Source organism: Hippoglossus stenolepis, chromosome 16 (genome assembly GCF_022539355.2).
Source record: "Hippoglossus stenolepis isolate QCI-W04-F060 chromosome 16, HSTE1.2, whole genome shotgun sequence".
NCBI classification, from domain to species: Eukaryota; Metazoa; Chordata; class Actinopteri; order Pleuronectiformes; family Pleuronectidae; genus Hippoglossus; species Hippoglossus stenolepis.
In genome coordinates this window covers 13976030-14046049 of record NC_061498.1, presented here as the reverse complement: position 1 = coordinate 14046049, position 70020 = coordinate 13976030, and the positions used below count along the sequence as shown (strand labels likewise).

General features: G+C 42.6%; 7 protein-coding genes across 8 annotated transcripts; 3 read left to right on the top strand and 4 right to left on the bottom strand.

Moving 5' to 3' along the window:
* Positions 1-14878: 14878 nt before the first annotated feature.
* On the top strand, positions 14879-17643 carry hsd17b1 (hydroxysteroid (17-beta) dehydrogenase 1). The gene is made up of 6 exons (XM_035181089.2): positions 14879-15233; positions 15965-16126; positions 16205-16384; positions 16539-16632; positions 16735-16918; positions 17363-17643. Exons 1-6 carry the CDS (start codon positions 15137-15139, stop codon positions 17516-17518), a joined length of 873 nt encoding a protein of 290 aa, XP_035036980.1. The 5' UTR covers positions 14879-15136; the 3' UTR covers positions 17519-17643.
* A 2090-nt stretch (positions 17644-19733) lies between these two features.
* Positions 19734-22606, top strand: si:ch73-141c7.1 (coenzyme Q-binding protein COQ10 homolog, mitochondrial). The gene is made up of 5 exons (XM_035180975.2): positions 19734-19971; positions 20434-20586; positions 20924-21116; positions 21284-21385; positions 22027-22606. Exons 1-5 carry the CDS (start codon positions 19868-19870, stop codon positions 22177-22179), a joined length of 705 nt encoding a protein of 234 aa, XP_035036866.1. The 5' UTR covers positions 19734-19867; the 3' UTR covers positions 22180-22606.
* Positions 22607-23328: 722 nt separating this feature from the next.
* On the bottom strand, positions 23329-37130 carry mylk5 (myosin, light chain kinase 5). Its single transcript, XM_035181667.2, has 17 exons — positions 36699-37130; positions 33707-33856; positions 33212-33364; positions 32898-33080; positions 31113-31148; positions 29766-29893; positions 29494-29647; positions 29097-29408; positions 28914-29016; positions 28281-28484; positions 27299-27516; positions 27077-27200; positions 26049-26201; positions 25829-25958; positions 25655-25745; positions 25394-25534; positions 23329-23881 (listed from the first exon to the last, which is right to left on the bottom strand). The coding sequence occupies exons 1-17, from the start codon at positions 36877-36879 to the stop codon at positions 23676-23678; spliced, it is 2667 nt and encodes an 888-aa protein (XP_035037558.1). The 5' UTR covers positions 36880-37130; the 3' UTR covers positions 23329-23675.
* Positions 37131-47180: 10050 nt separating this feature from the next.
* On the bottom strand, positions 47181-49653 carry fzd2 (frizzled class receptor 2). The gene has a single exon (XM_035181121.2). The coding sequence runs from the start codon at positions 49414-49416 to the stop codon at positions 47785-47787; it is 1632 nt and encodes a 543-aa protein (XP_035037012.2). The 5' UTR covers positions 49417-49653; the 3' UTR covers positions 47181-47784.
* Positions 49654-51877: 2224 nt separating this feature from the next.
* On the bottom strand, positions 51878-53511 carry LOC118123629 (frizzled-7-like). The gene has a single exon (XM_035181122.2). The coding sequence runs from the start codon at positions 53320-53322 to the stop codon at positions 52819-52821; it is 504 nt and encodes a 167-aa protein (XP_035037013.1). The 5' UTR covers positions 53323-53511; the 3' UTR covers positions 51878-52818.
* A 926-nt stretch (positions 53512-54437) lies between these two features.
* Positions 54438-59400, top strand: moto (minamoto). 2 transcript variants are annotated; one of them, XM_035181150.2, is made up of 8 exons: positions 54438-54523; positions 54810-54915; positions 55865-56037; positions 56313-56414; positions 56633-57542; positions 57792-57926; positions 58226-58400; positions 58478-59400. In XM_035181150.2, exons 2-8 carry the CDS (start codon positions 54817-54819, stop codon positions 58669-58671), a joined length of 1788 nt encoding a protein of 595 aa, XP_035037041.1. In that variant the 5' UTR covers positions 54438-54523; positions 54810-54816; the 3' UTR covers positions 58672-59400. The 2 variants fall into 2 exon arrangements, with proteins under 2 accessions (XP_035037041.1, XP_035037040.1); XM_035181149.2 differs by having other exon boundaries at positions 54457-54565.
* ccdc43 (coiled-coil domain containing 43) lies at positions 59393-62511 on the bottom strand. The gene is made up of 5 exons (XM_035181153.2): positions 62307-62511; positions 61715-61802; positions 60615-60750; positions 60374-60429; positions 59393-60171 (listed from the first exon to the last, which is right to left on the bottom strand). Exons 1-5 carry the CDS (start codon positions 62478-62480, stop codon positions 59984-59986), a joined length of 642 nt encoding a protein of 213 aa, XP_035037044.2. The 5' UTR covers positions 62481-62511; the 3' UTR covers positions 59393-59983.
* Between the last annotated feature and the right edge of the window lie 7509 nt (positions 62512-70020).

Sequence of the window (70020 nt, the reverse complement as noted above, 5' to 3'; positions counted from 1 at the left end):
CAACACTTGCATTATTCAGATAATATCAAAGTGGATTAAACACAACTTTGGGGGAATTTAAATACCAGACACCTTCTTGGACCGGATGAAAAATTCTCCCTAACACCCGTCGCCATCCGTCAAACGCTTATCTGTGTGGGTCGGTTGCCAAAACAAACTACTGTTGTGTCAGTTGGGGCTTGATGACACGGTAAAATAAAGTTGTTAAAAAAAGAAAAAAGCTCACTGGAGTCTGGCCATAATGAACAGAACTTCACAGCAACTCAAGATAAAGAAAATGGAGGAGTGAATTTGGCTTTTCTCCCCTCTCTGAGATGCTCAGATAAACTTAAAACCAGTCAGCGAGGGTTGGAAGAATATGAATCGCTCGAATGTGAAGGGAAAGCGAAAGAAGACGTGCCAGCAGGGGTAGAAGAAAGACGAGAGAAGGAAACAGAGGAAATGGGGAAGCGGAGAAATCCAATTGGAATGTCTGACTCAGGAAAGTAATGGAAAAAATTTATTTGGATTGGCAAGCGAACATAGGGAGCGGGGAGAGGTGGGGTGGTGAGTATTAAGAAATAGGGTGGTGTTAATCTTGCAGAAATGCCAGCGGGAGAAAAAAACATGTCTAGAAACAAAGACTAATTGAAAAGGAGACTGAAGACAATGAAATAACTTGTGGTGCTTTGCAGAAAATCCCTTAGTAAAGCCAACACCTCGAAAGTAAGAATGGTAAACATGACGTCTGCGAGGAAAATCTGCAACAATCATTTACTTACATTTCTATATTTCTCATGGCCAAGGGGAGTTTCCTGATTATTTTTTAAACATGGGGTTTGTCGAAGGGGAAGTATTTCCCCCCACATGGTTATTGGACATGACAGATTGACACTTGATACTTTTGGGAAAATATTGACAAATAAAAAAATGAGCTTCTTCTGCCTAAAAGCTACTTACACCCTCCGTCAGTGAGTCTCCAGTCTGAATAAAACAAACCTGACTGGTCACCACACACAGTCGCGGCCCAGTTACTCCAGCAACAGCAGGTAGACGCGACCATATGTCATCTGAGGCACGGCAGGGGTCAAAGGTCGCCTCACCGCTAATGATTACCTGCTGAACCGCGCCGCTTCAGCTATCCCTGTTTGTTTGCGTAGCCGCGGTAACAGTGCAACAAGCTGCTGCATTAGGGACGCGCACACACTCCCCGTCATCACCATGCCAACTTCTACCATCCTCTGACCATGAGCCCAGAAATAGGGAAAAGATATAATCTGCGAAACACTATAAAGGTATAATCAAATAAAACACACAACCGACTCGAGAGTGTCGTGACGTCAAAATCTAAGAGTTTTTTCTGCGAGTGTGCAGGAGGAGTTCAGCCTCGTCCTTATTTCCATCCCACCACAAGGCCAATGGGGGAGGCTCTGTGGTTTTGGTTTATGGGAAGGTCTCGACTTCAAATGAGGTGAGAGACCGAGAAAAATCACAAGCCACCTCATAAAAGACACGGCGGTCAAGATTATGCGAGGTGAAAACCGTACATAGGCAGGTTCCATGAGCTCAGGGGCCGCAGCTTTGAGCGTGATAGCCGAGCGCGCCACTGTGACTTCATTCAAAATGCTCGTTCGGCCAGTTTGCACCAAGAGTTTTGTGCATGTGTGTGTGTGAGTGTGTGTGTGTCTATACATATGCATGATGTGTGTTTTTTTGTCTTTATGTAATCAGTGGGCAGCTAGCTCGGTTGCCTTTTGTGACTTGCATGTGGAGGGAGGTGAGGGTCAAAGGTCAAACAAAATCGATTAGCTCTTTCTTTGCTGCAAACGTCACACCTCCTTTATTCATATCGTGAACAGATGCTCTGTGTAATGCAAGAAAAAAAAATCAATATAATTGGTCATGTGCTTACAGAAATAGTAGCGACTTAGCTTATTTTAACACCAACACTGAAATGTAACTCACAAAAAAGAACAGTGAATGCGAGATAGATTTTGTTCCAGTCCTGATGGGATGTAGCTGTTATATGTGTTTATATATGAGATTAGTTTAGTTATTTCTATTTCTGTAGCTGACAACGATCTGTTAAGAAGTCAACTTATTTCAAAGTGGTTCACCCAAACTTATAAATAGTTTTTTATCACATTCCACAATATTAAAAAGTTTGACTAGACGAACAACATATGCACAATTTTGCTTAAAAAGTCTGGCTGAAGATGTCACATTTATTGGCCTATGGGAGGTTATAGAGGTCAAAAGGATTTATGAGTATAAGGACATCTAGGTCAAGTGTCTCAATGTAAATGGTTCAACCTGATTTATTGTGTGGATTTCATTGCTCTCAGCTCATAAAATTATTGTATTTCTTCTGTTTATGTGGAGAATTTCAGCCTCATGGTAGCAACAGGGGTCCACAGCAAGCTTTGTGGAAATCCAACCAAAAAGATTTTAGGGATCATCCCCTGGGGACCAGGAACCCCAACCAACTTCAATGAAGGAGGAAATCAACATATCTGTATAGATTCTCAGACTCCAAAATCAAAATTCTACATAAAACAAAACCTAAATACATCTACACAGCTCATAAACCTATTTTCTCAATATCCTGCAGAGTTTCAGAGAGGTGAAGTGATGATGAGGAGGCTCAGGGCCTTCTTCTCCCCACTTATCATTCATCTCATTTTATGGTACTGGCTGTGCCCAAGTGAGCTGCCACTGTTTTCTTGTGTTTTGTATCTCACTCATACAAACAAATACTTCTCCAGCCTGAGTCCAGCGGGCAGCCTGAATCCCCCATGAACTTGAGTCTGGCGTCTCCTTCGTTCTCATAATTTTGTTTTCTGTTCCCACTTCCTCTCGTTCTTTGCCCTCTACAAGACCTCCCAGAGAGACACCTAAACTTAAGAGCGAATGCCCGTACATGTGTGTGTGTGTGTTTCCACCAACTTAGCAATCCCAGCTCTGACTTATAGCTCACGCTGACAGCCAGTTATTCATGCTTCCCCCCAGGTCTGTATGTTAAAACTGCTTTCTTTACTACCCCCTCATCTTTTCAGCTGATCGCATCACAAATCAGACAAGTGACCAAAAGCCACCAATCAATCAGACTTTTCCAAACATGCTCATTTTCCCCAGGAAGGAATTTATTCTGGGTTTTTAACAGAAGTGAACATTTTACCTTCCATTCTGTTTTATAATCTTGTGAAGGATTTTAGGTGCACATCACCACCGGCAGCAGAGATTCTAAATGTAAGATAAATTGCCCTTTAAATAATATTTAAAGGGTTGGAAGGTTTCCAGCTTTCGGTGGTCTGCAGCTCCTTCCTCACGCTGAATGGGAACATAAAACATTCTGGCAGGGATTCAGACTCAGAGTTAGACGCCCTCCAGGACGATGTCTGTGGCCTCGCCGAGGGCGTGTCCCCGCTTTGACGGGACACCCGCCCCTGACTGGCCCTCCTCTAATTCCAAACCCTGAAACCCCACAAATAAAGGCACTGGTTAGAGCCATCTGTTGGTTTTAACATAATCTTCCTTGTTAGTTCAAGTGATTTGTCTGGGAATCTGAATGGTGTCGTGTATTTGTGTATGTGGTGTGTTGGTTTTATGATACATCCACATTAATGTCCGAATTATGTGATTTTTCTGAAGTTAAAAGCGGAGTTGGATTTTCGTGCATGGTCACAAATCTTACGCATCTTCATTCATAGCTTTGCATTTATCATAGACAGGGCCTCTTGTGTTAACAGACACTGAATTGCTGCTTTGTCTCTTCGTCGCCTATTGAGTGAAGTGTGTGCCGGAGAGGGGACCATCGTCACTGTGGGATGGATGTTCTTTGGTATTCTGTGCCACCATTCGCCTCCCTGGACATAACTCTGAGCTCAGTGAACATGTTTCTCACACCCCTCACTCTCGCCAGGGGGGACAGGAAACGTCTCTGTCCGTCTGCGTCTCGTGAGCGTTGCGATGGGTATGCGTAGGGTCGGGAAGAATGCAGCACCCAGATGCTGAATCCCATGGAATCTCCCTGCTGACGCAAGCCCAGGCCGGCGGAATCTGCTGCCACATCTGCGTGAAACCAGTGGCAGGACTGGAAGTATTTGGAAACTGTGTATCATGATTATTGGTATACTTAAAAACAACCTCAGGACCTCATTTTACTTTCTTTTTTTTGAAAAGTGAGCAATCTTGCTTGTGAGCAGACACCTTAAAGACATATCACAGGGTATCTTTACAAAAACAAACTTTAAATAGGGAAGGTCTTTGTTCAATGATTTTATATATTGTTAACATTTTAGGATGTACCCTTATAAACATTTCAGAATATAAATCTCATGAAAAATACTATAGCGTATACCTCTGCCATGCAAGGCACAACAAAAAACGTTTTTACTTGGATCTGCACCAAATTCTATACATTATAGATATCAATCTAAATATTCATGCACTAAGATCGAGGAATTGTTCCCTGAGAAATTGGTGAAAAGAAACCTACCCTATCTTGCAGTGTTACAAATAATAATCCTAGATCTGCCCTTTAATGGGTTATTTCTGGGCCCGTCAGAAGCATTTTGTGTAATCCTGCTGACAAACATATACAAACATGAACAGGGGCGAAAACATAACCTCCTTGGCAGAGGTTATTAATAATAAGCATTGTATTTACAGTGCGCTTTTCAAGCAAATCAGTACAGAGTGCTTTCTATGGTCAAAATAAAACATGCTAACTTAAAAGGTCAACACAAAACATGCAACATTAACAGATTAGAGTTGTAAATAATTAAATGTGTGCTTCAAAAATTGCAACTAAACATAGATAGGTTTGCCTATACATACACACAACACACAAAAAGATAAAAACTAGATCCAATAAAAAAATCTGTTGAACTAAATTATAATAATAGATGGACGGATAGATTATTATTAGTATTTTATTAGTATTATTAATATGGCTATTGTTATATTTTACGATACAAGTTTTATGAAAAATAAAAAACTAAACCTACTTTGACGTCTTTCTCCTCTGAAACTTTTCCAGCACCTTTGATGTAACTTCACTTTTGTCTGGCCAGTAACGTTAATGAGGAGAGCAGCGCATGTCCGTTGCAGTATGTGATGTGAAGCACTGATCAAAGACCCCAGAGACAGCTCAGTCGTAAGATCCGGCCCAGTTTACTGAAAGAGTCAGACAGCCATGACGGTCATGAATTAAACCGAGTCAAAGCTCACATGGACGAGGCTCCGAGGAGCGTTTCCTCCATGCTTTTATGCACTAAAACTCCCAGGAAAAGCTTGTTCTCTTTTTAAATGATTTTCTCAGAAGAACACAGCCAGTGTTTAGAAGCGGAACGCGTCATGATGTCATCGGATGAAGCGCACACATGTTCAGGCCTCCGACATAACCTCCTTTGCCTGGCAGACTTATCTGAGAATTAAACAGTTTATTCAGCTGATAAAAAGACATCATGTATGTTGTTACAAACTCAGTACAGAATCAGATCCTTCTCACTTTACTGAAGATGTTTCTGCAACTGCATATTTCGATCCCACATCTTTTCAGCTGGAAATATTTCACTCTGTATAATTTCACACAAACTTAGCTTTTTGGTATTTTTACATAGCAAACATAGTCTTCATAAAACTGTGTTGCAGAATAAACCAGTGCCTCCCAGCCTCTTGGCATGTGACCTGTGGTTGGGGTCAGATGTCTTGGTTTTGGACGTCTGACTTGTTATCAGTTCCCCTCAGAACTTCTCACATGATTTCATTTAAATCGTTTCAAAAGGTTTAAATCAACCAATGTGTCACAATAGAAGAAAAGATGAAAGAAAAGTTCAAAACAGTTTTTTTCTAATTTGTCCATTTCTTTCTTCTTCGTCCAACGATCTCATGTCCTCTCAGATTTATTGTGACCCGTGGGGTTTGACTCCCACCCAAAGTATTTGTCTAATTATTTCTCTATGAAGCATTGCAATGATTTGTGAGCATTATTAAAGCCCTTTGTTACAATTCAAATAATTGTAAAATATACATTATTAGAAATAATATGAACCTTCTGATTCCTACGAGGACAAGGACACTTCATAAGTCAGAATCAAGAGGAAACTGTTTCCGTTTATTGCTTCTGTCAGGGAAATCCTACATTTGTTTTTCTGCAGGATTACACAAAAACTACTGAACCATTTTGCACCAAACCTGGTGGAGGGGTGGAGCATGAGTCAGGGAAGAGGCCATACAAGTTAAGTGCAAATCCAGTCATGTTGATGGATCCAGGAATATAAATATTACAAGATTTTTTTAGTAATTTTTGTCATTTCTCAGGAAATAATGTACGCCCCGTGATATGAAGATATGTCGGATTGTTTTGCATTAGCGGAGGTATGTACTGTAGCTACTCTACCTGTAAGTAAGGGCGTGAATGGCAATGAGCACCACCCAAACATTCAGACACACTAATCCTGTGACCGTCCAAATGAGCAGTAAACAAGGAAGGAATGCGAAGGTGAGTTCACGGCAGCGCAACTGACAGAAACTGAGAGCGGTTGGAATGTGAGGGCGAGTCAAACTGGCCCATCAGCTCGGTTTGATGCCCCTATTAGGCTGTTAATGCCATGGCATTCCCGACATGTGTGTCTTGGAGAGTGCCATGCCCGTCACTCCCAGAATTCAACTTAATTTCTTGGGTTGGCCAAGTCACAGAAAAGTCGTCTTATATAACCAGCAGCTAATAATCATGTGTTTGGGCTCATCTCCTCCTCCTGACTACGTTATCTGCTGCCTCCACAAGACGTCTCCTCTCTAAAACCCAAATTATAGGACGAAAAGTTCTTACGTAATAATTGCCAAGTATGATAAACTGTCAGCAGAAATGTTTGCCCCAGATATGGCTGAATGCTCTGCTTATGTTGGAGGACCTCTGCTGATCCCGGAGGATCGTGCAACGCAGCACGTTTCCCAGAGCTTTCTTTTGCCCTTTGCTCTGTCGTCTCATAACTGCAAGATGGATTCAAAGGCTGTCGACCAGAGGGATGTCTGAGAAACTCTCCAGCGTGTCACAGTGACCCCGTTCTATCTCTGCCGAACTGTACCTTAGCCTCTAACTCGCCCCCTTATCACTTTAACAGACAGCAGCATTAGGGTTCGTTGATACAAGAAAAGGAAGATAGGAGTAGCTCCAGTGACACAACACGGAGGGATGTGTGATAAGCACGTAGCTTATTGGAACCATTTACCATCCATTCCCACACTTGAGGGACTTGGCTCCTGATCGTGGTCATTTAATGTGAAGGAAATGATGCTGAGATGTGATAAATCCCAGATGGTCTTTGCAAAAAAAAATTCAAATGCATCCTATTAGCTCATACAAGACTGCAGAAGAAGTTAAGTTTTAAGTTTTCTTTTTTAACCTAAGAGGAATACTATTCTTCTCTTGATTGCTATTTTTATGAGCCAGTATCCTATTTGACCTTTGCTTTTATCAGCTGTTGCATGTGGCACGACATTATCATAAATAAATGATATCTGACACAGCATGCAAGGGTGATCCAATCACAACAGGCCTGTCAGCAGAGATTTGAGCAGGACACTAAAACTCCTCCAGCTCCTGTTCGTGTAAACGAGAAGAGAAAAAAGAAGAGATCTCATGAGACAATAATTACCTCCGCAAAGGAAGAGATGTTGTTACCACCGTCCGTTTGTTTGTTGTGATGAGGATTGTGCAAAAATTAGGGAGGATTTTTTTTGCGACTTTTGGTGGAAGGAATGCGGATTCCAGCATTTTCACTGATTTCCAAGAGAATAATTTATTGATCTTAAAAAAAAATCTGGCTTATTTAGGGGACTGATCTATAAGTGTGTGCAATTTGGACTGTGGGGCCTTGGTGGAGGTATGAGAGTTTAGCCTGTGATGTGACATTTCTTCTGTTTAGAAATCGACAGCCTTATTTGTTGTTTTAATCACTGACAGGGTATTTATGCATTAAAAACCCAAACATTAAACTATCAAGTGTATCCTGTGGTCACATGAAATATTGAAGACAAATATCTGGGTGTTTTAACAACCTCTAATTTGACTTCTCACGTTTTCTCTGCCCTGAATATGAGTTTACTGTCATCACCTGTTGTAAAGTGAAATTGACAGGAACCTCAGCAGGAAGTGACACAGAGCGGAAAACAACAACCATCAGAGCAAACAAGTTACTCAGGTCGACGCTCTTTGTGTTGCTCTGCAGATTCTCTTCAAATGTAGCTCAGACCAAACCTCTGAGGAGTCAACCAAGGAGAACACCACAGTGTCAAAACAAAACAAAACCTGAGCAGGTATGTCAGAAATGAAGACGGCCGACATTTCTCTTAATTCAGAAGTATTTCTCGATGGTAATAACAAGGATTAGCTCTGTGGGACATACTGGGCCTGTGCACAGAGCAGATGACAAAGAGCGATAAGGAAATACGATCCATCTAAACGCTTCAGTTAGAAGGCGGGGAGGAACGTGTGATTGGAATTTAGCAGGTTTGCACGCCCGAGTGCAGGACTCAGTGTCACCGTGTTCTTGTCAAGTCAAGGTTACATAGCTGTGGTCTGGGCCGGGGGGTACGTACCCATAGATTTCTAGGGCAGCGGTCATTGTCATCGACTGTGTGCCAATGTTTCACTGCAGCTTCCCTCTAACAGCAAGCTTATGCAAAAATAGGTGGGGTATCCTTGACCAGGAGGAAATCAAAGGAAACAGCAACAAGGCCGTCTCCAAGACAAACACCATAACACTATTCAGCTATGTAAGGACTGGACATGTTGCATAAGTGCAGGGCGTGCAAATCTTATTTTAAGTGAATTGTTTGCATTGTAGAGTCAAGGGGAGATGGGTTTGTTAGGTTTCTGCACCTGAGGACAGAGGTAAGAGCTTCAAAGGGGGTCAAATATGAAACGCATGTTAGAATGTTGTCGTTTCTGATGTGAGATGTGTGTGCATGTTTTTGAGAAGTCTTCCCACCCACTGTCATGTAGGCTCACACTGTTTTTTGCAAGTGTTTAAAAGTAATCAATAGTTGGTCCATTTATCCAATCAGATTGGAAAGGTAACATTAGACCCCGCCTCCTGCTGCAGCACTCACTGGTGAAGAAACATCAAAAATGAATTCATGGTGTTTTCAGTTGCATCATCTGCACCATTCTTTATTAATAAGAGTCAGTATTATCCTTGTATTACACACAGTATACAGTTCATGACGTAGTAGACCAGAATAGGAAATACTTGGATAGTATACTTTTACTTTTAATACTTTAAAAGCTACTCCCTTACTTTTACTCAAGTAGAAAACTTATTGTGGTACTTTTACTTTTACTTGAATACATTTTTGTCCATTTATTTGTACTTGAGAAAAAAACGTTTGAGTACTTCCCCCACCCCTGATGTCTACACTTAGTTGTAGTGTTTTCAGGCCCAGATGTAAACAGAGTGTATCCAGGTAACCAGGTGGGGTGGAGTGCACCACTGATTCCATCAGTGTCTGTGGGAAGACAAGAATGCACATGGGGCTGCGTTATTTAGATGTGATTCAGACAACAATAGAGTGCGACCGACCCGAAGGAGAAGAAGAAGAAAGAGGCGGTGCCAGCCGTGAGGGCAAAACGAAGCCATTTGGCGTGAGAACCACACTCACCGCCGACAACGATTTGAGGCGCATTCCAGCGCGGCTGAGTCACTTGCTGTGTCCCGCCACACCAGCCTTCACCTGATTTCCCCACATCACAGGTGAGGTAGTGATGCATGGAGTGCCCGGCATTCTCCGCCTGCTGCACCTGGAACGCAAAGACAGAGAGCCAAGTCAGAAAAGATAGAACACTGAAGTGTAAATACACTTGAGGTATTCTTTTGTTGTTCCTGATGCATTAATGCGTTTTGACGCTGCTGTCTCCACCGGTATTTTCGTAACTACGCCAGCAAACCTCTACTGATGAGATCTGCACAGTCAGAAATTTCTCTTGTACGTTATCTAATGAATTGGATCTCGCAACGGAACAACCTCCGATACAGAGTTCAGATACGTTTGTACCTGTCCAACAAACAAAGGTCCACATGATGGTGCAGCTGCGTGAGCTATGCGTATATTGAAACCGCTATCAGTGCTCTGAGCCAAATACAGGTCAGGTCTAGTCCTGCGGCCTTAAGGCCCAGAAGGGAGCAGGAACAGGATGTCCCCAATATAACAGCGAGAAAGAATGTCTTGAGCGCTCCATTCGAGACGGAGGGGACATTTCCCATGACACAATCCCCTGCCGTTTCCTGGAGCTCTGAAGTTCTGTGTACAAACAGGACCTGTGGAATGCCGGAGCGACCAATGCCACTAACGTCAGGCAGCGGCCCTCAGGGTTACAGCTGACGCCATAAACCCACACACGACCTCACACCGTATATCAAAAACTCGGGGAAAATATACACATATGACAGCCTTGTACCCCCGACCTTTGACCTTGCTCTGCAAATGGAAGCATTGGCGAAACTCTTCCCTTGGGCCCGGAGCACGATTATAATCTTAAAATCTTGAAATATTAACGTCTGTGTATTTGTTTCCCTCTGTCGTGGCTTTGCTGAGCACAATGAATTATAGACTCGCAGCTCTTTCATTTCAAGCGGCTCAACTTGCATGTAAATAAAATTCTAAAACGATTAGGTAGGAATAAATCCTGCAGCCATAATGAAACTATACTTTGTACATCATAAACTGAAAATGTGCTGACTCTGCCTCTGTATACAGTACGGGTGTTCAGAACCATTCATACTTTCCACACGTCTTCTCCCGTTTCAACCATGATGATTTTAGCAGAGAGGAGCGAGGCCCTGCCGCCTCTATATTACCTTGAGAAAAACACACTCTGCGCTTCTCAGGTTCTCTCTTCTCCCTTTATTGAAGTAAACCTGCTGAATCTCCGTGGTCGTCACAACAGAGCGATGCGTCTCTCATCGGTTGTGGTTCATAAGCAGGAATTTTAAGATATATAGCTCCTTTAGCATGGGTTTTTTATCATCCTGGATTAGATATTCTCAGAGGAGGGAATTCTTTTTCCATCTCGCACTCCAGTGTCAGTTGTCCTGTGCGCAGGATGAGTTTCACAGAACAGAGGATACTTTCTATTTACCACATATCCCTGCATGTGCAGCACACAAGAGCACAAGACCTCTCTTAATCGCTGGCAGTTGACTTTGGAAACCTGTGCAGCACTGAGCTACATGCACTATATGCAAACATGTGAAAGGAAGAGAAGAAACTCTGGAAGCACGTGAGAAATATCAGCGTTCCAGGTCAAACACGTCGTGGGTGAAAGAGTTGAAGGGGCTGCAGACTTTGATGAATTATTGGAGCCACGGCGGAAGAAAAAGATATGGATTCAATGTATCTGCTGTTTGTTGAAAGGCGAGGCAGCAAAAGGTCACAGACGGAAACTCAACCTCATCACACGCAGACGCAGGGTTCTAATCATAAAATCCATCAAGTCCAGACCGCAGCAGTCAAACGGGGGTTTCATAAAGTGAAACCAAACTCTCTCAGACAGGTGGGGAGGAATCAAATTGATATCAGATGGGAATTCTGCTGAAACATGAACCGGTTGGCAAAAGCAGCAGTTAGGAATCACCTCAGGAGACGTTTCTGTCTTATTCTCAACTCAGTCACGAGCGTTGTTGTGGTCAAACCATTTGTCCGCATTTTTTATCGACCTTAAACATTTAACGTGATTTTACTAAACCCGAATGGTGAAGGATAATCTGACCTGCATCTCAGGATGTCACAATACGGTTACTATTCTAATAGATATGTGAAAAAAGTCTTTCCTGTTTCATAATTTCAGAGCTCATGTGGTTCACAAACATTTGCCAAACGTCTCGCCACAGCCCTGTCAATCAAGTACCAGCCCATCAACATGACCTGCCCCACATGTGAGCATTTAAAAAGGTGCCATTGTGTATCAGTGTTATGAGAGAGGCTGTAGGATGTTACTATATATTGCAAATTTAACTTTCAATATTTAGGTTTGTGTGGCTAAAGTTTAATTTGTGCGGCCAGTCAACCTTTACTTTTCAACCATCAATCTTTGACATGTGTTATTAAGTATTTCAACTTCTTCATATAATTGTTTAAAGCTATTTCAACCATCCAGTACTTTTAGCATTAGCTATATTACTTTACTTTATTACTTTGAGCTTGAACCATCAATCTCTCTAAGCTATTTCTAACTTTTACTATTACAATAATTTACTTTACAGTTTTACTTAAAGCAAACTGCGATATACATTTAGCTATCCATTGTATTTTAACCATTACTTTTAGCTCGCTTGCTATCTATTTTTCATGCATTCTTAGTTTCAACCCAGTATATAGCCTTTTAAATATAACAAGTATCCACTCACACCCTTGCATCTGCAGAAATACCCTCAAGTAACCTCTGGTTGGGAATCGCTCACGTATATTGTCTTGGCATCATTTTTAAGATCATCAACAATTTTTGTTAATCAGCTTCAAAAGCTTTTGAAACAGGTTCAGGCAAACATCTCTGAGAAATGTATCTGCGTTCAGTTGTGCTGCCAGGTATGGCGTGAGATTCAACTTCACCGCATCCACCACGTCTGGTTTCTGATGTTTCACTTCTGCTCATCAATCTCACATGGGACATCCTGTCGGGTACATCTGCTCGTGCAGCCCATCTGCTTCTGCATCACAAACCTCGCACTGTGTCTACACCGTGACCTTGTTACACGTCAGTCCTGGAACAGCACAATGTGACTGGCTCGGCGTGGTCGTCCACAGAATGGAGCACATGAATGGACTCACACCAAGGAGCTGTTATGCTCTTTCCTCCTGCAGCATGAGCAGATATGTCTTTCTCTGCAGTCACAGTGCAGAATTCATGAATACTCCATCTCATGCATATCACCCATGAGCACGAGGCCGGCCTGCTGCCTCCGCCGGCTCCAACAAATGCTTCACTTTTCTCCCAATGCCACTAAGACACACATCTGTGCACGTAGGACGTCCTCTCTCTCTCTCCCCCTGAGCAACTGTAAGGTCTTCAGAAGTCTATTTACGCTCAGCACTGTGGGCCAAACTTGTCCAGGAGGTGTTTTAAAGGCTTATCCAGACCACTGTGTACCTCCCCTCAACTTCCTGTGGCTAATTGCGGGGCTACAAGGAGACTGAAGGCCAAGTGAAGAAGGAAGCACCCTGAGTGCACTACACTGGACCACACCATGCTGGCAGGGCAGACTCAGAGAAAATTGATAGATGAAGTGTTGCCCATACTTCTGAGTGAAGCCTGAGAGAGAGAGAGAGACAGGAAAGGAGAACGAGAGCTTCTGCTTTTTCACTCAAGTTACAGCAATTTACATACAGTAGCAACAGAAACTTGGCTGTGCCTCATCACCTCTTACAGTCACAACACAATATGCATGTATGCATACTGCAAAGTACAGTGTATTAAAGCCACATCACCCCGAGCAAGATAAGATTAAAAGAAAAGAAAACACCCCGATGAATACAGCAAAGTGCATAAAATCTCATACGTCTGAGGTCAAGCAGTTCAAGATTTTTTAATGATGCCCGGGAGCTGCAGATATTTGAAAGAGGTTCAATTCCTGGTGTTATCTGTCCCACAGACTCTGGGAGCACGGCCAAGCTGATGCCATCTCAAGGGGAGGAATTCAACAAAATGGCAGGAAATTCCAACTTGGTTTTCTCCCAATCTTCTTTCAAATCATGCTGCTGAAATGTTGTATAACGTTTATTTATTTTTTTCATCCTTTGTTGACGATACGGCCTGTTTTTGGCTGTAATGCACATGAGATGGAAACCAGTTAAAGGCAATATATTACAAGAGAACTGCCCCAAACGATTGTGACACAAATTCGGTGCAAGGTTTGTCTACAACAACAAATTGAAACTGCAAAACAACTTTCATGCAATAATGAAAAAATCTAATCTCATATTGCTTGTTCTACAATCTACTTGGGAGTTCCTAGAGATGAATAACATGTGTTATGCAATAATTCATCCAAACCCAGCACAGTGTCAAATTCTCATTTGGAGCAAAGAAGAATTACGACTTTACAAACTTTGGTACACATATGTAGGAGAGCAGGAGCAAAGTAATCTCTCCCTGAGGTTGTGTTGCCACCTAGTGAAAGCTCACTGACATGCACATGTTGGTACCCTGTAATTGTTACTTGTACTGTGTAAAAGACAGTTCTAGACCAGATATGTTTCCTCTTAGCTCACATTAACCATATTTGATTTGCAGGTTTGTAATGGTGTCTAATGCTTTAAATGTCCAAATCCTAAAACCATGTGATCACAAATGACAAAATGATCATTGTGACATTGAAACATATCATAGTTACTCATTCTTAACCTCAGGAACAGTATGTGTGAGAAATTATTCAGCTTTTTCACCAGCCCATAAAGACTGTGACTTTCAGTTGAAAGTTTTTCAGAAGCAGAAAAATTGATGATTGAGATTATTTTGTCACACATTCCAAGAGCTGGAAGAGGCACGGCTGGATGGCCTACTGACTGTTGTGTGTGCTTTTTAAAACTACCATAGCTGAATGGCCACAATTGACTCAACATCAATTATGGGAAAAAGGTGCAAGTATTAAAAATCTGAAATATTTTTTTAGCTAAATGACGATTTCCCTCCTTGATCCTTCAAAATCCACACTTTTGTTGTCAGCCTCATTCTGTTGACACATATAGTGCAGGAGAGATATTTTGGCGTTTTGCTGCCACCTGCTGCTCATGTCTGTGGTGCAATTCAAAGCACAAACAGGTAGAGCGCATCATGTACCTGGCTTTTCTCAGCTTTATCCCCATTCTCAGGAGGAGAAGTCTCAGAGCCGTCACAGAAAAAGAAGGGAATGTTTCCCACGTCTGACTAGAAAAATCAAACTACATGAACAAGGACGTGAGATAAAACGGGAGGACTGCAGGTGGCTGATAACAGAATGATGTTTAGGAGTAACTGGCCTTGTGATGGACTGACAACACTGACAATCAGAGTTTTCACATGCCTCCATCCTGCTGACTGACTCCTCTCAAAAGTGTCGACCTCACTTGGCTCAGCCGCTCTCTATTGAAGCAGGAGGACGTTGGCGAGCCGGGCTCCATGGACAAGAGGGTGGTGCTGATCACGGGCTGCTCCTCGGGGATCGGACTCAGCCTGGCAGTTCGGCTGGCCTCTGACCCCGACAAAAAGTTCAAAGGTAACAACGGGGCTAGGGTTTGAGATGTACTTTTGCTTTGTGACATGGTGCATTATAAAGCTGGAAGAAGCCATTAGAAGATGAGTGTGGCCATGGAGGGAGGCAACAATACTAATTCAGGCTGTGGCATTCAGACAATGAGGAATTAGCTTTAAAGGGGCCCATGGTGTGCAAAGAAAACACAGCCTCCGCAGCCTTGACATGCTGACACAAGGCATATTGGCTCAGTGGATTCATGGATCACAGAGATTTCTGTTCTCATCTAACATGAGTGGAACCCACTGTGACCTCTCTGAAGTTAGACGTGAACATTAACTGAAGCTCACGTCTTGTATCTGCTGGATTTTATTAACCATTATTAATATTAGTGGTTGCTGCATGAATAGCTGAGTAAGTGTATGTGCTACTTGACTAAATAAATGTCTCGACAGTTTGTATAAAGCTGGTTGTTCGCTTACTAGAAAGTTGGTGGTAAACAGCTCCTGACGGCTGTGCCAGCAACGTGGGAATGATATGTGATAAATAAAACAAATTGAAAACGCTGTGTATGGAAGTGCTGTGGGAATGTAATTTGTATTGTAAAGTGCTTTGACTGGTCAATATGACTAGAAAACTGCTATATAAATACAGTCAATTTACTATTCTATTTGTAAAGCCTGTATTTGTAAAGGTGATTTAGTCCGATGTGTGCGTTTCTTTTTATGTGTCACTGAGTGCTGCTTTCTGTTTAGTCTATGCCACGATGAGGAACCTGGCTAAGAAGGAGCGCCTCTTAGAGAGCGTGAAAGGCCTGCACCAGGACACGTTGGACATCCTCCAAATGGACGTGACGGAGCGTCAGTCCATTCTGGATGCGAGGGACCGGGTTGTGGAGAAGCGGGTGGACATTCTGGGTATGGCCTCGTGACCGTCTGTTCTGATCAGGATTTGACATTTTTGTGTGCCAATGAGCTTGTCCTCGCTGCTTACAGTGTGCAATGCTGGTGTGGGTCTGATGGGGCCTCTGGAGCTGCAGTCCTTGGACTCGATGAGGCAGATTCTTGACGTCAACCTCTTGGGAACCATCCAGACCATCCAGGCCTTCCTACCGGAGATGAAGGCGCAAGGTCAAGGCCGCATTCTGGTAACAGGGAGCACCGGAGGGCTTCACGGTGAGTTAAGGAGTCACTGAATGTTCAGCTAAGTTCCACACGTGCAGTTTCTGTAATGATTGGATGGAGGTCACGTTAGCAAATCATGTCAAGACTTGCCGCCATGCATGAAATTGCCAAAATAACCTGTCTTGGTACTTGATCATCTCTATAGGTCTCCCTTTTAATGAGCTGTACTGTGCCAGTAAATTTGCAATAGAGGGAGCATGTGAGAGTTTGGCTGTTCTCCTGCAACACTTCAATATCCAGTGAGTCATTCGCTTCCTGTGTTTAGAGACTAATGGCTGTGAAAAGTTTATTAGCAAACAATCGATCAGGAGAAACTATTGACCCGATGCTTCGTCCTGCAGCGTGAGTCTCATTGAGTGCGGTCCAGTCAACACGGACTTCCTGGTCAACCTGCAGAAGGCGGAGCTTGGGGATTCATCTCTCCAACAGATCGATACCCACACACTCGGCCTGTATGAGAAATACCTGCAGCACTGCGACTCTGTTTTCCAAAACGCAGCACAGGACACAGAGGACATTGTAAAGGTGCGTTGTATATTCAGAGCACATCACGACTGCATGTTTAACTAATGTGGGAGTTTAAAGACTGATCATTTATTGTGGTATTTAAAATTTTACCCATGAGATACTTGAAGCAACACTTCTAAATCAAATCAAGTGGAACCGTCTACCTCTGTCTCACAGGGCTGTGGTACAATGATTCAGTAATTTTACTTTTTTTTCACTGAATTGCTTTTTCATGCTATTTTATACATTTTACTAATCAATAAGATGATATATGTACATTATATAAATACATTTTTCTGCAAATACTGTCTGTGAATGCTCACAAACTTTTTTAATGAAGGCAGTTTGCATTGTATTGCCACTTTCCAGAGAGGATAAGAACATTCATATGATGTATATATAGCCTATGTGTCACTATGAGAGCAGCTTGACTTATGTGATGTGTTTGTTTTTCTCTCCAAGGTATTTCTAGAAGCCATCCAGTCCCCCAGCCCTGCGTTCAGATACTTCACCAGCGGCGTCGTTCCACCTCTTACCCAACTGAAGATCACAGAACCAGACGGCTCGCAGTGCATCCGTGCTATGAGCAAAATCATTTTCTCAGCCGAGGAGAACTAACTTCCACTCTAGCACATGCAGGCCTCTGCTTCATATGTAGACTCTGCCTCCCTTTACTTTAGATACAGAGGTAGAGATTTTGCTGTTTTCATTATGTTTCCTGGAATAAAGTTGATGCTCTCTGACTCACTCGTGTCGCTCAACTGGAAAGGGCAGTAAATTCTGTATTCTGTGTTCTGTGGAAAGAGTTCACACAAGCGCTGGATTCCATGCTTCTATTTTCGTGTGTCCCTTATCCGTATTCACATTTCTTATCACAAAAAAATACAAACATAGACAATTTTCTGTGGTTGGTGAAGTAATACTTGATAAGGATTTTGTGTTATGATACAACAACCCTCCAGACATGAGGAAGTGTTCTTATTCACTCACACACACACACATACACACACACACACACACACACACACACACACACACACACACACACACACACACACACACACACACAGCTAGGCGTATTTTCACTTGGGAGTTTCTGGACACATTGTGAAAGAGAAAACACTCGAAGAGTCTCATTACATTTTTGGTTTGCTATTCTGAGAAAACAAAGACAACTTCCTGACACCAAAGAATAAAATGATAAAAACAGGTTCATGGAAACTTTCCACAGTCATGAAGGACACTGATTGTTGAACGACTTCATGCCGTCAGCGTGGTGTGAATTTAGTTTATAGCCTGCAAAAACAAGTATGCATAAACAAACAAACCAAAAATAATCCGATACAAATAGTCTGACTTAGAGAATTAATTTCAGCTTTATTCTTCAATAGAAATCAGAAAGAGGCCATAAGAAATCTATGGGCTGATCTGAAGTGCTAAAAGTAAGTTGTACAGAGGACGTTAACCAGCCTCAGTTGGTATTTTGAGTCACTTAACTGTATAAAGTTCAATGATTAAAGGGGGAAAAGAACGCCAAGCGTCGCCAGCTGGAACAGCATCATTTCCTGTGTAACTTCTGGCTCTGTCTGGGGTTGTTAAGCCCTTGAGTGGGTTCTCTTTCCAGCCCTGAGACAGGCTGTCTTGTCTGTGCGTCGACGAGTCACATTTCCGGGGCCAATCTTTGATAGGATTGACAGAGGTTCTTAACCCTGATCAAGTTTCCTAATTCCAGTCAGAAGATCCTGAAATGGATCCAGCACTAGCTCTGCCACGTAATCCAGCAGCACTTAGAGGTGTCAGCCTCTTAGAGCCTGTGATATTATGTAGATCAGTATAATGAGGGTTAGGTAAAGGCTGTTGTAAAACGTTTTTCATATGATCATTTAAACATTTTAATTTAGTCTATGTATCAAAGTGCTGATCATTATATTACTGCTCTGAATTGGACATTACGACAGTGATGGCCTTTATTCCAGTGTAGCACAAAAGTCCAGGTTCATCACGTGCACAGCATGCTTTCGTTGGACTCATTGCTCACTGACTCACACACAAACTCCCATTCAGACTTTGGCTTGTGCCACCTTGTGCCAAATAAGGGAACAAACCTGCATCCCCTCCTTTTGTTCATTTAGTTGAGTTTAGTTTATTTCACACAATTCAAATACAAAATGCATAACTTAAATGTAAAAGTAATTGTGGGGTGATGTACAGAGAAATAAAATACATAACATAAAAAGTCACAGATGCAGGTTATATATAAGTGTTAATAAGAAAACTGGACATATTAGTAAAAAGGAGAAAAAAAGAAAGGGAGGAATATATAGCATTTAGGGCTGGGAAATATAATTATTCCAAAAAAATCATCATCAATAGAAATATAACAGTATATATCCATATACTGCTTATCCAAAATTAATCTACCTCAGATTTGTAAAATGTTTGTCATGTCGAGAAAACCACAACCTTCACTCAGGAGCAAAAATCTGTCTTTAAACCTAAAAGAAATGATAATGTGACATTTATTGTGATAATTATTGATCTCAACTAATAATGAAAATGTTTATCTTGATACAATATTTGCTGGTATCATCCAGCCCTAATTTATATATGAATATCAGAATGTAAGATAGCTCATCTTTATTCCAAATCAAATGTTTTCTGACATGATTTAGATTCTTGGGTGGTGAGAGTGACACATTTAATCGGTTTACAAATCACAAACTTCCATTTCACCATAAATCTGATTGACAAATCACCAATAGACCTTTCAACATATCGACCTGTCCCTCTGATTGGCCAGAGCAGCGCCTCCTGTTACGTCACTGTCCCGACCTGCCAGGTGGGGGCGGAGTGACACGTCAGTCTGAATGAAGCCGGGCTGAGTGACGCTGCTCCTGCTGCTGCGCACACACAAACACCGGCGTCTCTGCAGAGAAGCTCCATTAGATCTGAGTTTAAAACTTCACCATGACCAACAAAACCACTGCTCTGCTGTGGAAGCCGCTGCTGGAGCTGTGCGAAGCCCATTCTGCTAAAGCCGTGCGAGGAAACACGAGAAGAGCAAACTTCAGGTGAGTCACAACGAGACTTCTCCACAGGTGGGTGGAGCTGAAGTGGGCTTATCTGGATTAAAGTGTATTAGTTATTAAACTGTAGCCCAGGGTATGATTTAGATCTGAATATTGTTTAGTTGTTTTATTATTCAAAAGGGTAGGGTCATTATAGGCTATGTAATGTTACACACACACACACACACACACGCACACACGCAGTCCTATACTTCTAGTGAGGACACTCATTGGCATAATGCATTCCCTAGCCCCTTACCCTAACCTTAACCAATACAACTAAATGCCTAATCCGCCACTGATATGGATCTACATCCTTCCCTGACCCATACCACATCCTTCCACTAAGTTTTGTTATAATCAGAAGTCTTTGAATAATCCTGCTAAATATCAGACAGACAGACGAATGCAGACGAAAACATGAGCTTGATTCATTACATGCATACATCCTTTTTTCCCCCTCAGACACTTGGGCTCCTGTGGGGCCCTGGCAGCGAGGAGGACCACCCTGCCCCTCTCCCACGCCACCTCCATCAGCATACCCAGCCGCAGCTTCATCAATCTGGCTCTTCCTATCAGCACCAGCAGGATGGAGTACACCGAGTGCCGGACATTAGCGTGAGTGCCCTGAAAACTGGAATACGATGCCAGTAACTCTAAAGAAACATTCATAATTTGACTATTTTAGGTTTTGGACTGTTAACTAAGAAATATGAAGGCATCACCTTGGGCTTACAGAAATTGTGAATGGTATTTTTCACTGTAATCTGACAATTGCTGATTTAATTACTTATGAAAATAATTGTTGTTATATATTAATGTTACATGAGAAAAGCACTACACAAACCTGAGCATTAATTAAAAACTGAAAACAATTTAAAGTATTAAATTGAATCAAAATTCCATATTCAAATGGCAGCATCCCCTTATTGTCCTCATGTGACTGTGTGCTCAGGTATACTCCAGAGCAGATGTTCAACGTGGTGGCCAGAGTGGATCAGTACCAGTACTTTGTTCCCTGGTGCAAGAAGTCTCGGGTCATGAAGGGACGAAGCGGAGGTGTCCGGGCGGAGCTCGAAATCGGTTTCCCCCCCATCGTGGATCGCTACACCTCTGAGGTCACGGTCGTCCCAAACCACCAAGTCCGAGTAAGTCTTTTCCTTGGTAGATCCAGAAAAACCACCATTACACATACTTTTTTTTTTTCTCAACACTGTTGCATGTTTCTTTTGCAAAGTCCCTTCAACCATACAGTGCATCTAATGTTCCTTTTTTAGCAATCACTGACAATAAAGGCATGTTTGTTTTGAAACAGGCTGTGTGCACTGATGGGTCCCTCTTCAGCCATCTTGAAACAATATGGAGGTTTGCCCCCGGAACCAAAGACCTGCCAGACTCCTGCAAAGTGGATTTCTATGTAAGTGTACAAGATAAAATTCATTTTTTTTAATATGCAATGAAAATATTATAATGGTAACAATGACGGGAATAACACAGAAGTGACAGTGAATCCATGAAATGAACAAACCAGCTGATAATAAAAATAAAAAAAACATTGAAGGATAAGATTGCATGTGTAAAGAGAGACCAATTAAAAGCCTCCGCCTCTGTGCTGGAAGTGTTGTGTAACATTTCATTATGCTGTAAAGTTAGCCGTGAATAGCATGCTGATGTCCCCGGAGGCCTGAATTAGCTGTCAGGTTAGGGAACCGTATTAAAGAGCTGCTGACAGGAGTTTAACCTTAATGTTGGCTCATGTAACCTCAGGCTCAGCCAGGAAGTGGTTAGATTACAGTAAAAATGCCAAATACAGGACTCAGGAGGAATAATTATAGTGAACGTTTGAATAAAAGCAAAGTCTTGGGGTTTTTAATTTTGGTGATCTGCAAATTTTATGTTTCTGAAATATGTATTTGTTTTTTTATGAAAGCAACCACAGAACTGACGTGTGTGGGCCTATAATCTATTTTCAATACATTTATAATGAGTCAAGCCGTGTTTCAGGCTCCGTTGCATCCTGCCTAATATTTCCCCCCCCCCCTCCTGTTTTGTCTGTAGTTGTCGTTTGAGTTCAAGTCCCTTCTGCACTCTCAGCTGGCCAGCGTGTTCCTTGACGAGGTGGCGAAGCAGATGGTGGGAGCCTTTGAGCGCCGGGCGGCATCGCTTTATAGGAACCAGCAGGAGGCGTCACAGAGGAGGCGGTCGACATGAGCAAACCCGCTTTGACCTCCCCCTCCATCCACATCCACATGGACCTTTAACCAAACCCCTGCCAGCCTGCTGCACTTACCTACTTCCAACACTTGTCTTACACAGGAGACTGGATCTTCTTTTTGCACTCACTCATATCTCTCTCTTGAGCTGACATGCTCAAGAAATATACTTAAAACTATTTATTTATAAGCCACAAGCTAACTTATTAACTTTCTTATATGCATTTGAATATTTATTTTACAGCGAGGCGAAAAAATGAATTGTTACAAATGATCATTTTGAACACAAATGTTTTCTTTGTTAAATTGTGTGATAATGTACAGTCACCTGATTCCTGCTCAGTGCTGAAACATCTAAAAGGGTTAAGAGCTTTTTCTTGTTCAGTCATTTTTCTGTCAGTATTAAAAAGCTCTTTGGTTATCTGTCCAAGTGTCATTGTACCTTTTTTTTGATGTACTGTTTCATACTTATAAGGATCTTTATATGAATTATTTTCCAATCTAAATAGGTTTAGGTCGTGTCTATACTCCTATATCTGCGATACCATCATTTTAACAATAGCCTCCTAAGTAATGTGTCCATGTGTTGCTGAGCTATTTGTTATGGATGAAAACAATTCCCCTTTCTGTGCGGTTTTGCCAACACGCAGGTAAAAATGAGGTCAGGAGCAGAAGCACTCCTCATACCTGGAATCTGAATAAACGAGATGTACAAGAATCATTTGAGGCTGAGTCACCGACAGTCCAGCACTGAAAATACCTCAGTTTTCAAAGCGGTTTCTTATTTGTTTTCATGTAGAAAGTCTGCAAATTCAATCTTAATGGCTTCAATTACTTCTACATATATGAACAGGTGCACTTTCACAAAGCACAGACATTGTTTAGAGTAATGCCCAGAAAATGGAAATGATATTTTAATGACTATAAAAAATGATTATCAAACAGCTTTAGATAAATGAAAATATTATCTAAGCAGATGAAGATATTGATGTACTGTGTGTATTGCTGTAAGAGCTCTCAAATAGAGCATGCTTGTCTTGCAGACTAATTTGTTTCTTATTTTATCTAAAAAAAAGGTACAAATCGTATAAGAAATCACAAGTCAGATCTTCCCTGTGTGATTCAAACAGCATAATTTCAGGCCTGCTTTCTTTTTAAAAGGTAAGAATCCCAGTTTATTCATATTCAGGTCAGTTGGTAGTTTTGAAAGGAAATCTCAAAATGATTCACAGATGAAACAACATATTATTGAAGTGTAATGGTCAAATGTAAAATAACATTTTATATATGTGTGGCTTTGTAACAATATTCATCTGTTCACATACTAAGTTATACATGGATTATATATTCTCAGATAAAGTACAGGATTAACAGTGTGGTCCCAGTTTATATTAAAGCAAGAATGTACAATACAAGTGTTCAAGGCACTCAAGAACATTAAAATCATCTTTATATATCTGTCTTGTACAGCAAGTCCACACTGGTGTAATGAATCTACTCTCGAACAGTGAGGTTGGCTGAGCAGCATGTCTCCCCATGCTCATTGGTGGCTCTGCAGGTGTAAACATTGGCGTCCGCGGCCTCAACTTTGGCAAGCGCCAGGGTACAGCGGCCATCTTCGTCATACTCTATCTGCACTGCGGGGGACTCCTCTACGGGCTCCTCTCCACACAGCCACACCACCTCCGGGTCGGGGTATCCTGCCAACATAGATGGGATGAGTGAGGACAGGGGGCCAGAGGCAGAGTGCCAAAATTCACATTCCAGTCAAAAGGTTATAAAAACTAATTGCAAGTTACGTGCAAGATTTGAATGTTCATTTCAAAGCTGTCAGAATGGAATGCCTAATAATGGTTTATGCAAGGAGTGTGACAGATTTCTATTGTCACATAATTTTACTCATTCAATACTTGTTGTGGTGGGGAAGTCTCCTCATTGTGGGTGAACAGGGTGTCTAGTAGGAGTTTTGAATGCAGCCCCAGTCTTGACTCCTCCTCCAACCAAGCCCTCAATCAGGCTACATGAGGAACCTGCTGGCCCTTAGTTCTTCCTTCCTACTTCTTGTCCTGCCTTGGTTGTAGCTGGTGGTGTTGGTGACACAGGTATGTAGCTAAAGTGACACATTGACCCTGTTTAATTCAGGTTCTGTTGTATAATCTCTGAGTTTACCGCCTCCATTTCAGCCATGAGTGACATGTGTTAAGGCCTGATAGAGATGGTGTGGAGTGGTGGTCACATTATGAATGTGTTTTAACACCGCACCATCAGCCTGGATAATCCTGATGTTTTTCTTGTTGTTATTATTGGTGTGTTTTGCCTCATTGTTTAGCTTGTTAGATTTTGTTAATTTGACAATTATATTTTTTTGTAATCTATGTATTTTTGTTTTCAGTGCAGCTGAGTGCCACATTGGTGGGAGGAGAGGCACTCCTGGTTAGGTCCCCTTCCATTTTTAATCATTGTAGTTTTCAAGTTTTTTGTAATGTAATAAAATAGGCCAACCCATTTACTATTCTGGATTGAATAAAATCTTTGTAACTGACAAAACGTGTCTCTGCCTGTGTCTGTGCATTTTATCTGTGTCCAAAGGACCTTGAGACAGTAGCCCCTGGGGTGCAATTGCACAGGTGGTTGTTGGCACCTCATTCTGTTTATGGCCCCACCACACTTTCAAAGTCTTTTGGGAGTCAAGCAAAGTCCCTGCGTGGTGAACGAAGTACCTCATGATATAGTGGTGGAAAGTTGGACAGAGGCACCAATGCTCCTCTCACTTTTGCAAAGAAAACTGGTTGGAAACTGCTTTTAACAAATTGCCATTTCCACATGACTGATGTCCAGTCGCATGTCACTGAAACACTACAAAGAGTCTGACAGATTGAAAGTTTTCACGCCATCCCTACAAACTACACAAGTACATGAAAGAACATCATGGGTTTGATGGAGAAGAGGCTGATTTAGAAAATTAGTGGCATACCTCTGCCAACAGTCATATGTACAAATTCAAATTTATTAGATGCAAATATTTTTTTTTGCATAGAGTTAATAGCTGCAAATTTCTTCAAACTAACAGATGTCACTTTGTTGTCTTAGATGCCACGACTCTTCGTATCACTTAAAAAGCTTCACAAGGTTGTGTGCCCTATCCCTATTGCAATGTCATGAAGAACACAGGGTACTTTTGGAGCTCTTGAGGGTAAGACGTCAGTGTATACCTGTGAGGTGGCATGACAGACAGGCACTGGATCCCGGAGCCACTGTCTGGTCCTCCAGGCACTGGGTGAAGTGTGGTGGACCCTGCATCTTCTGCTCCAGAGAGAGCAGGGCATGCTCTGCTTCTGGGCTCAGGGGTGCGTCTTGGGGGAAAAAAGAGGGTAGAAGAGGGGTTGAAACACTTTGACCGCTTATATATCCAGGTTAGAACAGGAAACTAAAATAGTACTGTAAACGGTGAGATAATAAAATGTGTCTCTTACTTCCCCCGGGGCTGGTTGGAGATACAGGGCTGGTTTCGCCTTTGGATAGTAAAGCCATTCTCTTCAGGGCAAGCATGGCCTTACCTGCTTTCTATGAGACAAAGATTGTGAAAGCCGAGCCAACACATCAAACTCAAAACACTCCCATGTAAGTAAAGTAATGAGAGGAGTTACCTTCCACTTCTGCCTGGCCAGAAACCTCTTCATCTTCTCCTTGGACAGAGACTTGGTGTTGGCACAATCTCCGGAGTCGAATGCTGCCATCCAAGGGTGGGCCAGGGCCTCTGCACAGGACATCCTCCGCCTGAGAAACACAGAGGGTTATTGCTGGTTAAGTGAAGATTTTAACTGGGTAAGTGGCAGCTGTTCATTAGCTGTAAGTTTGTAAATGTACCTGGTGTCCTTGTTGAGCAGGGAACTGATGAAATTTTGGGCCTCGTCCGTTATTTCCTCAAAGCTCTCCTCATCAAATTCCCACTGGGCAGCTGTGACCGAGGCCAGGGTCTCTGTATCGCTGTCTCCTTGGAACGGAGACTCACCACTCAGTCTGAAAACCGGAGAAAGGCATTGAGGCTCCAGCGTCATTATGGCTGTTACAACCTATAACCCACTAGGTGGCAGTAAAAGTGTAAAATTCAAAATGTAAATCCATCATGACTATTCGCACTAACACAGTCCAAAAATCGAATTTATTCAAGTCATTTTTGGGAGTTTTAAGCGTCTAAGGGCCTGTTGGCTAAATGAAGTGGATTTGACTCATTTCTGTTCTCACAAGTTCATGTATGACAATATGCTGGCTGTGCATGACACAAATTGGTACTGTAAGCTTTGGAAAGCTTGATTACGTAATTTTTTTTCCCATTGGTTGAAAAGTTCGCAGTAGTAACTGCCACTGGTGACTAAGACGGGGAGAAACCGTAATCCTGGCTCAGCCAAATAATTCACTGGCCAATACTTTTGCATCTCAATGATTAATATGCTATCTAACAAAGTGTGCCGTCAATCTTGGCAACATTATCAATCATTTGGAGCTGTGTGTCTGGCTGGCGCTTTCTCCACCGCAAACTTTGTCTGCTGGATCATGCTGAATAGATTATCCAACGTGGGTTTTAGAGCATTTTGCAGAAAACAACACTATGAAATTTGGGTTGTAGTTGCTTGAAGATTGTTCTCGGGCTTCGGTACCGGCCTAGAGAGACTCCACAAGCTTTAGAGGTTCTGGTAGATAAATTTAGTTTGTTACCTGTCAGGCTAGCAGTTTCCCCCTGTCTCCAGTCTTTGTGCTAAGCTAACAGGCCTCTCCCTTCGGCGTTATATTTCTTGCACAGACATGATCTTTCCATTTCACTCTCACCACAAAGCATGACTCACAAAATGTCCAACTATTCATTTAATGTAGATATTGGAGTGCCAGTGACTTACAATATGTAGCAGATGACCCCAATGCTCCACATGTCCGTGGCTAAACACACAGGCTCATAGTTTATCACTTCCGGTGCCACAAACTCTGCAGTCCCATGCAGTACCTTCAGAGGCGTGTTTGGATCTGTTAAACACAATGATTTGATATTGAAACATACCATAACATACTTAGACAAACATTATGAGACTTTACTTTCAGAAATTTCATTTCATTTCACATACCAAGCCTGCCGGCCAATCCGAAGTCGATAATCTTTATGGAGGTACCGATGGTGTCAACGCACACAATGTTCTCAGGTTTCAGGTCCAGGTGGATGATGTTTTGCTCATGCATATACGCAATCCCCTCCAGGATCTGCTGCACGTAGTGTACACTGGCTGGCTCCGTGTGTTCAAAGCTGTCGTCAACAATACGTTCAAACAGTTCCCCGCCTGCGATACTGCACACAGACAAAACACGGTGACAGCAAACTGTTATTTTATTTTTCTTTAACCCAGAATTTGCAGTTGCTGTAAGGACTTAAAGGTTTAAGTGTGTAGAATTTAGTGGTGAAGTTGCATGTTGCAGCTGAATACGCCTAACCTCACCCCTTTCAAACATAAAAGAGAACCTGTGGCAGCCTTCAGTTGTCTTAAAAGCTCATAAGGTGTTTAGTTTGTCCTGTTTTGACAACTGTAAAAAAACATGGTGGTCTCTGTAGACAGGACCCGTTCCTGATATATTCCTTGATATATTATTTAAATATAAAGGGCCCATTCTAGAGTAAAGAAAACGAGTCAAAACATCACTAGGATTATTTTATATTCGATTTCTGCCAATAGATCCTTTTAACCTAAATCTTACACACTGGACCTTTTAAAGAACCAGTGTGTAGCTTTAAGTGGCATCTAGTGGTAAGGTTGAAAATTGCAACCAATTGAATACCCCTCCAGTCACCCCTCTCTTTCTAGGCGTGACGGAGAAACTATGAATTAAAAACACATGAGGCCCCATGTAGAGCCAGTGTCTTGGTTTGGGCTACAGTAGAAACCTGGCAGTGCAACATGAACAACATGGATGAGCATCCAAAGGGCTTGTTCTAATCCAACAAAAACACAATGTTTCAGGCAAATGAAAACAAATTCAAGAATTTTATTTTCCGTTTCAGCCAATAGATATATCCTGCACATTTAAACCGTGTCAGGATTTCGTCTTGATACTCACAGCTCCATGACCATGACCATCTCAGGCTTGTGATCGTAGGCGGCCAGGCACTGAACCAGTTTGGGGTGGTGGAGGTAGTTCATCAACTCGATCTCTTTACGAGCAGCCTCCCTCTCCTTGGCGCGTCGCCCTTTGTAAAACTTCCCAGCGCACACTCGTCCTGTCTCTTTGTGGGTTACCTTGAACACCAGGCCAAACTTTCCCCTGATGAAGACATGAGTTTACTCTTCTTTTGTTTTTTTTTCAACAGAAACATGAATGTTGCGTCATCGAAATTCCTGAATAATGTGGTCATGCAGTGAAGTCAGCCCATCACAGTGACTTTTTACTGAAGTACAGATCAAGGCTTATTAACAATGCAAGAAAACAATATTTGATCTGAGATCTGTAACTCTAGCACGTCTTTGTCAGTCAATCAAGGTCGATTTCATATTAACCTTAACTGCAACCATTGATACCTTTGTTTGCTCACCAGAACCCTGTCTCTACATGCTTTTGTTTTAATCATTCCCATGCCTCACTTGGCAGGAGTTACCATATTCCAGATAACTCTATAAAAATACTTGAGGCTTTGTTGTTTATTCAAAGAGGCGTTTGGCATGAAAATTGGAGCTTGACTTGACAGATACTCACATTCCCAGTTTCTCTTGCAAAATGTAGTGGTCCGTGACTTTGTGGGAAGAGTCGATAGTGACACAGGTGTACACTTGAAGGGCCTCCTCTTCTCGCAGTTTGGCTGAATCATGCACCAAGACACAATAGCTGTAATGTATGTCTTAAAAAAAATTCCAATGTGGCATTTAGCTAATGACTCACCTTTCTGCTCCATCTTAATCGCAGTTGACACTGGTCCAGGCTCACTTACTCCCGCTGCGTTGTAGGCCCTCACTCTGAAGCAGTATTGTTCTTCAGGGTGCAGCCCAGTACACACTTTGTATGAAGTACTCCTACACTGGTCAGTGAGTTCGCTCCAGTCCCCGGCCTCAGCAAGTCCACGTTTCTTTACCTCAACCACATAACCCAGGATGGCGCTTCCACCGTCGTAGCAGGGGCCCGACCAGGACAGCACCAGGCTGGTGGCAGAGACACGGGAGATCAGGGGCGAGGAGGCGGGAGGCTGTGGCGTCTCTGGTTGGGGAGGGAGAGGTGTTGAATATAAAGGTCTTTTTACTACTTCTCATGGGCGTTCAAAGTGCAGCGTGCATCATCTTACCTATCACAGAAAGCGTGATTATGTGTTCCGCTGAGCTCTTTCGGTCCCTCACTACAATAGTGTAGCCACCTGTGTGCTGTGGCTTAGTCTCTGCTATCACCAGTGTGCTGCTCTGATCAGTATTTTCTGTCCACAGCTCGGGACCATCCACTATCTGCAGGGTTGCAATGTGTGAGGAAAGGGGGGAGAGTTAAATACTGAAAAAACAGGGGAGAGAAAGTTGGAATGACAAACAGTGGATATTTGTGAAGTAGCTTTTAAAAGGAAATCACCTGCTCTTTGTTTCTGATCCAACAGGACACCAGAGGGGGGCTGCCCCTGAACAGACACAACAGACGGGTGGTCTGTCCCGCATTCACCTGGAGGTGCAGTGGGGGGTTTTCAAAACGCAGTGTTGCACCTGCAAAGCCAAAACATAGTGAGTGCTCTGATTGAAAGTCTGCCTGTTTGTTGCAGTGTCTTCATTCATGATTGATTGACCACCTAACGAGGCACAGTGCCATTAGCCTTCTGCTTATTTTAGAGTCTTGGTTGAAGTCTAGAACATGTGTAAGATGACGGTGGAGGTTTGCACCTAAAGTTTCCTACTTTACTATTTATGTGAATGCACAGTATGAACTACATAATTGTAATACTGAAAGAATCATTTGAAAAAAGTGCCCCCCCCCCCCATCCCAAGCTCCTCTCTGTACTGTAAAAGTGTATCACTTCCCCTGAGACCGCTATTATTGTAGCTCACAGCGGACCGAGTGTCTCAAGTGGAAACAAAAGACAAAGCACAGTTGACCTACACAACAAGCTCAACCAGTCCCTGTGCAATCATGTGTGTTTACCACTGCTTCACCAGGTCACCTGTTCTCTGAGGCAACCTAAATGCCATCTCCTTAATATGTTTTACAAACTTAGAACTAATTACTAAAACAAATATGCATAAGAAAAGCAAACGGAACATGTATTTTTAAGCCGTACACGCCAGTCTATGCTGTAGCTGTGTAATGCCATCCTGCTTTTGAATTCAACGAAAGAAGTCCATATATGAGCTGAAGTGATATCATGTCTAGACGCTGCCAGTATTCAAATATAATCGCGTCAGGATGGTCAATTTGACTGGACAATCTGATGCAGCTTTAGTAAATTCAATTCACGCAGCCAATTGTGCAGCCATCGTTTTCATTTAATTGAAAAACAATGTCTTAAACATGCTGCAAGAGTATGGCACATCCTTGTGTCAATAACAGACTGACTTTCCACTTTATTGTCCACTGGGGAAAATTAGTTTTCACAGCCATTCCAGTACAATCATCACTAATAGACACATTTCAACAGAGGCAACCCACTGATAGGACAGAAAATTACAGACACAAAAAGGACAGACACCCAGAATTTATTATTTGCTTGTTTTGTTGCAGCATAAATTCTAGGGTAAAGTTCCCTAGTACTATATAACAAGACCAAAGGCCAAGAAAGAAGTAGCTGCCGGGCAAAACCACAGGATACACACAAACAAATGGACTCTATGAAGAGGCCGGATCAGACGGTGGACAAAGTAGAAAAAAAAGTGTGTTGGAATAGACAAGTGGCAGAGATGTTGAAAAAGCATGAGTGTGTGTGTTTCTCACCTTTCCCGGAGTCGGCTCTCTTCTTTGGTATAACTTCTGCAGAAAACAGATGAGGAGCAGGTAGGTTTTATTGCAGACTTTTAGAGGTGTGGCACTGTTCTGTCTATGGCTATCAGTTTTCAGACACTGCGTTACTGTCCACTTCCCTACATGGTTCTCACTTGTGTTTTGTGGCTGTATCAGAAGTGGAAATCCTGCTCTATTCCTGTTAAGTGTACATGTCGTCTGACAGCCAATCACACAAGGACTGGGAATGATGTGTTTCCCCTCATTTACTGTATATATGGATATCCGGAAGAAGCGAGAAAAATGGTAAAGAGTTCAAGATATTTATATATTTATATATATATACTGCTGAAACAAATTAAGGGAACACTTAATAGTCACAGTATAACAGAAAGTCAGTTACATTTCAGGGATATCAATCTGTCCATTAAAGAAGCAGAAGTGATAATAATTTAGTTTCACCTGCTTTGGTGCATATTAAAGTGACAACAGGTGCAATGGAGAAGCAAAACAAAGAGAACCTCCAAAAAGGGAGTGGTTTTGCATGTGCTGGCCACAGACCGCTGCTCTCTCTTGATCCTCCCTGACTGATTCTTCTTTAGTTTTGTGTTCTGCTAGTGTCCTTGTCACTGCTGGTAGCATGAGGCGGTATCTGCAGCCCGATCAGGTTGCACAGGTATGTCCAGCTCCTCCAGGAAGCCACATCCATACGTGCGGTCGCAAGAAGGTTTGCTGTGTCTCCCGGCACAGTCTAAAGAGCATGGAGGAGATACCAGGAGGCCGGCAGTTACACAAGGAGAGCTGGACAGGGCCGTAGAAGGGCATCAACCCAGCAGCAGGACCGGTTTCTGCTCCTTTGTGTGATGAGGAACAGGAGGAGCACGGCCAGAGCCCTACTAAATGACCTCCAGCAGGTTACAGGTGTGCATGTTTCTGACCTAACTGTCAGAAACAGTCGCCATGCGGGGGTCATGAGGGCCCGACAGCCTCTAGTGGGATCTGTGCTCACAGCCCAGCACCGTGCAGCTCAGTTGGCAGTTGGATGAAATCCTCCAGGAGATTGCCAGACCTTACGCTGGTGCAGTGGGCCCCGGGTTCCTCCTGGTGCAGGACAATGCCTGGCCTCATGTGGCCAGATGTGTAGGCAGTTCCTTCATGACCAAGGCATTGATCCCATTGACTGGCCCTCTCGTTCCCCTGACCTAAATCCAATTGAGCACCTATGGGACATTATGTATCGGTGCATCCGATGCCGCCAAGTACCGCCACAGACTGTGCAGGAGCTCACTGATGCCCTGATCCAGGTCTGGGAGGAGATCCCCCTGGACACCATCCACCAACTCATTAGTAGCATGCCCAGACGTTGTCAGGTGTGCATACAGGCACGCGGGGGCCATGCACAGTACTGAGTAACATTATGAGTTATTTCCCATTCTATCCCATTATAAGTTGGATCACCCTGTGATTTCAGTTTTTTTCTCAGATTTTCGGTATGATTTTGAATCCAGCCCTCAATGGGTTAATGATTTTGGTTTCCATTGACCATTGTTACATAATTTTGTTCTCAACAAATTAAAGAATGTACATCAGTAAAGATTTTCAACTTGAATAATGTGTTCTTCAAGATCTGATGTATGATATAAGTGTTCCCTTAATTTCTTTGAGCAGTTGTGTATTTCGGCCCTCAAAACATGACTGTATAACTCATGATGGAAGCAGCAACCTAAAAATGCACAAATACTTTGGGCCTATAAGTGAAATTTGTCATTATTTGATTACCTCTCGGAGATGAAACCATGCTCTGCTTGTCAGACACTGGAGGAGAGGTACAAATAGATCCTCTGAACACCTGCAGCTCATCTATAGGAGATGACGGTGACCTTCCATTCTCCTGAATGCTCTTGGATGCAGAGGTGGGGATCTTTGAAACACATTTCTGCATACCGCAGATAGTTTCGAAGTCTGGATTGGTTGTAAGAGATAGAGGAAAAGGAGAAGTTACGTCAAAACTGAAACTTGTTAGTTCTTATTTGTATTCAGCGAGTAAGACAAAAGTGTGCATGAATTTCCTTGTGGTTCAACTTCTCCCTCACCTCTGACGCACACGGCAGCGCAGCAGGACGTCCTCCCTGCTCCGTTCACAGCCATGCAGGTGTAGGCTCCAGCATCCTCCGGCAGGCACTCCGTCACCACGAAACTCACCTCCCTGCCGTTGAAAGAGGGTTTCCCAAAACGGGCCACTTCACCTGCCCATAGGAGCAAACAAACAAACTAGAAACACTCTCCCCCACTACCGTAACATGCAAAAAGAATTGAAAAGAAAGAATTTGAGAAAGGAAACACAGTTAAGACTCCCCCCCCCACTCCCCCCCTCTACAAGTGTCTCATGCAACTAAAAGAAATGTGCAGAAAAAGAGGCAAAAGATGCTATTTACATCCTGTTAATATGTATGTGAAAAATCCTGTTCTTCAACAAACACACTAAATGGGAATGTGTCCACTCTGCTGTATTTACTTTCAGAGACAGTATCTGGGCCTCAGGCTTCATCGAGCTGCAGCCGTGGGCATCCCATGCTGTCTCTACTCACCATTGTGCAACCATGACACTTTGATAGGCGGACTTCCTGTGAGGACCCCGCGCAGTGTGATGTCACTTCCCTCGTCCACATAGCAGTCCTCCAGAGGCTCTATGAAGACGGGTGGATCCAGATGTTTCGCACACGAGAGGTTGAGAGATCCTGAACGTGGAGAAGAGGAGGTGGGGAGTCAGCTTCAGAGTCACACAGCAACCCAAGCAGAGGGGTTCAGTTCACTTAACTGCATTTAATAAGTCTAGTTATTAAACCCTAATTTCTCCACAATGTTCCGTAGTTATCAGTAAAGCCCTTTAAATGTTGTCGTGGCAATTTCTGCAATCCCACCTTAACAACGAGGAACGAGACACAATTCTCTTACAGTATTGTCACACTTTAATGCTCAGAGCATGGTGCATACGACAAAGGTTAGTTTGTAATATGCACACCGATGGGAAACAGTTCTTTGTCTTTATACATTTGGCTCATCCCTCCCACTCTGGAAAGGTTTGTTACAAAGTCAAAGGTCAGGATCTTCTGATGACATCAAGGCAACAATGCCTTAGTTAAAGCAATCAGGCCAAGATTCATTCAGTTGTACAGGATACAGCATGATCAAGGTTACATTGTATGAGATTCAATCATGATCAATCAAAGGGGACATGAACATATTGTGGTCAAAATGTTACATTTCCCTTACAATGTCCACCTTTATTATAGTCATATTATTATCGTAGTTTTGTTGTGTTGTTGACATTAATTCACACAGTGAACTACTATGTTGTCACACATAGTAGTCTGAAGTGAAGTGAAAAGAAGCATTTTCTAAGTGTGATGTTCCAACCGCTCGTCTATGAAATGTTCAAACCACAATTCAGCTGTTCTTTTATTCTTCCTCTTCCCTCTTGTTAAATATGTCACATGAATTCCGGTCACGACTTCCCAGAGAAAAACAACATCAGTGTAGAACCTTAATAACAATAAATACATATACAAGAGCATGATGATTGTGTCTCTTCTCCTCTTTTTTTCTTCTTTTTTGATTCAGATCGGGGGTGACATGCAGCAAAGGGGGCTTGACTGGGTTCAAATCCAGGTGAGTGTGGTCTGGACAGTGCCCCCTCCACCAGGTGAGCTACTGAGACACCAGAGAATTGCTGTTCCCCTTTAAAAGGTCTGGTTTTCATTTGTGGCTTTGCCTGTCTGTTTTTCAGCAGGATTACGCGAAAACCTACAAGACGAGACACGAAACTTGGTAGAAGGAAGTTGATGATTGGTCACGGAAGAGCGACAACTGATTCTTTACATTTTGGATTTACACCAAAATGTAAAGAATGCATTTTTTTTCCCGTTCTTGTGAGATCAATAGTGTTTTTCCTTGATTTCCCTGAGAATAATTCGTGGATCTGCATATAAAAATTTAGGGGCTTGATAGTTGCTTGCAGTTCCAGATCAAGTGAATTTAAATGTGGCTTCATAAGGAGACCCTACTAAGTGCCATTGTTTTTCATTTTTTGCGTGCATGTTTTTTCCCTCCAGGACTATATCTTGCATTATATTCAATTTAGTAATTCATTTTCACATGACTGCCGCTGAATACTTGAAGCTTGGCTCTAAAGTTTCATAAATCAGAAGCACTTTATCACGCACCACCACAGACGCCTGTCAGGTGTAGTTCAGAACCATTAACATCCAAACAGTGTTTATAAATGGACTTCGTGTGATCGTGTGTTGTAATGTTACGTCATGGGCAGTATGCTGGTTATGCTTTAACGAGATGGGTGTTTAACCATCAACCTTCAACCTTCAGTCTTTACAGCACTGAACTATTTACTGTGCAGCCTGATGTTGGAGGACGGACACTGAATGCTCTTCAGGTGAGCCAAACACTTTGCTCCTCTGCACACAAAATCACAGCGAGCTGGCTTTTCACATGTCACTCACTTCACGACCCTTTCACCTTTTTACTTTTGGCCGATATAACTCAGATGGTAATAGCTGCTCAGTAAGATCGGTTATCTCACTCTATCAACACAACCCCCACATGTGTGACTAACTAATGACCTCACCTGCTCTATGTAAACAACAAGCCACCCTGTTACCAAGAGAAACTGGGAGACAATCTGGGTTTTTAATCACCCTCAGGCACTGATGCAGGTTTTTCCACATTTCTGGCTGTATATATTACAGGGGAAACTAATTTATTAATAATAATAATAATAATCATCTTAATCAATTTTATTTATGTCACCATACTGCTGGGGCTGATAGAGCCGTTTCTCCACTAATCCCATGTCTCCCCCATTCTGCGAGTCCTTGGGGCAAGATACTGAACCCCCAAATGCCCCCTGAAGGCTGTGTGTGACGGGACATGCTGCACATAGATGCAATCTATGAATGGGTGAATGGCAAAATTGTACTGTAAAGCACTTTGAGTGGAAGAGTAGAAAATATATATTGTGTATATATAAATACAGACCATTCACACCATGGTCAGTGTAGCTGGTTTCTAACCTGCATCAGTGCACGTCTGTTGCTTCTTCCAAGTCACAACAAAAGAAAAATCATATTTCTTGTGTTGCACTATGAGCTTAGTGCAACACAGACATTTTCTCACAGCAAAACCCACAAATCCAATAAAATTGTAAATCAGAAAGCTGAGAAATTGAATTAAATTTGGGAATGTGGTGTTCAGTGGGAGCTGACATGGAAGTGAAAGGTCCCCAATACAATAAACAATCATTTTATCTCAGGGAAAACCCAGCACCGGATATTAACATTCAAAAGCAACAAATATGGAGTGTGTAAAGTCACACAAATCAACTGGTTTTACATAAGGAAATAGGAAAGTGCTCTGTTTTTGGCAGCACAAACAGGATTACAAAGAAGCATCACCATGTTCAGACGTGTCTATTCAAGCAGCTTGTTTAATAACACTGAAAATGTCAAACCCACATTATTCATCTCCACTCCTTCTGTCTCTCTGTCTCTCTCATGCAGCCCTCACCTCTATCAGTGCATTGGTCCGAGGCCCTGGTGCCAGCAGTTCGTGGCCCACTCCCTGCTGCAGATGAGGATGATGAGGATGATGAGGATGATGATGATGATGATGATGATGATGCACGTGCTGGCTTGATCTGCATCCTGAAGGTTGACACAAAACGCTGTTTGCTGCCATCGCCGTTCATGTCTGTCTGAGATCAGCCCGGTCTCTGAGGCGAGCAGCAGCAAAACTGTTTACAAAGTCATTTCCCAGCGGATAATCACACTTCCTCTTGGTGTCACTGCTCTGTGGGCCACAGCAGCTCGCTCTGCAAAAACCAACACGCCTCTGTCTGTCCTTCTCACTGCAGCCGGTGCTGCTCTGCTCTCGCTCCTCACACGTCTCTGCACTTGTCCGTGCCCTCTTTGCTCAGCATTCCACTGATCTGCCCTAACTCCACCTACAGGAGAATCATTTTCTGTTTTGCTTTGGCCATTGCAGGCTGCATGGGCAGGTCTCTCCTTATCTCTCCAAAGTCACCCCAGTGCAAGATTGCGTGCCCCCACTATACTCAAACCCCTCTTTTTTGTATTACCATGGCTAACAGACGACACACATGAACAAGGAAAGAGAAAGCAGCGGAGGAAGGGGTGTGGGGGACTTATCTACCCTCCCAGCCAAAGGTCGTATTGTGTGTTTGTCGAATGCACTGCCGTTTATCAAAATCCCTGTTTGCCTTCTCACTTATCAATGCTGCAGCTGAACTTTGTGATGCCAGTGACGCTGGCGATGCAAAGGTTTAGTCTTATTCGTGCCTGTGGGCTGTAAACCTGTGATTGTGAAGAATAGGCTCATAAATTCTATGCAGTGCACTAGATCCAAACACACACACACACACAGAGGCTGTTTTAGATCCGCCTGCTGCTATAGTAACATGAGGGTGTCTCAAGAGGGGCCTGCTCTTGTTTTCATGATGAACACATATCAATGAGACACGGCCGTCCTGTACAGTATCACACAGTCTGCAGCTTTGAATATTCTTTTCACCCCTGTCCATTTGTTGGTTGGTTGTGTCAGGGAAATGTAACATTTTGACCACAATACGATCATGTTAATTTCCCCTTTGATTGATCATGATTGAATCTCATACAATGTAACCTTGATCATGCTGTGTCCTGTACAACTGTTTGTGTTTGTCTGTTTGTTTGTGAGCAAGATAACACAAAAAAGAAAGGACGGACTACCACAAAACCTGGCAGAAGGATGTCATCTGAAACACAGGTAGCAGCATGAATTCCCTCCCAGTAAAATGCTCTCCCACCCACGACCTGACTATTACCTTTGACAATTCCGTGTTAGCCCCCACCCAGACTACGAGGAACCTGGGTGTGACACTCAACAGTCAACTCTCCCTTGGCTCTTGTCATCTCACGCCTTGACTACGGCAACTCCCTCCTGGCAGGTCTACCTGCTAGTGCCATCCGACCTCTGCAGCTCATCCAGAATGCAGCAGCTCGACTGGTCTTCAACCAACCTAAGTTCACTCACACTACTTCGCTCCTCCGCTCCCTTCACTGGTTACAAGTGGCTGCCCGCATCCGTTTCAAAACACTAGTACTTGCGTACCATCCAGCGAAACGGATCGGGTCCAGTCTACATCCAGGACATGGTCAAACCTTACACCCCAGCCCGTCCACTCCGCTCTGCATCTGCCAATCGGCTTGTTGCTCCCTCACTGGGAGCTAAACACTCAACAAAATCACTGTTTGCTGTCCTGGCTCCTAAATGGTGGAACGAGCTCCCCATTGACATCAGGACAGCAGAAAGTCCACACATCTTCCACCGCAGACTAAACACACATCTCTTCCTACACCTTGGATGAAAAAAAAAATTTCAGTTTTAAATTTAGTAGCACTTACATGTAGCACTTTGTAGTTTGGCTTTTTTGAAGCAAAATGTTCTTACTTGATTCTTGTTGTTCTGGGTTTGTACCCTCATGGTTGAATGCACTTATTGTAAGTCGCTTTGGATAAAAGCGTCAGCTAAATGTAATGTAACCTGACTGTACTTAATGTTTTGTGGCTGAGTTTAGCGCTATAGAGATAAGTACACTGCATTAAAGGTGCCTGAATGTCTGTGAACACAACAGAAGCCCAATGAGGTGATCATATCATCTTGATTCCTCTGCTCACATCCCTAATTCCAATAGAATAGGACCGAGAGGCACTACTTTTAGTTTCTGTGAGCTTTTTAAACATTTACCAAAAAAACCACTAATGAAAGGATTATTTTATACGTTTAGATTTTTACAGAGTTGCATAAATCTATATGCAATTGTGAAGCTTATTCTTGTTCTGAAAAAGCAGAAATGATTCTAGCATTGATTATTTGCAACTGTGAAATACAGCGCCATTTATGCTAAAAAATAAAACCTCCCCCACCCCCCTTTTTTTTCCACCCACGTCATAAATCTGAGTAAATAAATGAAGAATGAGAGATGGTGGGTAACCACTAGAATTCATCTGGAAGACTATTTAACTATTAAAACAATCCAAATTCACCCAGCAAATTCCCAAACTCATATAAAACTGAAGCTTCGACAGCCTATTCCCCCCCTTGGTTTTTTTTTTTTTTTTAATCCTTGATGTCTTGTTTGGAGTTTTGACACAACCACAGGCTCCAACTTGCAGAGGCAGCTTCGTCTGATGAAACTCCAAGATAATCTCTTAAAAACAGATCTGAGACTGCACATACTGGATCACACTGATAAAAAACGACTCCGGGCCTAACTCGGAATGTATTGGTGTCTAAATCAGGCAGAGCTGGTTATTGTAGTTTCTTGAAAGAGTGAAATGCTACATTTTATATGTTGGATAGAAACAGAATCTGATCAAGTACCAGTGACATTGAATAAGACAGAACAAATAAAACACACAGGATGTTGATAGGAGCTGCAGAACTGATTATTCTGAGGAAACAATGTGATTGTTCCCACATAGCCTTGGTCTGCAGGAGCATAATTAATGTAATTTGGGCACAGGGCCACTTACTACACAATAGAGTCCAGCAGAGGTGGGAGACACGCTGACTGACCTCCCTCCCTGTGCATGCTTCAGCGTTAACCAGCCGATGGTGTGCATGCAGGTAGTTACTTCTGCTGTCTGGCCTTGAATGACTGAAGTGATAAAACTAAAACTTCCCCGTCTCTCCAGAACCAACCACCGCCTGAATCTGAGCATGAGGGAACAGATGGAGGCTGAAGATGGTCACAGCAGAGTGACGAGGAACCTTTGCAGGGCTTCAGACGTGGAGGTGGAGGCAGTGTGAGTGAGTATGAGGAACACTTCATGTGTTTTTCTAAATAAAAGCATCAGGTGAAAAACTATGATTACATTTCCAATGAATGAACATTTTGGCTATTACAGGAAACTTATATTCAACACGTGAACATCACAAATACAATAGAGTTAGCGAGACACAGTATAATGGTGTGATCTGTACTTGTCACCATCTGAGGAAGTTGCTGCAGTCTCATTTAAAAGATGTAAAAGCAGCTTTCACAGAAAAGTCTGAAAAAAGGGATAGTTTTTGATTCAGTACTCACAAAATGTTAGTGTAAACGAACCATTAATTTATGCTTGCGTCTGTTTTTGCAACATATGTCATTTAAAAAACAAATTATAAAGTCCACAGGAGGCACAGCAATAAGTCAGTTGACAAGGATTTGGCAATAATGTTCATATTTTTATTATATTAAATGTTTCCCCATCAGAGAAAATTGAGTGTCATATATTTCTTTAATAAAGCACATTAATCACAAACATGTATTTACGTCTGTGTGAGTGGGCTTGTGACCATGGCGCCACCTGGTGTCATCTCTTTGAGGGTATTCTATAAAACGTTGGAGATCTATTGAGAAAATCAGAGGGTTAAACAGGGAGTCTTAATGTCCACTAGACAATAATGATCTAAAATTGCATGTTCTACTAAATACACCTCTTCAGTGTAGCTGTTGGCTGTTTTCAAAGGAGACTGGCACCATCTAGAGGCCATCTATGGACATGCTATTAGATCTGTGTAAAACACTGTAAAAAATAATGCAGTAGTTTTCTCTGCAGTGCAACATGTTATGAAACAACTTCAATCTTGCATTTGTTCCCATTACCTACAGAAATCAGTACATGGTGGCATAGAAAAATAAATAAGATAACTAGATATAAAATAAAATACAAGTGTGTATTCTGCTAAACATCCACTTGCTGTGTGTTAAGATTTCACTCTCTCCGCTTTATCCACTCGATACTCAAAGTATGAGTTAGATAAAGATAAAGAGGGTTTTTCCATTCATGTGATGTTATCTATAACTTGGGTGATTTTATTCTCTGAAATAAAAGAGAAACATTGCCTGTTACATTAGGGACCTATCATTTCCAACTCAAGCATGACAAACACCAAGAGGAGATCCTTAAATAGCACTATATCACCCCCTTGTGGTATGGCATGAATTTACTCAGTGCTCTGCCACTGGAATTCAAAACATAGGCCTCCTCAGGCATCTACAGGACTGGTGATCCATACAGTACATTTCTTTGACCCAAGTTGCTCCTTGAATAGCGTGTTAGTTTTTACACAGTGGAGGAGAACTGACCTTTCCCTCTTTGTGCTCACTTCATAAATCCGAGAACAAAACTTAATGCAACTTTTCAGCGCGACTATTTGCGGCGCTTCCAAAGCGCTTTGAAAAATGTAACACTTCAAGTTGACCGGGTCACCCCTGACTTCTCCCACAGCAGCTCTCAGGCTCGCAGGACAAATGGTCACACGTTGCTCATGGTCTGTGACCTGCAGAGTGTACCACCACCCACTGTTCTCACAACACAACTTCATGTGCTTCTGCAGAGGGTCTTCTTTTGGGAGACAATGGACTGTCACACTAAAACTCATCCACCATTTATACACGCATTTACGACAAACATGAAATAACTACTTTTTCCTCACTCATTTCATTGCGTGTTGTAATCAGATCTATTAAAAACCTAATTTGAAAAAGTGCTTATTCTGAAATAATAATTAGTTTCTTCTTAAAACACCATCTTTGCTTTCTCGATGTCTTGCACCTGAGCATTTCCCTCCCATGCGGCTGAACGAGCAAATGAGCCGGGTTAAAGGTTGTCTTTAAACGCTGACCTTGTTGTGCAAAAGGTCCTGTTGTTTTACGCTCGGTTGATTTCACACATTGGCCGTGACTGTCTGGCCCAGCAGTGACTCGGGGGCATTCCAGCCGACAGCTCAACATGTGCAGTGGGAGCACGACCAAAAAAACACAGAACAGAAAATACACTTCACGCAAAAGGAAAAACCCACGGTAGTTCTGGGTATTTCCAGAGGAAATTACTCATGTGGATATCTCACAAACTGAGAGATTTCAAACACAATTTAATCTGGGATGCACGCATGAGTGGGACATTGCACACTTGTGGTTTATTCGCCAACATTTGAGTTTTTTCTGCTTTTAAAATTTTGAGGCTAGAGAAACTCTGAGAGTCTGATGCTGTTGCAATTTCACCAATTGTAAAAAAAAAGAAGTAAAAAACTTGGAGTCTGGTAGTCTTGTGAAAAGGCTTGGCAGACCATGAGAGACGGAGGCGGGCATTTGTGAGCCTGTACGTGTCTGTGTTCAACTTCCACCTATGCAGTGAGGCCCCTCCACCACTCTGTCATCGCGAGGGCCCACATGGAAGCGATTATGTCGTGCAGAGAGTGAAATTACAGAGAGAACCTGCGGAACTGGAGCCGTCCTATTTCCACTCACTCCTTCACTGAGATTTACACACATGAACACAAGCTCGGCGGCACGTAGAGCCGAGTGGACGCACACACACGCAGATATACAGATGAACACACACACACTCATACGGGAGCTCCGCTGCCACCTTGCCTGAAACTGTACATTTCCACTGCTGGCTCTGTCGGGGACAAGGCCGCAGTGTGCTCGCCTCCCCGCCTTGCTCCCTCTCCTGGACTGGAGAGGGGTGGGGGGGACGGGACGGGACCTGGGCTGTAAATTCCTCAAAAAGAGCTGCTAAGAGGGCCTCCATTAAACGAGGGAGGGGAGCCGGCGCTCGCCAGAGAGGAGCCCACTCAATAAGTCATCATCAAAGCCCGAGGCCTTACATGGGGGCCCACGGGAGAGTAAGAGAGAGGATTAGAGCAGTGCGACCTCATTCTGTTTAATAGTTTACCTGCAGATCGAGGCGCTGAGAGGCGTGCAACATTGCATTTAAGGGGCAGTAAGAATCATTTTACTGCCTTGTAATTTATCCACAGGGGATTAATTGAGTTGTCAATTAAAAAAGCTCATGTGTGACTCCACAGCTGTGGGGTTCTGTGACTTTCCAGCCTCACTTCTTACCCCCTGCTGCATTTCAACTAAAGTCCCTTTGCGTCCATTGTCGTGTCAACTCGAACTCAGTCGTCCACTGTTTGGATCACACGTCAAATCGGCATCCAACAGCTCATTTCAGCAAAGAAGAACAACGTTGTCCAGGCAGGTCGAAGATCCGTTTGTCTGCAGATCCACCAGTTTCAGCCTCGCCTCTCAATTCCAGTTTATGGAACAGACATCTCAGAGTAAAACACCGGACACTTCATCCCTCCCTGTGTTATCATTTGCTTCTTGCACCATCAACCAGAGAGTTTATGAGCCTGGCCTGCTTGTTTATACACTGTGGTGTCTGGATGCACATTAACTATTCCCTCCCACACACACACACACACACACCCCTCCCAGTCAAGCCCATTATTATCCCAAGGCGTGCTGCAGGCTCCCAAAATATCTGTCACGCAGCTGCCGGCACCTCTCTGCTCAGCAGCTGGAGCGGCTCTGAGGAACTTCCTCACTTTCTACCCTGATAAGATATACACCAGAGAGGCCGGGGGAGGCGAAATAACCTCCCCTAACATCAGTGGTTCAGCCTTTTCCAGTCTGTTGTGTTTGTTCCCTTGTCAAAACCCCCCTCCCTGAGTGGTCGGTGCACTCATGAGCAATAAAATCCCCGGACAAATGGTGTGCATGAGGCATGAAAATGAGCCACCAAGAATGTTGAGTTAGGACTAAAGTTCTGTCCACAATTCCTGCTGTGTTAGAATAGCCAACGGGTTTTAAATAATATGATGTGGACATTTGTAGCTTAGTGGTTTTTCTTTAATGGCACCGCCTCAGCTAAAAAGAAACCAGAAGCATGAATTACTACAGTAGTATTAAAAACAAATGAAATCCCTGCTATCTCTTTTTGTTTTTAACCTCTAATGTTAGTTTTGCCGTGTAGTTCTTGGTCAGCTAAACACAACTGCACTTTTAATTTACTGTTTATAAAGATGGACGACACGTCTCCACTTCCTCCCACCATTCGGTAATGAAGCTAAAATAGCCCGGATAGGAATGCCGCCATCTTGCACACTAGCGATCTGGGAATGCAGCCGCGGCCGCAAGGTCCCGTTGATGCATGCTCGATCTTTTATGAGTCAGCTGTCAATAATGGTGTTTCTCTTTGTTTGGACATAGGCACATTAAACGTCTTTGCGTATAATTTATTTGACGTGTACTTTTTTAGTTTGGTCCGTGTCCCATCCGCTAACATGGAGAAAGCAGGATTTATAACCTAAAGAGCAGCCAACCATATTTACATGCAGTCTGTGGTATTCATCATATATTTTTCAGTGAACAAGACAGCTCTGAAAGAGTGAGGCAGACGTTGAGGTAAAATGATAAATGGAGAAAAGCAGGACACCTCCCGATGCAGACTGTCAGGCCCAGTATTTATGGCTAGAGGCCCTGAATCAATCCCTCAGTTTCCTGTCAACTTGTAGCGCTCCGTCCCGCTCAGAGTGGACACCTCCAACCGCAACGATAGGAGGAGAGGGGACATATTGCACTTGTAGAGTTTTCAAATGGACAGCAAGACAGATATACATACAGTGTGCTCTCTGGAAAATCTCAGCAGCTCTCCTATGGTTAGGATAATGTATGACTGCAACTAATCTAGTGTTAGCCCCACGGAGCATGAGCTCTTCCTGACTTTGTGCCAAGATTTGATTAGAGACAGACTTACTACATGTCTGGGTGGGTTTTTTTCTTTTCTTTTCTTTCCTCACATTTTCTCGTTTCCTTCATGGGGCCTGATACTTACATGGTTAAAAAGAATTAATGTTCACGGTACATTGGCACATACATGTACTTGAACAATGGCCGCACAGTAACAGTGAGAACACTGGCGCTTCTCACTTACAACATGATCCTCCTCTGACATGCGAGGCCCTCTTGCAATGAGAGCGACACCATAATATCAAGTCGAAAAGCATTCTTGCTGTCTTACCCCCCCGATCCTTGGCTTGTCCCTTCTTGCCCTGAAGCAAGCAGGAAATGGCTGCATGCAAGATTTAAGATCTGAGATCAGCAACATGGGAGACGGCTGCCACTGAAAAACTGGGCATCGACATTAAAGTGAACATAATCTTCTCAAGAAAGCTGCCCCCTCTTGTGGGATTAATATCAACAGCTTTATACAGTAGGTTTGTTTAATTATAATCCTGATGGTTTTACATTTACCAAGAAGTTCTCTGAAGGCAGGTAGAGTGTGCGTGCATGTTCATGCAACACACACAACAAGATTTACTGAGAGAAAATGACTAAGCCAACTTTTTTTTTGTTTCCTGGCGTGAGTTAACTGCCGAACATCTGATTCCATTTAGTTCTGACAATTTGAGATCCAAAGTTTAAGCTGAAATATTCACAAAATCACAGTCACGTCTCTCCTCATTTAGATTCCCCCTTTCTTCCCCACTTTGTTGTTTTCCCCCGGAGAAAGACAAAAGCGACCCAATAATGCCGAATTTTTCCATCACGCTCTCCAAACCCCTCCACCCTAAAAAACAATCTCGCTCCCTCCACCACCAGCACTCCACCCACATGCAGCTTCTTCTCATTCTCTCGCTCTCTCCGTTCGCTTCCCTTGCTTCAGTGCAAAGCCAAACAAGCCAGCTATTAAGTTGAGTTAAGCGCAGGAAGTGGGCCTTCGGGCCAGACGGCACTGTTTACAAGGAGCTAGTCAGGTTTCAGCAGCGCTTTGAAGTGAGCAGCACACAGGAGACTGTCTGTCACTAAGCAAAGGCCCAACACCACTCCACTGACTCACCCGCATTCCCCCCATTCATCTGAGCGCAGAGAGGGAGGGAGGGCGACGGCCGAGGGGGTATGGGATGGCAGAATGAGAGGAGGCCACAGGTAGATTTATGGTTTTTCCCCCCTCAGAGTATCTTCTCCCACCTTTAATCAGTCTGGCTTGTCTGTTATTACAACCCATCTTTATTTAACCCCAGATAAGGATACAAGAAAGACAAATATCAACTTGTTCCACAGGTCATGACATTTACAAGAGCGGTTGCTCTGCTATACGCACATATCACTAATTATACTGTAACCTATTGAAGTAAGTCTCACAAAGACATTTTACGTGGCATCGTGTTCCCCTCTACAGCTTTAGAGAAACAATATGAAGGCACACACACGGTACTGTACGTGCTTGTATTTCTCAAACGCCCAGGGCCTCTGCTCTGAGGCAAGAGGATCAACTTTCTCCAACACACCCATCATGTACTTCATGACATCACCGCAGATGAGGTTCGGTTTCAGCCCTGCATGGCTTGGGGGATTCCAACTTGGCACGGAGCAACAGTGGCTCCAGAGGAACAACACGACAGCCGAGCTGAACACCCTTGTTTTCCCTTCACCCAAACAGGCAGGAACATTTTCACAACAGCGCAGACGATCTTCTCTCGCCAGATGATTCTTGTTGATTTACCCGAGCCCTCTCTAACAACAGGGCAAAAGGCGAGGGTGTGTGTGTGTGGGGGGGGGTCTTTTGTTTTGTTTAGCACTTGGAGGCGATGGTAGTGTACATGTGTGAGGAAGTCCTCAGTCGCATTCTTACAGATCGGCACCTGTTCCTCAGACGCAAAACACGTAGATGTTAAATATTTCAGAATATAAAGATAGAGAGAGAGAGAGAGAGAGATACTTTATTTATTTTTTTACTGGAAAGAGGTGTGTTGGGTCGACAGTCCCAGTAGGAACTCATTCCTTGTATTTCCCAGAGGGTTACTGTCTCGTGTAAAAAGTCAGTTTCCATTAAGAATTCCAATAACCTCTTTTACTGTTGCCTGCCAGTCTGAGGCAACAGATGTTCAGGTGTGACATAACCCTCCCTCGCCCCCTTCACAAAACAACACGGGAGCACCTTTTTTTAAAGAAATGAACTCGCTATCAAGTGTTTGATTGTTAAGAAATTCTGAAAACAAGGAGGGGCAATAAAAAAAACAACTTGTACCTAGGAATTCAGAACCGAGCATTTGATATGGTTATTTGATGATATCTGAGACTCGGCACATGTTTTTGGTTAAAGAGGTGTGGACTGAACTGAGAAGCTTCTTGGACATCACCCAACAGACTGAAATTTTGACATTCTTTTAATCCATAAGAAAAATGTATAACCAGTGAATAATAAAAAAAAAGTATGTTCTTTGGTATGTGGCATATTCTTACAGTGCAAAAGTAAATCAGGTACACTGGCAAATACGGACAAAAAAAAAAAGTATTTACTTTCTTTAAATACAAATATATAATTTCATGTTTTTACAAATACTATTTACAGTCTCGGTTTTAATTACACGTGAAATGTTTCGGCGGAGATAATAAACAGTCATTCCTCCACAGCTCATTTCCCTCCTTTCTGAATTCTTGGCTGGTGGATCATCACTCCCCTCGACTTTATGGAGGCTTGGAGAAAAGGGCCAGAGGGGGGGAGGTGAGCATTTCAGCACATGGCATCCATAGCGATGCTTGTTATTTGTTCAGACAGTTAGGTTCAGGCGTTGTTTATCCAGCTTGTCCTTTTGTCAAACCATAACCCTCAGTTTGGCATGCAAGTGTGGCTATTAGGCTGAGGAGAATACAAATGCTGGAAGAGCTAAAGGCTACTCGTTGTGCTACTTACCTATCACACAAGAAACAGGTAAATAACACACAAGTAAGTCCCAGGAACATACAGATATTCTACACAGTGGTCTCTCCGTGGTTGCCATTTGTCAGCCTTGTGTAGAACTTGTGCCAGGACTGCAGAGTCTTTCCAGACCAGATCCAGAACCCGGAGGTGATCCCTACAATCAGCGTCATCAGGTACTTGATCATGTAGACAGTGAAGTCCGGGGTCATGCGGGGCCCGGTCTGCACTGGGCACTGGATGGCCAGGCCCCTGCAGTTGTGGCTGACCCAGCTGCGCTCCCAGTGTGGGCGGAAGGCCTGCTCGTAGAAGAAGCAGGCGATAACGATGGTGGCGGGGACGGTGTAGAGCACGCTGAACACCCCGATACGCACCATCAGCCGCTCCAGCTTCTCCGTCTTGGTGCCATCGTGTTTCATGATGGTGCGAATCCTGAACAGAGACACAAAGCCGGCCAGCAGGAACGAGGTCCCGATGAAGAGGTAAATGAAGAGGGGGGCCAACACGAAGCCCCGCATGGGGTCCAGGTTGCTGAGACTGACGAAGCAGACGCCGCTGAGCATATCGCCTTCGATCTGCCCGATGGCCAGGATGCTGATGGTCTTGACGGCCGGCACCGCCCAGGCTGCCAGGTGAAAATACTGGGAGTTCGCCTCAATAGCCTCGTGGCCCCACTTCATACCTGCTGCCAGGAACCAGGTGAGGGATAGGATGACCCACCAGATGGAACTGGCCATGCTGAAGAAATAGAGCATCATGAAGAGGATGGTGCAGCCTTCCTTTTTGGTGCCTTGGACGATGGTCTTATAGCTCTCAGGGCTGAATCTCTCATTGCACACCACCTTGTCCCCCAGGAAGTAGCCAGCTATGTAGGCTATGGAGACCATGGTGTAGCAGCCAGACAGGAAGATGATAGGCCGCTCAGGGTATCTGAAGCGCTGCATGTCAACTAAATAGGTGGTGACGGTGAATAAAGTAGATGCACAACAAATTACAGACCAGATCAGGATCCATATGCGGGAGAAATGAATCTCTTGGTCGGTGAAAAACATGTGACCACTGCTCCTTGATGGCTCACAGGGCGCTGCGCAGTCATTCACGTCTAAAAACTTGTAGTTCAGATAGGGGGGCACTCTGAGGATAGAAGGGCACCTGAAGGACCTCTCCTGTGTGGAGACCACCGAGATGTCCTGGGTCCCCGGCACGGCCACGACGGGTGGGACGGTGGCGGCGGTGGAGTCGTTTTGGCCCACACAGATCTGTCCGTCTCCCAGCACAGGGAAGTTCTCGCAGCGCAGCCGGTCCGGCCACTGGAAGCCGAACTTATTCATGAGCGCCTCGCAGCCCTGCTTGGCTCTCTCGCAGATGGACCTGCAGGGAGGGATGGCTTTCTCCAGAACGGTGCACACGGGCGCGTACATGGAGCACAGGAAGAACTTCAACTCCGGCGAGCACTGTACCTTCACAAGAGGGTAAAACTGGTGCACCTCCAGTCCTGCGTCCTCCTGGTTGTAGTGGCCCACTAAGTTGGGCATGATGGTTTGGTTGTAGGCTATGTCCGTGCACAGGGGAATTGTGATCGGCTGACAGAATCCATGATCCGGGACGACTATTCCGTTGTCCCCGTGATACTGCGCCGATATCAGCAGAGGCAGCAGGAGCGCGACACACCAGCAAAAAGTCATCCTCTCAAGTTTAAGACTTTATCCTGATTTCTGTAAAGTTGTGTAGCATCGGCTGTGCGAGGAGATGTTCAGCGAGAGTAACTTTGTGAAGAGAAAAAGTTTCACAAAAAGTTTTGCGGGTGAGGATCTGGACGCTTCTCTCTTTGTGTCTGATCTCAACTCCTCTCCTGACTTTTTTCTTTCTGCCTCAGCACTGCCAAGTCCACCGCAGCACGCGATGCAACATCCGGTAATAAACTTCAAAATAAAACAAAAGTCTTGATAGTCAAAACTTGTCTTCCGTTGAATGCAAATACAGTCTATGTTATGCCACGACACTGCAAGTACTTAGTATAATATATATATAATATAATATATATATAATAAATATTTAAAATAGATGTAATTAGCAAAATCAGGAGTTTTACCAGTTTAATGCTTTTGTTTTGATAACTTTAAAAATAAAGACAAATTTTAATTTAAACTCAACAGTTAATTGACATATCAATAATCATATTATGATTATGATTATTAATAAGAACCATTACTAGTTTGACAAAAGTTCTCACTATTTGACATGTGCATTTAACTAGTGAAATGCTGCAACTGTCATACATGTTATCTAGTGACCCCTTTATCACATCACTAGTTGAACTAGTTGCGTACGTCAACTAGTGCGCAGAAAATGTCAAGTAATTCGACAAAAAGCCCAACATGTCGATCAAATGTATTACTAGTTGCGCACAGTCGTTCACTAGTAGTGAGCGAAGCTCAACTAGTTAAAGAAAATGCCCAACATGCAAAAATATTTTCAACATGTTCGGTCAAAGTCCTTACATGTTCGGTACAGAGTCTAACTAGTGAGACAAAATGTCTTCCACTAATAAGCTAGTGAGGAAAACATCAGTGTCACTAGTTAACTAGTGGCTGTTTTCGGGACCTAACTAGACTAGTAAGATATTGTGGCTGTAACTAGTTGACTAGTACGGTCAAAAATACCCCAACTACTGTAACTAGTGGACCTTTTGGCTATTACTAGTTATACTAGTACACATTTTTAGCCTCACTAGTTAACTAGTAGGTGGCAAACCTGCGGCCACTAGTGTCACTGGTGAGGCGCACTAGTTGCACTAGTGGACTGCAAGCAAATGAAGCAGGCGGGTCAAGGATTTTGATTGGTCAGTGTTCAAACTGTGTTTTAAAGCCTTAAAGTGCCTGCTCTGAATTGTGATGATCTAAACCTTTTGGCAGCATTCTTTTATGGCTTATTTTAGCAGCCATGCCTAAAACGTTATATTTGATTAACTGTGATTCATTGGGCTACATTTAAACAGACAAATTAAAACAAGTGCAAATACTGTGCGATAAAACCCAGCAATAAAATGAATAACAAACGAAAGAGGCAGCAAGTAGCATCAACAGGTATGCTAAGAACAATCAGATATGTTAAAGATAGAAATCAAACAGAGAAAGACATAAGAACAATAAAATGTGTAAAAGATAAGAATAAAACAAAGGAAGCGTGACAGCTAATTAATAACTTTTCAATTGCCATTTAAAAATGCTCACAGAGCTTGCATCTCATATGGCCTTGGGTAGGGAAATGTTGGTGCATAGTAAAAAAATGGAAGCACATTAATAAGAAAACCTATAGGTGCTCATATGTTATGACACAGTAAATGGATGTCATCCTTAGATATGTCAAATAATGTTCTGGATGTTTACAGATATTGTGTAATTCCTTGTAAGTGAACACATCATGTTATGACCAATTTAGTCATTGCCTCATTTGTTTGTATATGACAAGTTTTCAATTGAAAAAAAGTAAAGAATAGCTACTCAGATCATTTTGCACTGCCACCTACTGGCGATAGTAAATGCGGCAGCAGCCCACATACACTGACCTCCAAACATAAATCAGATTAGTCGTTCATAATATAATAGCACAATACCTTCAGTAGGCCTACAATGGAATATTCATGTATTTGGATCATTTCTGCACCTTCGGATCAATCATTTTTGTATCAATGGTGAAAGAAAAGAGAAAGAAGCCTGTAATGTCAGCAGAATACAATTGATATGCACTCTACTGATGTGGGATTGTCAAAGAGGCATGTTTTGATCAATGGCCACTCCCGAGGCTCCCAAGTCCTGGGACTACAAAAAACTTTTAATATATCAAAACATTAATGAGGAGGGGCCTATATTTGAAATAGAGAGAAGGCACCTCCTCTTCTGGTATTTCTGTTGATAAAATGTTCATGTGACCGTGTTGAAAGGAAAGAAAGAAAAAGCAATGAAGATGAGGAGCTGCTTTTCTGTTTTACTCACAACAGAAAATGATGACATAGCTTTGTGTTTCATTGTTAAAAAGCCAAAAAGGAAAAATCAGGCAGTGAATTTACACAACGGTAAAACAATTTAATACCTTTGTTTTGTTGTTGTGGTTAGAAAAAAATAATGAATCTGACGCACACACACACACATTTGCATGCTTTATTCAGTATGGATAGTAAGCAAGGAGCTGGCGGTGTACACGAGTGAAAGCTCATCAGGCTTTATAGGGATACATTTTCGCTGGGTGGAGTTCTTGCTGGAGAGCCAATAGTTCAACGTATGCCCCTTTCCTGTACTCCTCATTAGCATATAGTGCAACTAGTGCAACTAGTGCACATTTTGGATTTTACTAGTTCAACTAGTAAAGTCAAAAGACACTTCAACTAGTAAGCTAGTGCACATTCTGACTTCACTAGTTCAACTAGTGGATATTTGGACCTCACTAGTTAACTAGTAAACACGGTGAGCCTCACTAGTTAACTAGTAATGCCAAAATAGGGTTTAACTAGTTAACTAGTGGGTATTTTGCTCCCACTAGTTCAACTAGTGTGCATTTTGCTCCCACTAGTTCAACTAGTGCAGAAAATTGTAGGCCACTAGTTTCCATGTTTGACTAGCTAACATGTCAGAGCTTTTGCAGCTGAGTAGTTTACTAGTAAAACTCTCAGCATTACTAGTTAGGTCCAGAGGGCCACTAGTGCGGCAAAAAGCCAACTAGTAGGGACTTTGGTGCTACTATTGTGGCGCACAGTGTTACTAGTAAAGTTTCTGTTGTAACTAGTTGAACAAAAGTGCCACTAGTTCCAGAAAAATAGTGACTAGTTAGAGTTTTGGTTCAAGTAGTACGATATAATTCCCAAATAGTGCGACCAAATGTCCAACTAGTGCTGACAAAGACCGAACTAGTGGAGGGGACTGACATGTGATATCAAGGATATGGAATACATGGTCAAACGGCTTGCCTTAAGGCGAGAAGCATTATCTAGGTGGTTACTATCAAGTTGCTATGCGCTTAGCTCTCAGGTCGCGGGTGACGTATGAGGAAGGGGATAACTCCAGAGAACATCTGAGCTCGTGATGTTTCCGTTAGTCCTGGGTCCCCGGCACGTCCACGACAGGTGGGACGGTGGTGGCAGGGGAGTCGGTGGCAGGGGAGTCGTTTTGGCCCACACAGATCTGTCCGTCTCCCAGCACAGGGAAGTTCTCGCAGCGCAGCCGGTCCGGCCACTGGAAGCCCAGTCTTTTCATGCGCTTCTCGCAGCGCAGCTTGGCTCTCTCGCAGATGGACCTGCAGGGAGGGATGGCTTTCTCCAGAACGGTGCACACGGGCGCGTACATGGAGCACAGGAAGAACTTCAACTCCGGCGAGCACTTTTTCTTTAAAAGAGGGTAAAACTGGCGCACCTCCAGTCCTGCGTCCTCCTGGTTGTAGTGGCCCAGTAAGTTGGGCATGATGGTATGGTTGTAGGCTATGTCCGTGCACATGGGAATTGTGATCGGCTCACAGGGTCCATGCCTCGGGTTGTCATCGTGATACTGCGCCGATATCAGCAGAGGCAGCAGGATCGCGACACACCAGCAAAAAGTCATCCTGTCAAGTTTAAGACTTTATCCTGATTTCTGTAAAGGTGTGTAGCATCGGCTGTGCGAGGAGATGCTCAGCGAGAGTAACTTTGTGAAGAGAAAAAGTTTTGCGGGTGAAGATCTGGACGTTGCTCTCTTTGTGTCTGATCTCAACTCCTCTCCTGACTTTTTTGTTTCTGCCTCAACACTGACAAGTCAATCGTAGTACGCAATGTGGCATCCGGTAACAAACTTAAAAATAAAACAAAAGTCTGTTATGCCACGACCCTGCAAGCACTTAATATAATAAATATTTAAAATTGATCAGCAAAATCAGGAGTTTTACCAGTTTCATGGTTTTATTTTGATAACTAGAAAAACAAGACAAATTTGAATTAAACTCAACAGTTAATTGACATATCTATAATCATATTTGTATTAATAATAATAATAATAATGTTATATACATTGCATTAATCCATCAACCCATATTGTACGGATATACGATATGATATAATATAACCTGTAAAATACAATCATGTACAACCTGTTAAACTGTATTTATTCTGCTCAAAGTTGATATATTCTGTTTACACTGTAAAGGTTATTCCATTTAGTATTTTTATAGATCCTTTCATTTATAATGCATGTATACTTATTACTTCAACCGATGTCTATTTTTGATTGTCCTTACATATACTGTATATGTACACTAATAATAATAATAATAATAACAATGATGAATGATGGTGTTGGTGATGATGATTATAACGATAACGATGGTGATGATGGTGATGAGGATGACGATGATGATAACAGTAATGAAGATGATGATAACGATGATTATGGTGATGAAGATAATAACGGTGATGGTGATGATTGAAGATGATGAAGATGATGATGATGATGATGATGATGATGATGATGATGATGATGATGATGATGATGATATCTACATATTTCCATGTTATCTATGCTAAAACTGATCAGGACCCTTAGAACTCGGTTATTAAGGTTTTTAATGGCGGAGGTTGTGACGCATTATCCAGGTGGTTACTATCAAGTTGCTATGCGCTCCAACCTTTCTGCTTGACGTTAATTGGTCCCAGAATCTGAATCCTGTCGGACTGAGCCAATGAGCGCTCAGGTCGCGGGTGACGTATGCGGGTGGGGATAATTCCAGAGAACTTCTGAGCTCGTGATGTTTCCGTTAGTTTCTGGACCTGTGGTGAGTTTCTGTGTCTCCGGTGAATCTCCCTCCGGTAACTCGGTACGTTCAGGTGACGTTTGACAAATTCAACCGGGAATGAAGGAGCCATTGTTACACAGTTGTTTCCCCAGAGTGGTGGGACCCTGCTAGCTTAACCCACCAACGGCTAGCTAGCTGATTTGCTGCCTCTGAAAAATGATCTGCTCATAACCTCTGCGCGACCCCCGTGCTCTCGTGTTTGCTAACGACGAAATTGTATATTTAGATATATTATAACTCCGAGTGTCTTCTTTCGTCTTGTCAGATCAGAAATGGAGCCAAGGATCAGATCAGGTTCAATGGATTTCGGCGCATTTGACGGGCATCAGAGCTTATTTGCCAATTCACTCTTCCCCTCTCACCAGCGCCAGGTAAGAAATGTCGGGTTGGTCTTGAAAAGGCCTAAAGGCTGTGGATTTCCTTTCCTCCCCCAACTAGGCCTCAAAGCTCTTGAGTAGTAATACTGGCATTACGGCTTTTTTTTTTTTTTAATCTGTTCATTCACCCATCCATTGTTTTTTGTCTTTGTACACTTAAGATTATTAATACAAGGGGAATTCTTTGATATATTTACATATATATTGGAAACATGTGGGAAAGTACAGTTAAAGTAAAAATTAGAGTATCAGTAAGTTATTGGAAATGTAACAAATAATTGTAGGCCTTATTAACACTCTCATTCTCCTATTCTTTGATAAGCGTGACTAAGTTTGCATTTTGTGTATTACTGATATAATTTGGCAAATACTGCTAAAACCCTTAGTTACTGGTGGCAAACCAATGATGTGTCTATAGTGTCAGGCTGACTACCTGTGTGTTTGCTGTGCTGTGTTTACTTTGACACATTTTTATATCCATTTATAGCAGAAACATAGTTTAAGAATTTTTTGATTGTTGTATCTGAGACAGTTTTCTTCATTACTGATTATAGAAATCATTGCATTGTATGGTCTGTGAAGTGCTCAAAAACGTATTTGTATTAATAATGGTGATGTCTTATGAAGTTTCCTGCTTTACAGCCATATTTAAAATGATATTCACAGAATAAAAATAATGTTTTTTTCATTGTCAAATGATCAGCTTATTCATAATCTACCACCTTGCTAATCGACTAATGAACTAATCATTTAATTGTTAATTGTCTCATTTGTCTATTCTACATTCTGTCTCAGCATTACTCATGAATAGTTTGAAGCCTCTGTGGCAGCTACAGCTGTTGTTTCAATTAAGTCTCGTAATTTTCATCAACCTGACTTGTGTGAGTAAGAAAAACACTTTTCCAGGTGAGCTTCAGTTTGATTCCTTCTCTCTCTGTTTCAGGCCAGTGTAAATGTAGGATGTGGAAACAGCGGGAAAACAACATCACCCTCCCTGTCTGTCCCTGGTGTCCTAATGCAGGACAAGGACACAGCATCGAATGTGCCCTGGTCTCACAATTCTCATGATGATCCTTATCAACTTTTCAATAGTGTCCAGAGAAGTACTCGAACAAGGTATTCAATTAATCATGTTCAGAGTAAATATGTGATATTCACTTGTGCATAATCCCAAATGTAGTTCTGTGGTGTTGGACAAGCACATTGCTGTTCCATCCAGTCAAAGTGTGTCTTGGATTTAATTCTGAATTCAGAAGTAATTCCATATATTGGGTGCAGGTTTTCTTATGAAAGAAAAAAGGTTTTCAGCCATACTGTTAAATTCATGCCTTCAAATAATAAAAAGGAAAGTCAGAGTGCAATTCTGATGATATATCTTCTTTTCCCGTAAGGAAACCCACTGATGATATGAATTACGATGGAGAGACAGTTTTACAAGGTCTGGTGTCAAATATTTTGGATGAAGCCAATTCACGGCACAGCTACACTGAAAGGTATGTCAAGGTTTATGGCTTTCATTTTTTTGGGTGGGGTTTATAATTTACAGTATGTATTAAATTACTTTTAATACCACACAGTTGAGCAACCAAAATATATTTGATATAAAATATTTATGTATATTTAACATATATCAGTTTAGTATTTTGTAATACATGTTTGGCATTAGTTTTGTAAACATAAACATTAAAGAAAATCCTCAATTCTTCTCTAGGACCCCAGCTACATATTTTCAGTCGTTCATGGGTGGTGATCATGACAGCTTTTGTCGTAGAGACTTTCCAAACATGTGCGAGCCGACATATGGCATGCTCCATGAAGACAGCTTGTTTGAACAATGGAAAATCACCAGTCCTACAGTGTCATCACAAAGTACTCCGGCAATGCTGACCCCAAAACAGCCGGTGGGAGAATTCAGCATAGTGCAGAGGGAGAGAAATGGAGGAGTTAGGAAACAAATATTTAAACGTGACGCCTCTCAGAATTACCTGCAAGAGCACATCAAGCAACAAGAGCCACTCTCTCCAGCTGTAAACCTCCCAAACCAATACCAAAACAAGGTGACCCCCTATAGAGGCAACATTGGAAGCGTGCACCAGTATTCAAAGCATCACATCCCGCAGAGCCAGATACGGGACAAATTCAAACCACAGATTCAAAGAGAAAAGAAGATGGCACATATGCCTGGCATTCTGGGAGAAGGCTTCTCTACAAGACCCCTAAGCAACACATATACAAGAGACGGAGATAAGAAACAGGTTTTCCCTCAGAAACCATGGTTTGACCATCAGGGAGGCAGTCAGTCTCAAAGATTTAATAGAGAGAACGGCATGTTCAGAGCAGGGAATTCAGAGCAGTACATACCTCCAATGTCTCCTGAAAGTGACCTCAGAGGGCACCCCAGCATTCCCTTAAACATCAGCCTCAGATCCAACGGAAGTGCTGGTCCAGGCGAGGATGTCAGGGAAATGATGACCCGCAGTGCAGAGAACACTTATTATGGCCGATCCTCTGCTGCGACAACTCCAATGGCGATGAATCAAGAAGGATCTGCGATCCAGCTTCTTGTCTTCCACGATGAGTGTAACGAGCAGTGGAAGTGTTTAAGCATGGAGAGAAAGATGGTATGTGTTTATTTTTATATATTGAACAGTTTTTACTATATTGAATTAAAAATATTCTGAAACTTCACAGCTGTCACACATTAGATCAACTTTAGGTGTTTTATTTTAATAGTATACACGAAATGTATATTTTAGATTTATTTTGACGCACAATGTATGTTAGCCTGAATTTAAAAACTGTAAAAGGAAGATTCTTTTGTCGTGGAAGCTTTCGGTTTTTGTCATGTTCTCACTTGTTTTCTATTCCAGATAGAGACCATCCTTACCAAGATGTTTGTGGGGAAATGGACTGCAGCACTGATCAACGCCATCATTCCCCAAACTCCACCAAACCCCACCAGAGTTGACCACCTCATTGTTAGACAGATGATGGAGCATGCAGAGGTGAGGCCCCCCTAATAAAATACCTCTATACTGACATCTACAGGTTAGGTTTTTTCACTGCAGCATAGTTATTTATTTAGTGTCAGGAGTGAACCAAAGAGAATCACTGCCCCTCCTGAAATCTTTTAATACCGTAGTTTGTACCTTGTTTATAAAGCTGTTTAATTTAAGTGGTGGGTCATTATTAAGCAGTGTCCTCTTAACAAGAAGGCTTCATATATTTCCTTTGGTTGTAACTTTGTCGTCTTAAAACAATTACATGGGGAATTGTAATGGTTGTTTTTGCTGGCGTTCTGCAGGTGGCAAGCCTTCTGTATAGGATGGAGTATCTGTGCAACATTCCCATCCACATCAACATCCGCACAGCACTGAACAAGTATCATGAGGCTGTTTGTGGCACCCAGGCAAGACGCAAGCAGCTCGCTGCCATGTCCAAACCTCAGCAGCAGAGAGGTCACATCACAGACAGCCAAGGTAAATCGTATATTGTATATTGTATTGCATTCTTCTTTACGATACGCTGCCAGTCCTAATTTGCTTCGGTTTCATAGACCTCCTGTTGGTCATCACACTCAAGCACCTAGCTGCCACCACGAGGAAGCTCCGCATGGCCCTGTGGTGTGCCGTCCAGATGACGCTGCCGCTGCCGCCGCCTGTCAGAAGGCAGGACAACCATGTCAACATGAAGGCTACGTGCAGAAATGGGCACACCTCTGCATTTAAGGGAAACTCCTTCAGGTTGTGACTTAGCAGGAAACAAGCATGAGTTAAAGGTCCTGATTCAATGAAATCCACCAAATCACCATTTATAGGCAGCCAGGTGAGGAAACTAATGATTTGTGAAGGTTGTGTTAGGAATTACCTGTGATGTTATTTATCCTGCCGCATCTTAAATTCAGTTATCATTTAATATTTAGTGTCCGTTCCAAACTAATATGTCTGGCTCCTTCGTTGTTGTATTTTAAGGCACTATTTATCTGGAAGATTTCAGTGAATTCTTCTTTGTTTTTACTTGTACTATTTATTATTATCTATTGGCATGTAATTAGACGTCAGTTCTGGGTAATCTTAAGCAACAATTGATAAGGAAAATGATAAGGAAAGTAGTAGTTTTATAATGAACATGGTAATTATTCATGTTTTCTAAAATGTTCCATTCAATTTCTGCAGCTTCAGTTTTTCTCATGTAACATTACCATCTTTTAATAAGAAAAACAAGTTCTATTTTATCTTAATCTGCAATATGATGAAAGTTTCAATTGTTCTATATGAAAAAGTGAGTGTTGTAGAAGTAATCTAAATTTAATCACATTTTCTCAATAAGACACCAAGTATTTACAGAAACTATTCCTTCTAACGTAGCTTTATGAAAAGAAGCATCATTTTTTCCATTCTCTGTACTTTTAATGTTCATGTTATAATTGTTCCCCATTCGTTGTGAACATTTCAAAATAAAGCAGGTCAAATTGCTGAACACTTTTTCTTTTTATTACTTTAAAAATGTTGAACATCATCATAAACATTCAGATCATGGTGCATATGTTTGCAGTACAATTTATCAAACTGCTCCTTTATTCCAATTCTCAGACAAAATGCGCTGACATTGAAACTAAAACCTCATATAGTGAAATTAGAAGTTAAAAAATGTTTGATGTGTAAATGTGCCTTTGCTTTGAAGTTGTGCAGAAATAAAAGGCAAATAATTCAGGGGGGGAAAATGGCACAGAGAATGATAGCAGAAACAGGACTTTGATTCCTTTTTACTATAACTAATCTAATTTGATCATTTCAGGGATAACTGTGGCAAAGCATGTTTCAACATACGATCGTTTGCATCTGCATCCCAAAGGATAAAACATGATTTTGAATATGCAAAAAGTCCAGCACATTGTTCTTCACGCACTAAGAGTGGCAGAAAGTAATTATCACGGAGGATCTGATGACATGTTCACATACTGCAGGTGCAAATGAGGTTGAGCTAAAAAGAGGCGATGACTTTCCTCAATCATTTTTGTCTTGTAACAAAACCTCACAAACAAATGTCCTTTCTCTTTGTTTTATCTTTTGCGTTCGCCTTTCTGTGTGCGCTTCTTCTCCTTCTCTTTCCGGTCTTGTTTGGCCAGTTTGTCCTTCTCCCGCTGCATCTTGTCCGTCTCCTTCTTCTTCTGAGAGTCCTCGCGAGCCTGGTCCCGCTTTTCCTTCTGTCTGTTCAGCACTTGCTCCACGTTGGTGTTCTTAAACAGAGCTGAAACTTACAGTAAAGGATGCTGGATGGAAATACTGTATTATTTTGGACTGCATATTCTGTCTCTTGAGGAGTAAATGGCTGAGAGTGTGTTATCAGGGTAATGGCACTACTGAACTATTCAGTCAACATGCAACAAGTAACACTGAATACCGTGTGATTTTAAACAGTCCCTGATCATGAAGAGCTGAAGAAAGGATACATTTTTCACTTCCTGTGGGTTTAGTAGCAGTTGTTTGCTCCTCTTCCTCAGCTTCAGTGCGTTTGTCAAGGAAACAACAGAATATATGGAGCAAATTGAATGTTATATATATATCTTTTTCCCTGAAACATGTTCATCAACTTTCTTACAGCACACTCAGATAATTGAAGTAAAATGTATGGACCATTCTGGAAAGTGTGTCTGGCCCCCCGGTTATTACAATGAGCAAAATCAAGGATATTCCTCATCATCCGTTACGTTAGCGTATTGAGCGAGGACAGCTTCTTTCCTTTTCTTCGACTCCTCGGACACCTCCTTATGTTTCACCACAATCTGAGCTTGCTTTTCTATCAAACTGGCGATGGCCCGGACCTGAGCTGCAGAAAAGGAATAAAAGTCAAACTGTACACAAACAAAAACATCACGTATTAATTTCTCTCACAATAAAAGTACCTGCAATTTCCTGTCAACATGAATGAGTATTAGAAGTCAAGAGGGCACTTAACTCAACCCATGACAGCCTCTATCCCATAATAACACTGACTGAACAAACTCATTCCTAACCATAAAAGCTTTCTGCAGCCTCCCTGTTTCTGTTCGGTTATAATATTATTATGCACTCTCCTTCGAACTCAAAGCAAACGATTTACGAGTGGAGGAGCTGATCCCTCTGTATGTTTCACTGGCATTGACGACAGACTCAGTGGCAAGCTGTCTTTGCTCTGTTTAGTCAACATTTACATGAGTTGATGAGCCTGCTGGCTCGAGTTTGGACTGCTTCCGTTTGAAATGATTATATACAATTATATACGACTATGCATTATTACCTCAGCCAAGGAGCTTTCATCTGCGTTTGTTCTGTTATTTTGCAGGATTACACAAAGACTACCGAGGAAGCCAAGCTAGAACCTATTGAATATTGGCGCGGGTCCGAATCAGGGCACAGATCCCTGGATATTTTTGTCACTTTCTTTAATAATGTAAGATAGGGCATTCTTCAACTATCTTTGTTGATTCCTCACAAAATAATTCATGGAACAAACAATTTGGTGAAGAGACCTAATAAAAAAATCTGGATATAGTCAATTTAAATGTGGCTTCACGAAGAGGCCTAGTAGAGGTATGTGCTTTACTGAGGGACATTCTAGTTGCAAATGTTTTTTTTTAAAAATGTTATTTAAATTCATCATTACTCCACAGAACAATATGTATTTTTTTCCTGCAAGGTTTTCCCAGGATGCAGCCAACTTTGACAACTTGATCTCCAAGAGAAGCTTAAATGTCACTCCTCACAACTCAATGACTTTAGGAATGTGGTGGAATCAGAGTTACTCAAAATACCATCATCTCCTCTGGCTGCTGATCGGCTGCCACACTCCGTCCACTGCTTGGTGATCTGTTTGCAGACGTCTTCCACAGTGTCCTCAGTCTGTAAACAAAGGTAAAAGGTCATCACAGGCAACAGCTCAATGACTTTAAACACTCACTACATGATGTAGGCTGTGGGATTGCGACCCCATGTCTGGCTTTGTCTGACACAAACCTAAGTTTAGTGCATATCTATACATTTTTTAAAAACGTGTGCTTCAAACAAACGGCACCATTGAATTTGGAAGACTTCCTCGAAGGCAAATATGTGAACGCCCTGAGGAGTTGTAGCAGTCAGTGCTACACGAGACCACGCTTAGGTAAAAAGTCCAAATTTCTGAATGGGGTTTGGCGAAGCAGGAGAGCACAGCTTGGATCTTTATCTATCGCACATGGGCCTCAGCTACAGAAACACAAAGCTGTGTCTAACTAGGACATCTAGCTCCAGAAATGACGGCTGACATCAGCGCTGTCACTTGGTCCCGCCCGGCCCGGCGAGACGGACAGCAACACATGAGAGGGCAGCCGCCCGGGCGGAGCGGGGCACGCCGCTTCGGACACTCACCAGAAATGCGGATAAAATCCCCTGAAGCGCGTCTTCCTTCTCCTCGTCGCTCTCCTCTTCTGCCAGGACTCCTAATATATACGTCCCGTACACCTCACGGTCCACTTCCAACGAGTCCAGCAGATCATTTAGCCAGCTTTCAAACTCCCCGGCGTCTGCCACGGGCGCGGCCATCTTGGACCTGTGGGGTCTTTCGGCGGCGCACGGATGTCCTATGTGACTGCCTGTTGAAAAAGGGAAAAACACAACTTCTACAATTTTTACACCTATTCGTGCATTTTAATCCACTTTAATGTTTCATTGTAAAATGGTTGGAACTTACTGTGCTTCGGAATCCACTCTCGTGAAACTACAGCCACTCAGTGTAAGTCAAATCTCCTGTGTGATTTTCACCATTTTCAACTCAAAATGTTTGTAGCCCACTTTCGACAGTGAAAGCAGAAATCACATCGCTACACATGTAGAAGAGTAAATATGATATGTTTGTAATGTGAGCCATCTAAATACCACTGTGTCACAGCATTTCTTCCACCCATAACAATTATAGCCCATCTATCATCCCACTTAAATACACTCATATTATTTATATTTTCTAGTATTCATATTATTTATCATTTATCATTCTTAACTTTGCTGTTATTATATGCACCATTGTTACCTCAATTTATGTTTACTCCTATTTTATTGAAGAACTTTTTATACACTTTATACACTTCCTTGGCTTATATTTATATTTTATTATACAGTGTTGTATAGTTGTACAGCTTTTGTTGTTGTATATTTCATTTGTAAATCTTATTAACAGGCACCATTTGATTTGAGGATGACAGTTATTTCATTGTGCTTGCACAATGACAGTATAGTTCCTGAATCTTGAATACAACAGGGTTTTTCTGCAGGGTCTTAAAAAAGTATAGTAATAATCATATATAATAATATATAAATAAGTCATAATCGGATTTCAAGCCCTGAAAAGGTCTTAAATACGTTAAATTTACTATGTATTAGGTCTTCAATACTTTTAGGTAGGCCTTTTTTCATATTAATGTTCACTAAACGCTTCCTCTGTCAAGACTTAAAATAGCTTTTCTTTAAGAGAAATTTTATGGCGGCATGCATCATTTGTAAAAGGACGATATGACTTTATATATGATGCAGCCTAATTGTCATTCGTCTTGAATTTAATTCATTGCAGTCTTAAATAGGTCTTAAAAAGTGTTATACTCAACTTGTTAAAACCTGCAGAAATCTGGTCAAAGATCCTAATATTGTCCTTCTCTGACGTCTACCTGTTCACCCTTGAGGAAGCTATTTTACAGCCTGGAGAGTAAGTCTGAGTGCTGAAGTTCACGATGACCAACTTTTAAATTATAGATTGTCGTCTAAGAGCTTGTAAACTGTCTCTTTCAAGGAACATGTCTGTGACAACTTTGTAAGACAGTGCTTACTTGTGTGGTTAAATTAATTTCAGCCACCAAATTTGTTATCAGAGCTAAATGTCAAGCATTGGCAGGCACATAAGGGCCCTGGGATACCCCCACAAACCCCCCAAATTATTGATTGATAATTAATGTTCGATTGTTCCACAGTTTACAGAAGTACACCCGGAGGTTTCGAGCGCTGTAAGGCATGCCAGTACTAGTTTAATGAAATGCTGATTTCAAAATATTCAAGTATTCTGTTGCAATTCAGTGGGCAGCTGGCAGTCAGGCAGCGTTTGGCAGAACATGATCATTATCACAGCATTGAATATTACTGAAAAGCACTTTGTTTCAGCTGAGTGAGGGGGAATACTTCTTTGATGATTAACTTGTATGGTTGTAAACCTTTCAAAAGGTCGCTGCCGTGTCTCACTGGCTCTGAGTATGAGCGTTAGCAATAGCTGAGTCATTGCTATAGGCCGTTTTAGGTCACATTTATTTTTAGCATGCGCCACGCATTACCTGGGTCCTTGCCTGTGCAATGAAACACAGATGTGCTACTGTCAAGAACAGCAAAAACAAGTGTGACCTTCCGCTTTTGGCCACTGGGTGGAAGTAGAGGACACAGATTTCGTTAAGCTCAGTCTTGGATTTGGTTGCATGACGGTAGTTTGCAGATTACTTAGTGCGATTCATTTCAAATTGCTCCGTGCATGTGCACCACTCTCGGTTTATTAAAGTGTAGTTGTAAGCAGAGCTATGGAGCAAGAAAATGCCCTGCCAGCTGTTTGCTCATCCTCTTTCATTTGACACTGGGACAACAGACAACACCTCCCAGCTGTTTGAATATATTAAATAATGTTTCCATGCGAATAACTTGATGCTGCTTCCAGAAACCACTTTGTCCAAGTGGGGTTATTAGTTACTCATCCCTGTTACACACACACACACACACACACACACACACACACACACACACACACACACACACACACACACACACACACACACACACACACACACACACACACACACACACACACACACACCTACACCCCACAGCTCCTGGTTGTACCCCCAACGCATACACATAGACGCACACACCTTCCCACTGCTCCTACATAATGGCTTCGCACGTCGCTGGCCTTGCAGTAATGAAGTGTGAAGCTTCTGTGACGCCACAGGGAACCCAGCTTGTGGAACTATACTCTCAATTTTAGTGCACCGCTCTCCATTCCTTACAGCTCAGACACATTTGCCTTAAATATTTAGCTTTCTACAGGCAAAAGCACGCACGTAACTTTCATCGCACACCCTCAAACACTCGTCAGACCAGGCTGATGAGCTGGTGGCACCAGGCTCACCAGTCTGGGTGCTCAGGCTGCAGGTTTACAATTTTATTTCTGCAGCATGCATGGTGGACACAAACAGTTTCCAGTGTGTGACAGTTCCAGTAATAAACCAAAAATAAAACAGAGTAAACCTTAGATTTTTTTATATTAAACATTTTAATTTGGGGTTTCTAGTTGCACTTCAATTTGTATGTTGGTGCTCACTTGTCATGTATTATTGTGGCCAGTGCAAAATATTACATCAACTTAATGTGTACTAACTACCCAAATTGGGCCCTGTCAACAGTGTAGTGTGCAAGTGAGAAGGAAAGTGCCATTAAAACAGGCTGGTGGAGTCCTATCTCAGGCTGAGGGACCCATGCAGGGTGGATGCATAATGCCATTGCCTCTCTTAATATTGCGTAGCTTTAGGACGCCTGTCCTATTTATATTGAGGGGCTGTGGATTGATGCGAAATGACGAGGGCCGCGAGGTGGCTGAGTGGGTGGGCATCCACATGCTCTGCTCCACCGGCAACCCTCTGCTTCTATACACTCACACACACATGTACACACACACACACACACACACACACACACACACACACACACACACACACACACACACACACAGCTACACACTTGTCTTCATGTCCCAATGCCACCAGCCTTAGAAAAGCCCTACAGTCTCAATGTGCAATGTCCTCTCTCTGTCAACATATCCTCTATCCCAGCGTTAATGTGACAGAATATAACCAGAGCCCAGAACAACCAGGCAGCGCAGGGCAATGAAAAACAGCATGTGTAACATCCGTGTTTCCTCATCTTCTCCAGCCGCTTGTTTCCTCATCAAACGGACGTTTAAATGCTTCGATTTCTGTTGAATAAACACATTTAATCAGTTTGAACTGATTTCTTTGGTATGGAGTAAATTCAGAAACCTGGATTCCCAGAAACATCTTACACAATATGAGTTAACTTAAATTCATGACAGTGTAGCAGTATTGTAACGAATTCTTTTAATAGCAATTCTATTTAAATATATCTATTCTATAAAATTATTTCAGAGCGTGGATGACGTCAGTGATCGAATCTGTGACACATGATGGGTGGGTGGACACTAAGGGACAAGACATCAGTGCTTTAAAAGTGTTTATCCATGGTGAGTACAACACAATTTGATCATTTTAATGATATTGATAGGTTTTGTTACATTTGTTTAGGCATTATACAACTGTTTTTACTCCCACTACACAACCATAGACTGTATATAGAAATGGATGACAAGTCTCCACTTCCTCCCACTGTGCAGAAATGAAGTCAATATATCTCAGACACGCTGCCATCTTATGTCATTTGAAGCCAGCGTCTGCGCAGCAGTGACCCGGGAGGCACGGCTGACACACCGGCTTGGCCAGTCTCAGCTGTCAATCATTTCAGCATGGTTTTTTTTAAAGCATTAATTAAAAGTTAAAAGAAAAATGAACAGGTGAACAATAATTTCTAAAATGGCAGAAACCATCTTTGGGAAAAAAAGTTTTCACTAAATACATATTTTGACTTTTTGGTTTGGTCCATGTTCCATCCACTAACATGGAGGAGGCAGCGAGTATGACCTAAAAATGCAGCCAGCCACCAGGGGTCAACCAAGATGTTTTGGCTTCACTTTTCGAGAGCTGTCATGATGGCGCAAATGTTTATGTACAGTCTGTTTCAAACAGTACAAACATAGTTTCACCTGAACATAGTGTCGCTAGATACAAAACTTACATTTCTTACTCAATAAACAGCTACAAATGGAAGGATATTTTCAGCCAGTAGCATTTGTGGCGTCAATAAATCACAGTTAAAAAGTTTGAGCCCAAGTAAAGAAATGAGTGAGTGGTGTTGAAGTCAAAGCCGAACTGTGGGTCCCGTAGAAGTATTTATCTCGTGCAGTCTAAATGTTTTGGATTAGTAACTCATGTCTGACTCGAGTCCACACCTCTGCTGGATAAAGAGGAGGCCAGTCATTAAATGACAGATGTTTTGTTTGACTTGTTTAATGATCTGTGCGCGGCTGCTTGGACTTCGGTGGCTACGCTGCAGTGATGCCGCGCTGGTTCATCAGTTTGTTGGAGCCCAGGAACTGCAAGTCTCTTTGCAAGGGGGAAAAAAAATTAACTTGAGCTGATGGCCAAGGGAATAATCTGGTTATGTGTAATGAGGGCTCTTATTATGCGTCTATCAGGTTGAGTGTGCTGGTGGTGGACTTCCCACATCTCCCTCTCAAGAGGCATGACGCTCCTCTCGCTTTTTAGTCTGAATTGTAGGCAATTAAAACGTCGCCATGTGAGTGTGGAAAAAAAGGTAATGAATATGGAACACTAACCCAGAGAAGTCCGGAGAGACCGCTTGTCGAGTTCTGAGGGTTCCTTTCTCCAAATCATTGAAAAGCACAAAGACCGTTTGACAGTGTTTTTCTTTTTTTTCTCTCCCTGTCCCTCGCTTGGTTTGCATGTGACTCCCCAAATGGTGGCCCAGAGGTTTTAAAAATGCGAAGCCCATTCTTTCCAGGTTGGTGAACTTCCGTGACCTATGGCAGTCGGGAGAAACTTTTTGTCGTGGCTTTGGCGCCCTGCCTGGATGACCGTGCCAGCTCTTGCCGCTTCTGAGCAGAGCAGACGAGTGATGGGAAGGGGGCTGAGTGGATGCGTCTAGACAGCCAAGTGGAGGAGGGCAAATATTTAGCCATGCCACTTGGGGAGGGGATGCAGGCCTCCTCTTAGCCACAGAATGAGGCCATGTCTCCATCCTGCTCCCAAAGCTGCCTCGCACTCTGTATTCAGGGTCACGGATCTCATTTCTTGGATAATATTTCAAGCTGGTCACAGATGGGGAATTAAATTGAAGACCTGGCTTGGTATGGGGCATAAAGGATGGATTTTGGGGGCTTCTCAGAGAGATGATATGAAAAAAGAAAACAGATACTGTAACTGTAGATGTACTTATCCGACATTTAAGGGTTTCTATAAATAAATGCATGAAACGCTGACTTGGTTGTTTGCTCGCTGAAGGCAGAACAACCCCCTCTGTCACCACTGTGACACGAGTCACTTCATTTTAGAATGAATTGTTACTTTGCTGTTGATGGCTGAACATCACCCCCTTTCAAAACAGCATCAGGGGGGGTTTTGGTGTCCCTGTAGGTGCCAGCTGCAGTGTTTCCCCAAATGCACTGCCAATCCAACTTCATTCCCGTGGCTTTCCTCCCCTGCCCGTGCCACATTTGAATAAGTCTGAAATCAGACGAAATGCTGTCAGACGACGGCCTAACAAGGCCACTCAAAATCGAGGAAAATATTGACTCGGGCGAATCAGCGCATGACATTTTGCGGTGACACTGACAACAATGCACGTCCGTCCGTTACCGCTCGGGCGGCACAGAGGGGAGAGCAAAAAGTTGGGAGGGAGAGGGGGTGGCGGTCCGACGAGGCTCGCTCTCAGACTCAGACTGGCGCTGGTGTCGCATCTGCTGATGGGCTAAGTCAGCCCTGCTCGACTGGTAGCCGTCACTCACCCACACATCAGACACTGCGCGCTGCGGTTTCACGCCACCTGTGTCCCCCTCAATGTCTTCATGAAGATCTGTCTCTCCGGCCTCTTCTCACAGCCAGTGAGGAGAGTTTTTTTTATTTTGTTTTGATGTGACAGGGCTTAACACAAATGGATGGTACAGAGGAAATCCATCAAAACGTCTCTAACCGTCAGTGGCCATCAGTGTGTTTTGATAGTAGAATAAAAGTTGTTTATCAAGTGAAAGTGACGTAGATGTGCTGCATGTTATAGCTTAGTTTCTTTGCTTGGACTGTTACTGTGTTTTCAGTGTCAATTGAATGTCTTGGTGTCTTTTAGACTTTTTTCAGTGTAAATAACTTGGTGAGGGCATTTGTCATTACTTGTGTTAGGCTTGAGATTAAATTAGACTGGACTAATAAACAAAGTGATTAATAAAGAATTCCTGGTTTTGTCTCTTTACGGATCTGAGCCAAAATTTAATGGGTTGTTTCTTGGCCCATGTTCCATCCAACCGCCACGTTCAGTTGAAATCTGTTCTGGGATTTTTGCAAAAAATCCTGCTGACAAACAAAGCAGAAACGAATAAATGGTCTGGAGGTAAGATTCACTTATTATTATTAGAAATAGGATATTTGATAATAATAGAAAATATAAATGATCTAATGATCAGTCTCAATAATTTGGACTCAAAATTCCACAATCTCAGGACGTTATTTGCAAGAACTTGCAGTTTTGTCTAATTCCTCTAATATTAAACTTATTGTCACATCTGAACAACGTTTGCAAATATTTCCACTCTCTGACCTTCACCATGTAAAATGACTAAATCATGCAGGGGTACAGAAATAAAGACCTCCCTGCTATAATAAGTTGCAGTCACAATAAACTGGAGGGTGAAGTCGGCCCTCTCTCTCTCTCTCTCTCTCTTCCAAAGCACTTTACTGCAAATTCAGTGAATTTTCAGCAGGCGCACAGCTCTAATCTCATCAGCTGCGGATACATATTTGTGGATCCCACCCTTCTGAGTTAATGAAAGCATTTGTGTCACTTTAATGTAAAGCCTCGCAGGTCTCACCCATCTGTCTACCGTGTTGCCATTACACTGTGTGTCATCAGAGTCTACAACAGCAAATTACAGCTTATTAGTACCAATACCAGCAGTGACAACATTTATCATGGAAAACATCTCCTGCTCTCCCTAATTGCCCCCCTCAGGGCCCCACCGTTATGTGGGCCGGTATCGACGGCCAGGCAGTCATTAGGACATCACACTTGAGCTGACGAGCATAGAATTCAGGGGACATGTCCACCCTGATTGGTTAATTTGATGTGAGTTGAATGACACTTCGTCTGGAGCCGATGAGGTGTTTATATATAGGCTTGGCGAGGATATCCAGACTCCCGC

What these genes read in the sequence shown, in the direction of transcription:
- hsd17b1 (XM_035181089.2), top strand. Translation starts at nt 15,137, where the DNA reads ATGGACAAGAGGGTGGTGCTGATCACGGGCTGCTCCTCGGGGATCGGA. An exon ending in GAAGCGGGTGGACATTCTGG is followed by an intron (nt 16,127 to 16,204) that starts GTATGGCCTCGT and finishes CGCTGCTTACAG; the next exon opens with TGTGCAATGCTGGTGTGGGT. An exon ending in ACACAGAGGACATTGTAAAG is followed by an intron (nt 16,919 to 17,362) that starts GTGCGTTGTATA and finishes TTTCTCTCCAAG; the next exon opens with GTATTTCTAGAAGCCATCCA.
- si:ch73-141c7.1 (XM_035180975.2), top strand. Translation starts at nt 19,868, where the DNA reads ATGACCAACAAAACCACTGCTCTGCTGTGGAAGCCGCTGCTGGAGCTG. An exon ending in TCCCAAACCACCAAGTCCGA is followed by an intron (nt 21,117 to 21,283) that starts GTAAGTCTTTTC and finishes GTTTTGAAACAG; the next exon opens with GCTGTGTGCACTGATGGGTC. An exon ending in CCTGCAAAGTGGATTTCTAT is followed by an intron (nt 21,386 to 22,026) that starts GTAAGTGTACAA and finishes TTTTGTCTGTAG; the next exon opens with TTGTCGTTTGAGTTCAAGTC.
- mylk5 (XM_035181667.2), bottom strand. Translation starts at nt 36,879, where the DNA reads ATGAACGGCGATGGCAGCAAACAGCGTTTTGTGTCAACCTTCAGGATG. An exon ending in TTGCAAGAGAAACTGGGAAT is followed by an intron (nt 28,485 to 28,913) that starts GTGAGTATCTGT and finishes TGTCTTCATCAG; the next exon opens with GGGAAAGTTTGGCCTGGTGT. An exon ending in ATGGTCATGGTCATGGAGCT is followed by an intron (nt 27,517 to 28,280) that starts GTGAGTATCAAG and finishes GTCTGTGTGCAG; the next exon opens with TATCGCAGGCGGGGAACTGT.
- fzd2 (XM_035181121.2), bottom strand. Translation starts at nt 49,416, where the DNA reads ATGACTTTTTGCTGGTGTGTCGCGCTCCTGCTGCCTCTGCTGATATCG.
- LOC118123629 (XM_035181122.2), bottom strand. Translation starts at nt 53,322, where the DNA reads ATGACTTTTTGCTGGTGTGTCGCGATCCTGCTGCCTCTGCTGATATCG.
- moto (XM_035181150.2), top strand. Translation starts at nt 54,817, where the DNA reads ATGGAGCCAAGGATCAGATCAGGTTCAATGGATTTCGGCGCATTTGAC. An exon ending in TCCCCTCTCACCAGCGCCAG is followed by an intron (nt 54,916 to 55,864) that starts GTAAGAAATGTC and finishes TCTCTGTTTCAG; the next exon opens with GCCAGTGTAAATGTAGGATG. An exon ending in AGATGATGGAGCATGCAGAG is followed by an intron (nt 57,927 to 58,225) that starts GTGAGGCCCCCC and finishes GGCGTTCTGCAG; the next exon opens with GTGGCAAGCCTTCTGTATAG.
- ccdc43 (XM_035181153.2), bottom strand. Translation starts at nt 62,480, where the DNA reads ATGGCCGCGCCCGTGGCAGACGCCGGGGAGTTTGAAAGCTGGCTAAAT. An exon ending in AGCAGCCAGAGGAGATGATG is followed by an intron (nt 60,751 to 61,714) that starts GTATTTTGAGTA and finishes CCTTTTCTGCAG; the next exon opens with CTCAGGTCCGGGCCATCGCC. An exon ending in ACCCACAGGAAGTGAAAAAT is followed by an intron (nt 60,172 to 60,373) that starts GTATCCTTTCTT and finishes TGTAAGTTTCAG; the next exon opens with CTCTGTTTAAGAACACCAAC.